This window comes from Chiroxiphia lanceolata, chromosome W (assembly GCF_009829145.1).
Source record: "Chiroxiphia lanceolata isolate bChiLan1 chromosome W, bChiLan1.pri, whole genome shotgun sequence".
Lineage (NCBI taxonomy): Eukaryota > Metazoa > Chordata > Aves > Passeriformes > Pipridae > Chiroxiphia > Chiroxiphia lanceolata.
The window spans coordinates 4,944,220-5,016,122 of NC_045670.1; the positions used below are offsets into that span (position 1 = coordinate 4,944,220).

General features: G+C 42.6%; 2 protein-coding genes across 3 annotated transcripts; one reads left to right on the forward strand and one right to left on the reverse strand.

Moving 5' to 3' along the window:
- Positions 1-15,442: 15,442 nt before the first annotated feature.
- Positions 15,443-31,229, forward strand: LOC116779992 (mothers against decapentaplegic homolog 4-like). 2 transcript variants are annotated; one of them, XM_032674497.1, is made up of 11 exons: positions 15,443-15,808; positions 16,701-16,875; positions 17,297-17,326; positions 19,970-20,185; positions 21,942-22,061; positions 22,194-22,304; positions 24,066-24,116; positions 27,255-27,438; positions 28,342-28,510; positions 29,673-29,811; positions 31,018-31,229. In XM_032674497.1, exons 1-11 carry the CDS (start codon positions 15,560-15,562, stop codon positions 31,227-31,229), a joined length of 1,656 nt encoding a protein of 551 aa, XP_032530388.1. In that variant the 5' UTR covers positions 15,443-15,559. The 2 variants fall into 2 exon arrangements, with proteins under 2 accessions (XP_032530388.1, XP_032530389.1); XM_032674498.1 differs by lacking the exon at positions 21,942-22,061.
- A 9,753-nt stretch (positions 31,230-40,982) lies between these two features.
- Positions 40,983-58,666, reverse strand: MEX3C (mex-3 RNA binding family member C). Its single transcript, XM_032674478.1, has 2 exons — positions 58,081-58,666; positions 40,983-42,208 (listed from the first exon to the last, which is right to left on the reverse strand). Exons 1-2 carry the CDS (start codon positions 58,664-58,666, stop codon positions 40,983-40,985), a joined length of 1,812 nt encoding a protein of 603 aa, XP_032530369.1.
- Between the last annotated feature and the right edge of the window lie 13,237 nt (positions 58,667-71,903).

The following is a 71,903-nucleotide window of genomic DNA, read 5'->3' on the forward strand; positions in this document are numbered from 1 at the left end:
AATTTTACTCTTCTAAGGAGTTTGTGACTCAAAGGTATGTTCTTCAGCTGCTCCTTGAAACATGATCTGGTTCATGAAATTCTTATTTATTGGTTTGGTTGTTGGTTTTTAATTCCATATATGATAACTGAGTGACTGTTACTTATTTTTAATTTTCTTTTATTTGACATGTAGAAGTAATTTTTATTGTCTTGAAGTAGCTGAAGTACATTTCTTGAAAATAATGTAAGATATGCTCTTTCTGCCAAATTTTAGCAGCTTGTTAATGCTGATCCCAAGGATCATATTGCACCTTGTCTCTGACAACAGAATCGAATTACAAATTGTTTTTACAAGAAATTCAAGATAGCAAGTCAGTATTTTGCAAAACAACTTGGGTTTTCTGAGCAGAAGCAGTTTGCCTTGCCATGCACTGTCGTTGTTAAAGTCGGAACGGTCAAAACGACACAGATATCAGATGTAGTCCAGGTGTAAGGTGATCAGGAAGCTGTTTATTGCTCTCAAGTGTTTCTTTTATACTCTTTGTACACTATCGTGCCACAACACAATTGGTCAAAAGTCTCAAGCATAAAACACTGTATATACTTTAATTGGTAATACAGAAGACACTGCACACACTCTTATTGGTGACACTGAAGACACTGTGCATGCTGTGACATGCTGTTGGTGACACTATACACATTTTGATTGGTGACCTTTGGTCTGGGCTGCATTACGTTTGTTCTGTCCGGCATTACAGTAAATATTTCCTAAAAGTTGTTTAAATTCCTTGTCACTAATTGCCAGGTTACTGACAGGTTCTCTGTCAACCCCGACAATGCACCACTTCAACAGCCAAGCTCAGCTGTGGTTTGCATAGATTTTCATCAGGAAGATATGTCTTCAAATTTGGAATGAATTTTCGCTGAATCTCAGGTTTTTTTGACCAAGAATATATCTGATGTCTAGTTCTGTATGGCTCATATCTCTGTTGGTCAACAGTTTGTGTTAAATTTTTATTTTTTTATGTGAGAAAAAGGAATTATGGCCTTGGGGAGACAAATTCTCTGTTATGTTGGTGTGGTCTCTATTCTCCAGTGATTATCCAGCTGATTATCCAGAGGTCTGATTATCCAGAGGTGTGAGTGTGTCATGCAGCCAGTAGTGAATTTTTGTTAGAATTTCTGAAATGCTAGAATTTAATTTTTATCTATCTCATATGTGTTGCACTCAGGACTCAGTAAATGCATTTTTGTACTTCAGGATGACAGGTTAAGAAATATTAATCTTTAGCCTGTTAGATGGTAAATACATAAATGTTACTAACTATTACCTGTGGGAAACGACTGAATGGTAGGCCTTGAATTTGAGCAGTTGCAGCTGTGAAGTTGTAAAGAATGTAAACAATCCAGAATGAGAAAGCAGATGAGAAAAACTGCTGTAAATAACAGGTGCTGTTTTTGAGATTTGCCAGCATGCGAAGATCATCAAAAGATGAGTTTAGGTATGTGAACAGGAGTACCAATAGTAGGTTGACATGTGTATGACCTGATGTATGTTTACATGAAGGTACCGATAACAAGTTGACATGTGTGTTGTGTGGAGAGTATAAATATCTGTAACCTGTTGCAATAAAGTTGCCTTGTGCCTTGCCTTGTACCTTATGCCGAGTGCCTTTCCCTGCTTAATTGCTGTCTGAGTGTATTCCTGACTGCGGCAATTGCCTATGGAAACTCAGAAAGGAAAGAGGATCTGTCTGAATGGCAGCATCTGCCCTGGTGTCATGGTTTCAGCTGCCCTTCCCCCCCCCCCCCAGGTTCGTGGGGGCCCTGAGTTAAAGCTGATTGGTCCCGGGACAGTCTTCCCTCTGGAACCAATCAGCGCTGGTTTTGTTCGCTCCTGTGAAAATTAGATATACACAGCTTGCCAGAAGTGAGTTGGCAGAGCTGGCAGTCAGTCTGCTCTTGTGTCTGAGTGTGTGTGTAAGAGGGCCCAGGAGTGGCAGGGCCCCCATCCCCCCCCCGGGAAGAGGGGCCCTGGGCCCCACAGCTCTGGCCAAGCTAGGGCTGAAGGCAGCATGTAGGAGTAAGTCTGTGTTGTGAGGGAAGAAACAACAGCTGAGGTAAGAGGGAGAGAAGCAGGCCTTCAGCCAAACCCTCTTCCCCCCCCCCCCAGACAGACTGTAGAGCTCGGGACAGCTCATAACTGGACCAAATGCCTGCAGCTAGCTAGGGGGCTTTCTTTCCCCCCACTGCATGGGGTGGAGTTTAAGGTTCAGTATTTTTAAGCTGAGCCAAGAAGACGGGCTGAACGCTCGGTGCCAGGAGGAAAAAAACTCCAGGCAAAATTGGAGACAGGCCAAGCAGGCTCGGAGGTGCTCTGTGTTGACTTTTGGACATAGACTGCCGAAATTGAGAGCTGCTGCAGCAGCTAGAGAAGAGTGAGAGAGCCAATTAGCAGCAAGCGAGTTCCAGGTAAAGACTCAGAACAGCATCTTACCCTGGGAGGAAACCTCTACGAACCAAGGAGGAAGGACTCAGAGCTCTCTCTTTGGACCTCGTGAGGAAGAGGAGGCTTCAGCATGGAGCTGAGACTGATGGTGGGGGTGGTTCAGAGGAAACCCTTTTCCCTGATACCCCAATGAGAGAGAGACTGTTCAACTATCAGCCTAAGGGCTTCTCCTGGACTGATTGTGGGAGGGGCCCGAGGGATGATAGAAGTGTGTTAATATTATATATATATATAGTTGCTTTTAGTTTGTACAGTATTTATTTGTATAGGAATAAATGTATATATTTCCCTTCCCCCATACAGAGGTGCGCCTGCCTGAAAATTTCTCTTTGGTGTTGAGGTAAATTGTGGGAAGGTGGGGGAAGCTTGAAGATTGGATTTTTGTGGGGGTAAAACCCCCACACCTGGCCTTCCTCAAGGGGCTGATTTCACAAAGCTGAGGAGAAATAGATGGAAATTTGAAAGGAAAATGTAATAGAAAATGGTGAACCAACACTGGTGGTTAAAAAAATATAAATAAACTCTTACACATGGCAATCTCTCAATTCTACAATAAAAAAGGATCATTTCAGGTAAAAGCCCATTCTGGAACAGTTACATGAAACTGTATTTTGTGGTATCTCTTGATTTTGGGTTATTGGGGGAATCGCAGAATTCCTATTTCAAGATGACTTTGGTGATCTGGACAGGGAAATTCATGTTATCATGATGTCTTTCTCAAGTCCAGGATTGGGCTAATAACACAGAGTTGATTTATACAGAATTGACAGATTTAGATAAAAGTAAATGCAAGTAGAGGTGAGTTTTTTGAAAATGTCAGATTTATGGCTTTTTGATTAAGGACTTTATTGATATCCATGAAGATATAATAGACTGAGACAAGGATGTGGAATTTGATGTAATATCGTGGTTGCTTGAAGATGGAACAGTCTTTGGATTTGTCAATGTGTCTTTAATGTATTGGGAACTTGTTAGATGTGGAAGTAGTTGGCAGTGGGAAGCCACTACCCAAAACTGGAGTGGCATTTTTGGTGCATCTCAGTGTGGTCCATGGTGTTCAACATCCACACCCAGCACCTGGGAGTAAATGCACCTTTAAGGTTTATAAAACTTTTAAGTGACACAAAGGACATCAAAATGTTAAATGTTGAGGGCAAATGACAGTTTTGCAAATCAAGATCACTAAGGCTCCACTCACACAGAATTCACATTCAAACAATATGGATTTCAGTTCAGCAAAATGTAAAGTACTAATGATTTAGAAAGAGTGAACAGCGGTGGAAGCTTTGAAATAGGGAACTGCATCCTAACAAGTCAAAAAGGGCTGAGGTGTTGGCATCAGACAATCTCAAGCCTTCAATGCAAGGTTGTGTCAAAAAAGGCCTGCTGAGATATGGGGCTGTTGATAAGAAACTACGGAGTAGGAGAGGTGGAAAAAAGGATTTTTATCTATGTGTAGTACATTGGCAAAGGCACTGTTGAAGCATTTTCCTTAGCTCTGGAAAAAATGTGTTTTATGATCCAATGTTAAAAACTACAACCAGTGTAGAAAACAGTCTCCAAAATCATCCAGAGACTGGAGAGAACTTTTATGAATGAGAAATGCAAAACCAGTTCAGTCTGTGTAGGTATCAAAAAGATGACTGTGAGATGATGATGCAAATGTAAGTTCCCTTGAGAAGAGAAATTGCTGGGTAGTAATGGGCTCTTCAAACTAGCATAGAAAGACACAGCAGATCAGTCACTGGAAGCTGATGCCAGACAAATCCAAATGTAGCCATAAGATATAGTTTTAACTGTGCATATTGTTGTCACTGGTGCAAATTCCCAAGAGAAATGTTTGGCCTCTGAGTTGCTGAGATTTTTTGAAATCAAGACTGAATGCCTCTCTGGATAGCACCCTTTAGCTGCACAAAAGTTATTTGGCTTGTTTCACTGGGAACTGGGTAAAATTTAGTTGCATGTGGTACACATGATGTTATTCAAAATAATTGTTATGGTCTTGTCTGCCTCTAAGCTCTATGAATAAATGTTTAAGTAAAGCTCAGGTCCTTCACTTTGTACAGGTTGTCTGTATTTCTTTTTATTATCTCCTACAAGCCTTACTTTCAGCCTCCAATACTTATAAACTTGAATTGAGGAGAGATGACTGCAGTTGGCCATCCCTGAACCGTGCACAGTTTGAGGTCAGGCAGCTTGACCTTGTGAGCACACAAGGACTGTCCTGTGCCTGTCAGTTTTTGGTAACACCCTGGTAACTATAAGCACCATGCAGCCCAACCCCCTGTGCCTGCAGCATCAGCCCTTCCAGCTTTAATCACTCCCCTCAGCCTTGTCCATAGGAAGGAGCAGAAAATGCTGCTCAGCAAAGGCCACGAGGCTGTGAAATTGTGTTAAGCGACGCTCATGAAAATGACTGGATTTGCTATTTTAGTCTAAGTGTCTAAATGTTTTTTAAATTGTAATTTTCTTGTGCTGCTGTGTTTAAGGGTGACCCCTGAGTGTTGGGCCCTTGCCAGTTTGCTCCAGACAGCTCATAAGCTTGATTCATTTGGCGTGCTAGTCATTCAGCACCTTCTCAGCAGTGGCGGAGCAGGATTGAGCCCTTCCCTGATTTTCCAGGATATAAAGGCACCTATTAGAAATGCACAACTTTCCGAAGACACATTAGGGCTTTATTTTTGTGGCAGCAACACACCAGAGGTACAAATATTATAACCCTTAATTCAGCTTGCTAGCAGCCATGCAGGAATAGGCTGAGCAGTGTCACTTGAATCCTGAGCTCCTGCTGGAGACACAGCTCTGGATGAATGCATTTCTGCAGTCAGTGCTCTTCCTGTCTCCCTTTCATCTCATTTAAAATTGCAGAAGAGTCAAGTATGGTTTGTTGTAGCCTTTGGCCACATGACGGCACACATCAGTCAAAGGAACATTACAATATGATCCAAGGATGGAGAAGAATTAAGGCTCTTGTTCAGGCCTGTGGTGGTCAGGACATATCCCTCATGGCTGCTGTTTTGATGCACAATTGACCCTGGTCACAGTGAGGGACAGGGATAGTGTGTAGTGGGTTTGTAACCCTCCCTGGGAGGGAAACGGAACTTGGATATGTCACCTGATTTATATTTTACCAATGAGGTATTCCATACCATGTTACGTCAGCTCAGATATAAAGAGACAAGAAGGAAACAACTCCTTCTCTTCTCTTCCGGGACAGTTGCACGGGATAGAAGGCTGTTCTTCGGAGGAGGAAAAACATCTTTCGTGGGGAAGTAGTCTTTATTGTCAGTTTTCCCTGTGTGTATAGTGCTTATAGTTCTCCTTTCCTTCTCTGTGTAAATATAAAACTGTCTTTCTCAGCAGTCTTGGTTTTGCAAGTTTTTTTTCCTTTCCCCCCTTCCCTCCTCCTTTTCCCTCTGGGGGGAGGTTGGGTGGAATAAAGACAAAACAAAATAAAATAAAAATTTAGCCATGTTAGTTGAAAGTTAGCATGAAATATGACTTTGCAAATTGTGACCGCTTGCAAATAGAAACCTGCCCAATTGTGGGCAGTTAAGATAAAGGGGAACTAGCTTACATAAACAAATAAGGGACTGACAGGGACAGCGGGAAAAGAAAGGCTTTTAGCACATAGCACTGCAAGGGAGACAGGAGAGGGGTGGGGAAAACAACTGCTTGAAATGATAAAGCTTTATGTAACTACTCTATAGTAAGAAAAATAGGGAATAAGTAACTGGATGTCTATTTAGATAAGGCAGACTTCGTACCAATTTTCAAAGTGTGTAGGATAGATAATTTTTGAAACTCACTTCTTCCAAATGTATAAAAAGCTGTTGTGTTTCTTTTCTCAGCAGACATGCACGGGGGGGGGGGGGGGGGCGAAACCCCCCTGCATCTTCCCGGCCATAATAAAAAGTGTGCTTGTGCTTTATATATATATATTGTTTAAGGATTTCTGTGAATCACTATATGAGCTTTGAGGTATCCTCCAACCCAAACCATTCTAGGATTGATTTGTGGAATTTTGCACTTGGGATTGCATTTATGGGGTTGTGCATTTGTTGGGGTTGTGTTTGCAGGGCTTTACACTTTTGGGGGTTGAATTTCCGTGGCCATACATTTATAGGGGTTACTTTTGCAGCCCTGTGCATTTGCTGGGCTTGCATTTTCGGGCCTGTTTATTTTTGGGGCCGCGCTTGTGGTCGCAGGAGCGCTGCCTGCCTCGCCCGGCGGGCCACCACCGCCGCCGGACGCCAACCATAAAACGAAACCCCCATTGTGCCCGCCTGTCCTGTTCTCCGGCTGCCAGCGGCACAGCTATTGCGGGGCGGCGGGCGCACAGACGCAGTGGCAGCGTGTGACGAGGAGGCGCGGAGGCGCTCGGCTGTGGCGGCGACGGGGGTGGTGTTACCCGGATATCGCGCATGCGCGGTGGCGTCCAAACGTGGCGGCGACGACCGCGAGCGTGAGCTGCCGGAGCTGGGGCAACAAGGCGACAGCGGCCGGCACTGGACGTCCGGGTCCACCCTTCTCCGCGCCGCCGGCCTGAGGGTGGGGGGGCGGAGGCCTGGCCCGCTCCGGGGCCGGCTGAGGCGAGAGGAGGCTTACCCCCGCCGTCGTTGCCACCCCTTACCACAGCCGCAGGCCGCGCCCGGAGAGCGGCCACTCCGCCGCGGCCCAGGTAACATCCGCTCTCGGCTCTCGCCCACCTGTCCGCTGAGGCCGCCCGTAGCGCGCCCTCTCCTATCGCCCGCTGCTTCGGGCGCCGCAGGGCCGGGCCGCGCCGCGCCGCGCCCTGCCGCTCCGCCGCGCTGGGGGCGTGCCGGCTCCTGCTCCGGGGAGCTAGGACAGCGGCTCCCCCCACCCGCCGCCCGAGGGCTTCTCCTCTGCCCCGCTTTCCTGGCTTCCCCTCCCCGGCTCCTTCCCCACCTTCACCGCTCTTCCTGAACGAGAAAAAAATATGATTCCTCCGTCCCAAAACTTTTAGTATTATTTTTTTAAATCCTGTTAAAGTCTCTCCAGCCGGCCTGTTCCCAGTTAAACTTCCCTGTGCTGCCTTTCGTGCCGACCGCTCTCTTCGGTGCTCTCCTGCACGCTGGAAAAACGCCCTGGGTGGTTTTATGTGAGCCGCTTCACATTTAGTTCTTTGAAATTTGCCATTTTATTTGCAGTAACATATAACGGTGCTCTTAGCTCATTTTCAGACAGCGCGGGGTTGCTCAGAACAAGGGATGTTAATTAAGATTTTTCCTTCTTTACAGTTCTTCCTTCCTATCCCCATTTCTGTGAGTGTGGTGTTTATGTGAGGTTTGTGACTTACTGCATAGTTGAACCTTATATGTTTTACCACCGAAGACAGGTTTATTTGTGGGGTAATCTAGTAGTGGGTTAGGTGTGTTATTTCTTAAAGCCCAAATTGCGCTACTGCAAGCTAATTGTTCTCAAACATCTACGGTTGGAGTAGGATTGTGGTGTCTTTTACCACCACTTCTCAAGTTATCTTGATTAATAATAGTGTGCCACTGTCAACAGGCAAGAATGAGTTCCGGCTCTTGTACTGTTATTACTTTGTTCAGTAATGTAGGTAATTCCATGCAAGGTTGTTGAAATAGCTATACTGCCCTATAAAACTAAATGTGGTTTTGTACTCCAGGGTCATAATAAGTAGGCATCTTGTCCTGTCCCTCCTCTTATTTTTCTTGGTTGGATTTTGGCTGGAAGGAGTTTCTTCTCACTTTGCATTCATGAACCTCTTTTGATTTGCTTGTTGCATAAACATGAATGTTTAATATTGATATAGAAACTTTTATTTCAAAGAGCTGAAACCTAAAGAAAAGCAGTGTCTCAAACTGATTAGAATTCCTTTTTTAGGTAGATGGCTCTTTACATAATGCATTCAGGCACAGCTAATACAATAGGGATGTGAGTTTTGAGAGGAATCAACAGATTTAGTGGAGAACAAAGGTGTGCTGAGAGCAGATTGAGGATCCTGGTGAGGAGCAGTCTTTGCTGTGCTGTTGTTAAGGTCCTGCTGAAATTTTAGGACTCTCTGTTGTTAACATTGTGAAAAACTCTACTTTTGGTTGAGGCTGGAATTTTCCATGATTGCTTTGCCCAGAGGTAATTTTTTTTTAAGCTTGAACAAATGCAGAGAGCATTATCCCTGTGCAGATTACAATAAAGAACAGATGTTATCTAATACACCTATTGCTAGGGTATCAAAACATTATGTACAAGTGAAAAACCACACTGCTTCTGCCTGAGCAAGGTTTGATTCTTCCTTTTATTGCTTGATGTAGCCACAATTGTTTCCTCTGTTTGTGAGGTTCTGACAAATTATTTGTCCTTGTTGAAAAAAGCCTTCTGCAAGAAGAATCACAAATAGGAGGTTGTAGCCACGTGGGGGTTGGTCTCTTCTCCCAGGCAACTATCCGTAAGACAAGAGGGCATGGTCTTAAGCTCTGCCAGGGGAGGTTTAGGTTGGATATTAGGAAGAAATTCTTTACAGAAAGGGTAATCAGGCATTGGAATGGGCTGCCCAGGGAAGTGGTGGATTCTCCATCCCTGGAGGTTTTTAAGATGAGACTGGATGTGGCACTTAGTGCCATGGTCTAGTAACCACGGTGGTAGTAGATCAAGGATTGGACTTGATGATCTCGGAGGTCCTTTCCAACCTGGCTGATTCTATGATAAGATCTTGCAGGATCTTCTGAAGAAGAATTCAGATTTGCCATGTCATTCTACGGCAAGGATTTCTACCACCTTCTGCTTTCTGAATGTGGTGTCTCCTGCCATTTCCAGGTTTTCATCCTCTCCTTATCTCTGGGTGCTAGGACAACGAGGGGGGGATGACAGCTACTGACAGAGAGATGAGTAGAACTGATACTTATGATTCAGATACACAAAAATAGTATTCTGGGGAATGTTAGCTCTTACTGTACAGAACAGTGGGAGTGTAGTACTTTCTTAGTATTCTCTCTTGCTCTTTAATGCTAATTGTTCTTATGTCTGCAAACATTTTGCTCCTGTTCACCCTTTGGGCAAGTAGATAATAGTCTAATATGCTGGAACATATCTGCAGTTTAATAATTAATTCATATCTTCATCAAACCATGAGCTGCCTTTTGTTTTATTGGTTTATGGATTTTTCTTTATCATAAAACTTCTACCACTGCATTATTAAACAGCAAAACTCTGTAGTAATGTTTTGGTGGTTAAAAGCTATCAAACGTATATGCTGATTTTCTGACATCTCTGTGTTTGTCTAATTTTGGAGACAGGAGCCTTACTTGTCCTTTATTTGTGTGAAATGTTCTAGCAAGATGTCAATTTGTACGCTTTTCTAATTAGCCATTTCATTAGCATCGTATTACTGCCTAGTATCAAAATGCTGGAAATCTGTGTCTGGGATGGCTGTTACTAGTAAATCATGTTCCAGAATATCAGTGGCAGGTTCAAGCAAACAATTTTTTTTTTCTTAAATATATTTTCAAAAAATTGCGTTCATATTTGCAACTTGGAAATAAGTTTTTGGTCATTAGGGTATTTTTTGCATTAACTCATTTCCCCCCCCACCCCAGTATACGACTCCTCAGAACTGTGGGCTGTACATCATTCCCTTTGACATCAGTATGACACCATAGGCCTTGATCTGCCTGTGATCTGTCTTTTTTACTGCAATATACATGGTTTTATTTTCTTTATTGGAAGCTTTTTTAGACCATAGTGGTAATATTCACTTAAGTCATGGCTTATCACAAAGAATATTTTGCTGGCAAATTTACTGACTTGCTTAGACCTTTCTACAGTATGTTACAATGGATAATGGCCAACTTATCTTAAAATTAATAGCACAGATAGAAATGCTGTGTTGTACCTGGTGAATGCTGTTAGACACCCTTGCCTTACATTACCGTCTTTATCATCCCTGTACATGTTTGTAAAACCAGCCTTTACACGGATATACCTGTACTAAAAATTCTCAGGCTTATGTATTTACATGTATCATAGAGCATTTTTGCATAACTGCTGCTAAAAATCTGCGTTCATATTATTTAGAATAGAGTAGTTCAGTTGGAAGGGGCCTACAATGATCATGTATTGATGATCATTTGAAATGCTCCAAGGTGATACAAGACTGTTGTCTGATCGGTTTGTACAAAAAAAAGGCAAATCTCTCTCCACCTTGCTTCCTGAGCCCTGAATGTGTCACCTGATACTTAGAATATATAAAATCTCTTTTTTTATTTTCACAGTCTGGTTGGATTTCCATCACAATGATTTATTTCAGTCACCTTGTGCATGTGGTTCCAAATCCATCTTGCATTCTTCATTTGCTTCTGGTGTGTCAGTGTATGCTGCGCGTTCCCCTGCCTCCTCCATTTGCCGTGTTTATCTTATCAGCCTTCCCCACTGGCACCTCTGGACCTTCAGCACTGGAACCTCTTTTCTGAGCTGATCTGCAAGACTGCTTCCCTTTCTCCATCAAAAGCTTTCCAAAGGACCAGTGCTGCCCTGACACCTGCAGGAACTATTTTTCCAGTTGTGCCAAGGCTGTACAATATTTTGTAACTTTTTTTTCTTTAAATACAGCCCTTCACAATTCTTAGCATCTTAGTTTTTAAAACAAAGTGTTACTTGATCTCTCCTAGTCACTACTTCTAATATACTTTGTCCTGCAAACAGTGAAGTCTCCAAGGGTATAAAGTTGTTTCATCTGGAAAATATTTAGTTTGCTGTAGAAAGTTAAAGAATAAAATATATGCTAAGAAAGTGACATGGAGGGAGTGTTGGCTTTTTGCCCATATCTTAAAGTAATTATCCTGTGGTATTTGGACTGTCACATTTCTAGATTTAGTTTCTTGGTGAATTTGATCCCTCTGCAGCTGTGATTGGCTTACACTACCCTATTCATTTACAGTAGGGTTTATCGTATCAACGTCAGACCTGGATTAACTGTCTTGCCCAATCTGTTGGATTGCTGATTGCCTGGATCATATTCCTTTGGGTTACGTCCCTGACTTCCAGCTCCATCCCATAACAGCCTGGTTTGTCTGTGTAAGCGTATTGTTTCCTTTTCTTGGTTGGGGTTGATCATTCTCCTCAAATTACAAAGTGTGGCTTTTGTGGGAGGGGAGGGGGAAGATAAGCAACTTGTGTGACAAGTATTCATTTAAGGTCATTCTTAATATGTAGAAAAGGATACGAGTTGTTTAAGAAATCTAGATTTGTAACTTCTCAGCAAATTTCAACTTGATTAGAGTATTGGAAATGGGAGTTATTTGGAGGAAAGGATTTTTCAGATAAGCTTCAGAACTTGCTTGGCTGAATGACTAGGGTACATTAATGTGGGTTTAGGTGAGGTATTTGTAGTTTTTTAGCAGCTCCTGCCCTTATGCCTCAGTGGAGCTTCTGTATGACTGTAGCAATACCTCTATAAAAGTAAGGAAATCAAGTCCATGTGTTTTTTCTAACCATAAAAAGCCGAAAAACTTTTTTCTTTTTCTAAACCCTTGTATCTTCTTCACACTATGCGTGTGTCTGCCTACATCTGTATGCATCTACCTACATCTGTATGCCTCTGCATGCTTTTTTTATGAAGAATTTCAAACTGAAATATACCTCAGCAACTCCCAGGCCTTGTGTGAGGCCTTCCAAATGATTATATCTATTAAATACACAATATACTGCCTGAAGAGTTGCTGCAGATATTTGGAAGCTATGGCTCATGCTGGTTTTGTTACCCATGGGTTTTGGCTTGTAAAAGCACTTGTTCTTAAGTCATGCCAGCTTAGCAGCTGCTTCTTGCTGGTGCAGCTGAAGAGATGCTGGCAAACAAGGTGGAATATTAATTTTCTGTTCCATAAATGCATTGATCATCCCCTCATCTGCTTTTTGTACTTTGCTCAGTTTTTTCCTAGTTGATCAGGAGCACCTTGCTTCCACAACCAGGAATGCTCTTCTGGAGCTCTGAGCTCACTTTTGCAGAAGATGCTGACCATTAAACCTGCTCTCAGTTTTCTAGTCATGCTAGTAAAATTATCACTGTTTTGAGAGAGAGAGAATGTAGCAGTTGATCTAAGAACAGTGGAGTAGTTTGAGTCAGTATGATGCTTATTTTACATTCCTGCCCATGAGATAAATGTAAGTACAATGAGGGCATTAGTGTGAGAGCTCAATAATGTTCTTTCCACATAGATAAGTCAAGAATATATTTGATTTTAATTATATGAAGTAGCATACTAATATAGGGACCTGTGTTTTTAGAAACTATTTATAATGTTCAGGTAATCATTTCTGGCAGAATTATCCACAGACAGGAAAATGAGGCATGTGGCACCAGTGTTGCATTTTTAATTTTAGACAGCTGCTTCATGCTTTGAATTTCATTGCACGTTCTATGTAGGATGTATGGAAGAATTATGGTGTTTGTTCAAGTTTGCATCAGTCTTGAAGGAAGAGTTTCAGTTAATGGTTACTTATCGGTTCTCTGAGATAATAGTGTGTTTGCTACAGATCACCAAAGGTGTTTTTAATTACCTGGCAATCTTCTTTTGTCTTACATATTTATCTTCTCTTCAGAGGCTCTTATTCTTGTTCCAATGCTTAGAGTATTGCAGAACACTAATTATTGTTCACTTGTTTTATAATATACCTGTTAATATTTAGTTATTGAAACAAATTACTTTCTATAACATAGAATTATAGAATCGTTAAGGTTGGAAAAGATCTTTAAGATAACAGAGTCCAAACATAATCAAGTACTCCTCTATAACTTTGTTACTTGTTAGCATTTTACCTTAGCTTGTCCATTTTTTTTCCTGTTCTGCTTGCATCACACTATAGCAAAAGGGAGAGAAATACCTTTTTGTTCCTTGGTGGATGAATCTGAGAGCTTCACTACAAGCACTGTCTCTTTTCTATACTGCAGTGGCAGTTGAGGGATGACTCAATGTTTCTGAAGATCATTACACTGAAATAAGAATTTATTTGCTTGATCTTAGCTTTCTGAAAGTCAGCCATCAAAATTCTCATTCATGGTTTTAGGGATGTAAAAGAGCTGCATGTCTAATTTTAAGCATCTCCTTATTTAAAACTCTTTTAGCTAATAACTTTATCAAATCACTTATTTGTGATTAATTATGTATATCTATCTGGGATGCTGGTTTACATTTAAGGAAAATGATGCTCTATTTTGTTTCAGCTGGTAAGCTTTGAGATTTATGCAAATGTGTCCATGGACAATGACTGGCAGGTTAAGCTTGACTTTTAAAAGAGGGTTATTGAGTTGAAGCACTAAAAAAGTTAGCATTGAGGGAGAAACTTTAATAACTAGGTAAAATGATCTTACTCAAACTTATAGGTAATTGTTTTCCTTTGGGAGTAATTAGGTCCAGAAACATCTTTACAAAAGGAAAGTATTGAAAACAGAGGGGGGAAGGATTTGCGCTCTGTTTTTACCCAAGTATACCAGTGTGATGTATTCAAGTCGCAATTGGATAAAATATTAAATAGGGAAGAGTTTGTTTCCTTTTATAATTGTGCTGGATTTGTGCTGCAATATTCCTTTTACAAGGAATATTACAGTGTTAACACTGTAATTTGTGTGATGATTCTAAATTAACATCCCACTCTTATTTTTGTGCAACGCATTTGTTTCCAAAAAATAGCTGCTACTGCTGTACTTCTAATAATATGGAAAATTCCAGTGCAGTAACAGGTCTTTGACTGGATGTGTTCCTCAGATAATATGAACAAACTTTTTAACTATTGAAATCAAATATATTTTATTTACATTGCTGAGAATAGCATAGTAGTTTCAGAAAGGCTTATATTTTAAGCTTGCTCAGAAAATGTAAATGTAGTAAAATTACTTATATATTTGCTGCCAGTTTCTTAAGAAAGTCAGACCACATAGTTCATAGAATGGTGTTAGTGAATGACTACCTGAAGCCAGAGCTGCTTGAAGAACCAGAGCAGCTTTTTGTCTACATCAGACTCCTTTTCTGTGACTGCACAAACCTGCTGTCCTATGTTTCTGGATAAAGCAAGATAAAGTGTAGTAATGGGCTCATTCAGAATCAAGAAAATCAGGCTAGCTCTTATAATTTGCAGATTAAAGGAAACTTCAAAAAGATCATGTCTACTGGCTTTGAGAAGAACAACTCCATGACTAGAAACTACTGCAGGTTCTTAACAAATGGAGTTTAAAGACCAAGTGTGTTTAGGAGGGACTTGGTCCTGAGCTTATATTTAGTGTAATTAAGGCAGTTCTGTTTGAGACAATTTGGAAGTGCTTTATTAGTGACTTCAGTCGATTTGTCTTGATCCAGAAGAAACTGATTCTGCTAAATAAAGACAAATGTACCAGTTGGGATTTTCATATCTAAAGATATACACAATACAAATTTACATAAACGTGTATTAAGTTAATGGCCAGATACAATTTTTGCCTTTCTGATTAGCAAAGAGAAATAAAATTAGTCGGAGGTCAGAACATAGCTGAACTATTTGAACAAGATTATTAAATGAAGATGACAGATGATTCTGGTGTGTATTCATGCTTCTTCACTATTCAAATTTTGTTTAAATCAATGCCACTTGATTCCCAGTCAGTATTTTCACTTGGTTTAATCCTGCCAGTAAAAACGTAGGAAATCATTGTCATAGTTCTCCTTTTTCTGATTCATTTAATGATCCCTACCTTTCTGTATGTACATACTATGTGTACATGTATACAAACTATAATATTTAAATAAATATTGTTACTAGGGCAAAATAAATCTTAAACATGTTTTAGCTATCGTGGGACAAGAAATGCAGTTTTGTCATGTGCTTTTAATATCCTACTCTTAGCTTGAAAATAAAAGAAGCACAAAGCCATAGACTTCCTTAGAAACATGATCTGCAATTTGTTAAAAACAATTCTAATGTAGATATTTTTTCCTCCTAGGTTTTACCAAGAGACAGTACATCTAACACTTAACTTGGATCATCTCTTGTTCATCAACTTGAAAATCATAACAGCCCCCAAAACTGACATTTGATCTGAAAGAAAAAGCTGTGACAAATGGACAATATGTCTATTACTAACACGCCAACAAGTAATGATGCTTGTCTGAGCATTGTTCACAGCTTGATGTGCCATCGACAAGGTGGAGAGAGTGAAACTTTTGCAAAACGCGCAATTGAAAGTTTAGTTAAAAAACTAAAGGAGAAAAAAGATGAATTGGATTCTTTGATTACAGCTATAACCACAAATGGAGCTCATCCTAGCAAGTGTGTTACAATACAGAGAACGCTGGATGGGAGGCTTCAGGTTAGTACAAGTGAAAATCAGATGTTTTCCTCCTAGTGGAGCTGGAGCAAAAGCGAGTGACACAGGATCCTAGAGTGTTGAGGAAGAGTAGCTCTTCTCTTGCATTTAGCCTTGCCCCCATTTGTAGGCATGTTTTGTGGCTGGAGTTCTGGACTATTGCAGTAGTTGATTTTTTTTTTTTTCCCCAAAAGGAGCAGAAGGCATTGGATCAACCATTCTCAATGAGTGTGTGTGTGGCAGTAAAAAGCAGGGTCATGTAACAAATTTGGCTATTTATCCTGGTATTTTCACTACAAGCTTCTGTTAGCCCTATGTTGGTCAGAAGTATAAAGACAGACCTATGATCCCTTGCTAAGAAGGTACTCCAAGGAGTCTGCACTGAGGATTTATGTTAGCTTTATATCATCAGTACTCAGTACCTGTATAGCTTGGGTTGCAATTTCCTTGTTCCAGGACAGATACCATGTTTGCTGACTAGCTTTCTGTCTACCCTAGAAGCGAGATTTTTTATTTTTTTTTATTATAATAGATTGGCATTCTTCTACTTGTAAATTCCTTATAGTGTAGCTTGGGGCCTCATTCCTCTTCTGGGGCAAAGCTCCTTAGTCATCCATGGTGGGGAAGGTGACCATACATACTACATTAAGCACAAATTCTGCTTCTGCCATTTTGGATCTAGTATGTTTTTCTTAAGAATCAGTGTTGATTTAACTGTAGCAAAACCTCAATAGAAATTTGTTGAGTACAGAACTTGGCTAAACTGTACATCACCTTTTTTTTCCCATATTTTGATGACCTTGTGTTGTTGTTTGTCCTCTTCCAACTTTGCTCCTCACTAAGTAAAATGACGTCTTGCTATTTTCCCAATCAACTTCTGTGTCTAACTTTTTAGGTGGCTGGTCGCAAGGGATTCCCTCATGTGATTTACGCTCGTCTTTGGAGATGGCCTGATCTTCATAAAAATGAACTCAAGCATGTTAAATATTGTCAGTATGCTTTTGACTTAAAATGTGACAGTGTCTGTGTAAATCCTTACCATTATGAGCGTGTAGTCTCGCCTGGCATTGGTAAGTAGACTCTTGATTTAAAATGGAACAGTGGGAATAAAATGTTAAATGTTTTCCTTTTGAGCGTAGAAAATATGAACCTAAATTAGAAACATTAGCTTTTAATGATCTAATTATAAATTACTCTCATGTGCTCTTGTGCATCTTCTTAATGGAATTATTCTTTTACCTTTATTCCAAATTTGAAAGAACAATTTGTGACTTTTATTTAAACCTTTCTGTTGGCTTTGCACACAGTTCTTGCAGTTAATGCATATCCTAGGAATAACTTAGCATTGAGATTTGTGTTGTGATAAAGGGGCTATAATATGTAGAGTCTGTAGTACTAATTTGTAAAGTTTATAAACTTAATGTTCAAATGTTGTTGAAGATTGCTGAATATAATTTTCTACGCCCCCTTTTCTTTTTCTCCTTTTTAAAGATCTCTCGGGACTGACACTACAGAGTTCTGGTAAGTAGTTCTATTTACTATTGCGTTTCTATGGGCACAAACTGTGTTAAACTCTTCAGTATGTACACAGTTTATTCCTATGTATCTCCTTGAGAGGGAATATAGAAAGCAGATGAAAATGCATTTGTTTTGGAAAACCAGCTAAGTAGCATATAAGAGGCATGATAAATTCTTTAAATTGAGGCTTCAACTCAGTTTGTTGGTATGTTCTGTTTTCATTGCTTGCAACTTATAAGCTCCACAAAAAAAGAAAAACAAAAACCTCACCTCACTGTTGAATGCTGCTAATTAATAAAAAAACCCAGACACCCAAAACTGTGTGCACCTGTATGATATGCTAATTAATCAAATTGGGAATAATAGATACTTATAATGTAATAAGTAGTTTAACAAGAAAATAGTAGAAATTCTGTAATTAATATGCAATTGAATGAAGGAGTTTAATATTCTTGTTGTCCCTGAAACTTGAGAGAAATTGGACATTAAATCTCCAACGAACATTATTCAGAAATTGCGAGACTGTGCAACTGGTAACTGCTTTATTTCAAAACTGAATTTTTTTTTCTTCCAGAAGAAATTCATGGAGAAAGAAATTTGGGTAATCCAATAGTTTTAGCAAAAATGACTTAAAAAACACCCCAAACCATCCAACAAACTTAACTTCACAAACTTTATTTTGTGTACTCATCTCTGCTAATTTACCTGTGTCTTCTGAAAAATGATCATTTTGTACAGAATCAAAGCTTACTAGCCAGCAGTTAAATACATAAGTATTTCCTTGTCATGTATTTTGGTTTTGTATGACCAGGTTTTGCTAGCAGGGGGGCTACAGGGGTGGCTTCTCTGAGAAGCTGCTAGAAGCTTCCCCCATGTCCTGCAGAGCCAATGCCAGCTGGCTCCAGGATGGACCTGCTGCTGGCCAAGGCTGAGCCAATCAGGAATGATAGTAATGCCTCTGTGATAACATATTTAAGAAGAAAAAAAAGTTATTGAGCAGATGAAAATTGCAGCCAGAGAAGAGCGGAGTGAGAACATGTGAACAACTCTGCAGACACCAAGGTCAGTGCAGAAGGAGGGGCAGGAGGTACTCCAGGCTCCAGAGCTGAGGTTCCCCTGCAGCCCGTGGTGCAGACCATGGTGAAGCAGGCTGTCCCCCTGCAGCCCATGGAGGACCATGGGGGTGCAGAGATCCACCTGCAGCCCATGGAGGAGACCCACACTGGAGCAGGTGGATGCCCAAAGGAGGTTGTGACCCCGTGGGAGGCCCGTGTTGGAGTAGGGTCCTGACAGGGACCTGCTGACCCACGGAGAGAGGAGCTCACACTGGAGCAGGTTTTCCTGGTAGGACTTGTTGCCCTGTGGGGGACCCACACTGGAGCAGCTTGTTCCTGAAGGACTGCACCCCATGGAGAAGTGACCCATGTGGCAGCAGTTTGTGAAGAACTATTGCCTGTGGGACGGACTCACGCTGGAGTTGTTCATGGAGGACTGTCTCCCATGGGAGGGACACCATGCTGGAACAGGGGAAGAACTTCTCTCCCTGAGCAGCAGCAGAAACAACCTGTGATGAACTGACTATAACCCCTATTCCCCGTCTCCCTGCACCACTGAGAAGGAGTGAGGGGTGTGGGGGAAGGTGTTTTTAAGATTTATTTTACTTCTCATTATCCTGCTCTGATCCTGTTAGTAATAAATTTAATTAATATCCCCACTTCGAGTCTGTTTTGCCTGTGATGGTAATCAGTGATTGATCTCTCCCTGTCCTTATCTCAACTCATGAACCCTTTATTATATTTTCTCTCCTCTGTTGCAGAGGGGAGTGAGAGAGTGGTTTTGGTGGGTACTTGACGTTCAACCAGGGTCAACACACCACATCATGCTACTGTTTTTGCAACAGGAAACAAAAAAATTACTGTCAAATTTTAATATATTAAAGACTGCTTTAAAAATGAGCATGGGAGCTAATGTAGTGTAAGAGTGTTATTTGAAGATGCTCAATAGGATATTAAGAAATAAATTCTTGTAGTGGCAATGGTAGTAGTTTCCTTACGCCGTATATGGAAAATTCTGAATTAGTGGCTACATTGTTAAATATAGAGTAGCATTATCTTGTCTTTGAATGTGAATTTGATGTTTCTAGTCAATTTGAATGGGAATTGCTTAAAATTACTTAAGGGATGCATGAAGTTTTTTATGTGCTGTGTTCATGAATTATCTTTTTCATAGGAGCTTTATTTGTGTTCTTATTTGTATCCTAGGAATTGGTTTGTTAACTACTACATTAACATATATTTAGGTGCTTGACAAAAAGCATGTTTTTCCCTTTTATTAACTGTGTCCAATCACACAGTGATGGACTAGAAAACAAAATGCTATTGAAGTTTACTACTGTGGGACTAAACTGCTTGTTTGATAGCAGTAAGCAAAATAAACAGTTTACTTTTCTATTCAGTTATGCTTCAAAATTTCTCGCTGTTGTCTTGAAGTGTAATTTAGTGGAGTGCTTTAGCAATGTTTATCTAGATTAAATTCTCCCCCTCTGCTAGTTTTAACAGCATTGTTGCTTGAAAGTAGTAGTGCAATTTGTAGTTAAATCCTGAAAATAGATTTACTTTGCATGTTAAACTGTTTGATTCTTCACAGCTCCATCAAACATGTTGGTGAAAGACGAATACGTTCATGACTACGAGGGGCAGCCGTCATTGTCTTCTGCTGAAGGTCATTCAGTCCAAACCATCCAGCATCCACCAAGTAACAGGGCATCTACAGAACCTTATAGCACCCCAGCCATGTTAGTTCCTACTGAGGCTAGCACTACCAGCACCACTAATTTTCCCAACATTCCTGTGGCTTCAACAAGTAAGATCATCAAGAATATATGAAATACTAAACTGAAAATGTGAAAGCTCAAAGATAACCACTGATTTTTGGCAAAGTAGATCTTGCATTGGAACTGTGCTGCTGCTACACTACACTGGTAAAAGCGTGTGGCAATATGATCTAGGCAGTCTTGTAAGTGTGAATATAAGGTTTTAACTTGGAGCATAATTTGAGTAACTTTTCCTGGTGGCCCAGTCTTTTTTCAATGAGACTGACACTACATGAGTATTACAAGACTCTCTTGGATATGCCAAAGGTTCAGTGACACAATGTTAAAACAATTGACTGCTAACAAAAAATTATGGCTATTATTTGAATAATTGCTGTAGAAATTGCAGAATTTTATTATTTTATTGCAACAGCAAGCAGGATAACAGATATACTGTAAGGTAGCAGTATTGAGATGTTGTAAGGCAATTCTTTAGTGTTCCACAGCTGACAAAATGAATCTTCCAGTTTGAACCTGATTATTTTTAAAATGGCCCATTGTACTACCAAAGTGACAACCCTAATTAATATTTTCATGAGTCCATGGAAGTGCTGCATTGAAGTTTTTATTACTTTTTTGTGTGTATTTGGTACAAGTGGAAGAGTCTGGTTTACCAACACCAAACCTCACACTTCACTCCAGCAGGACAGTAAAGCATTATGTGTGCAGTGTCCTGCAGCCCTAATGTAGGGAAACCATGAAGTTTGGAGAGGTTTCACATACTCATTGTCACTTCATTATCAAAGATGCATGACTATAATGGATTTCATGTTATCAAATTTGAATTATGGTGGCATGGTGTTTTGATAATGTTCTTTAATTTTAGCTGACAACTTCTTTGCTAAAACTAATGATGGTTTTGCCAATTTGAAATATGTCTGTGTTTGTCTCCAGCAGTTTAATTGTATTGCCTTTGCACAACAGTTGTCAATAACTTCTTCTTATCAGTGTTATAATTGTTGGAACCAAGTGGACAAGAAAAAAAGCTCATTTTTAGGTTTTAGTTCAAGTTCTCAATTTATTAAATTCTGCTAGCCCACATCAGTTTGAGAGTGCAAGTGTACTTGTGAAACTGCTCATCAGTTTAGTGTTAATGGCTGAGCTGAAGCCTTTTAAAATCAAATTCTGTTAACCTGTTCTAAAATATCTGTAGTTTTACTTTAAAACTTAGATAATTCCTGAAATACTTATCTGGGAGGAAAAAAGCCCAGCAACTTTCTCAGGAAGGAGTCCAGTGATATATGCAGCTCCATTCAAGAACTGTTTATAAAAATAAAATATTGTTCAGTATGTTTTGGAGGAACACAAATGTAAGTGAATGTTCTCCTTAGGGAACAGTAGTTATAACATGCTGAAAATAAGCAACTTATTGGACCTGCTGCTGACCTGTTTGGATTCATACCAAATCTACTCCAGCTATGTTATTCAGTAGAACTGTGACGTCTTCTTTCCTTTCAAACTGGAAAATGAGATGTGAACAAAACAGAGATGCACTTGATAAACAGAGTTCTCTGCATACTTCTAAAATATTAAGGGTGTCAGAGTCAAAATTAGCTACTGCAAAGCATCTTGCTTCAAGTTTCCTAAGACACTCTGGTGGGTGGAAAAAAAATACTGAAACCAGACTTGTAGGAACTGTGTATTGCAGTGTCCTTAGTTGGGTGTATTTTCGTGCCCAGTAGTGCTGAGCTCTTCTTAATTAAAATTTTGGAACGTTCATGAATAGGTAGTGTGTTCTTTTACCAGGTCAACCTACCAGTATATTGACAGGTAGCCATAGTGATGGACTCTTACAGATTGCTTCAGGGCCTCAGCCAGGAACTCAGCAGAATGGGTTTACAGCTCAGACAGCTACTTACCATCACAGTGAGTATATACATATGTGCACTCTTCTTAGTTTTCTAAAACCAGTTTCCAAATGTCAGGAGAAATAAAGGATTAGAAGTGAGATGTGGAAAAAAAATCCCTTAAAAACCAACCACTCCTTTCTTTTTCTAGATAGTACTACAACTTGGACTGGAAGTCGGACGGCAGCCTACACACCTACCATACCTCACCACCAGAACGGCCATCTTCAACATCATCCACCTATGCATCCTGGGCATTACTGTAAGTAGCGCAGATTTCCAGATGACTTCATTTTCAGTTTTGTTGAATGGTGGGGGTTCACTTGTGATTACTGTTTACCCTCAAATCCTTTTTTTATATATATATTACAGAACTACCATTACTGTGTTTAGTATTTTCTGACAGTTAAGTATAAGGGCCTGATGGACTTTGTTAAAGCAGCAGAGATTAGAAATTCAGGTAGCTATAGTGATAACATCTATATTATATATGTCTTACTATACCTAACAAAATTAGCATTTCCTTTCTAAACCTCTGTTTTTAAGGCTTTGCAATCCTGTACTAAATATTTCCTTTGCAGAAAAGGAAGTTGATTCAGAATGTGTTGTTTGCATATTTTTCTTTTAAAACTTGGAAGCTCTTGGCCATTTTTATTTTCTAGAAATTTTGAAGTCATACTAAGCTTTGGAAGATGTGTATCCATGTACACCAAGTGGTTTAAAAGAACTTTGTGAAAACTCGTGCAGTAAAGTACTTGTCAATAAACTGGTCTTGCCACAGTCTGATTCATGAGTACATTCGTCACACAAACTTGACAATTTTTTTCATCTATGAAATAGGACGACAATCTCTTGTTTTAAGGTACAGGAGATGGGAAGGAAAAAAAAGTGATCGAACTGATAGTGTAAGTTTCTAGCATAGTATACGTAGTATAGTAGGGAAAAAACCCACCCAAATTAAAGTTTTTCTAAATTTTGTGTCAAAAAGCTAGAACAGTTCTTTGTTTTCTAATATAGTACTTAACCACATCACCTGTTTGCAACAGTTGTGGTTAACAGAGGGGAGAATATACTGTGACGTAATATTAGAGTGACTTTTCAGCTTGTCTCTATCAAAAAAATTGTGGTTTAGATACACTTATTAGGTTTCGTTATTTTGTTCTTTTAGGATCCCACTTTATCTGTCCTCTAGTTTGTCAGAAATACCAGGATGTAAAAAAAACTTTAGTGGTGTTGTAGATACTCTATAAATGTTCCTCAGTGCATGTATCTTTCCATAATTCATATTTGTAACTGGATGGTGATACTACATAGAGCTTTTCGTGGCTACTGCCATTTCCCACTTTAGAAAGTCGCATGTTTTGACACCTACCAATGTGCTTGTTTTGACATCTTGTTGCAAAAGCTGCTCTTACTATGTTTAAGTCTTTCCTCCTTGTTCTCTGTTGCCTGTAAGGGACCTAGTTCATAAAAGTCGAGAGACTAAACTGACTGATATCAAGACTGTATTCATTGTATTTTTTTTTTCTTAGAAAATGAGTTCTCTAGGTCTTCTTTCCATCTTCAGTGAGTGTTTCTTATGGTCAAGTCCAAAACATGCTGGGCAACTTGTTCTATGATTGATGAAACTAATGAAGTGTGGTTTCTGACAGATATATCACATTCCTCTATACACTGATTCTCTCCTTGTACAACTTGGGGGTAGACGTGAAGTCCTATTTCTCTTACATCTCGATGCTATATCTGGTTTCTCTCCTGGAGCTGGGTCTGGCTTGAGCAGCATGCAGCCTTTCCTCCTGGGATACTAATGGAACTCTTTACTCAACTTCTGAATTTTTAGGAAACCTCTAAGAGTGTAATTCTTCTGTGGGCATTTTTATCCCCTGTCAGATTTGGCCAATTGACTTAGAAATTACTGGGATTTATAACATCTGACATCCTCACAAGTCTTTTTTTATAGGAAAACAAGAAAGAAAACATTATTTTTCCTCATGTAAAACAAATGGCATGTTTTCTTTTAAAGGGCCAGTTCACAATGAACTTGCATTCCAGCCTCCTATATCAAATCATCCTGGTGAGTAAAATCTAACATGTAATGGTCTATTGTGGAAGCTAATAACTCTCTTTTGAGTCTGATTAGTTTGTTGTATCAAGTACTCTGAAATTTGTGAGATATATATTCAAAAGGAGAGGAAGCATTTTGTGATTAAGTCTTGTTTTGAATTTGGACATATCTTGGAATGGTGACATAGACTGTGAACTGAATTTAATTGAGATGCCTAAATCAAAGATTGCAACCCTCAAATCCACACTGAGCTGGTGCCTACCCTGGAGGTATCAGAACTCTGAATGTCCTTGATCCTAAACTTTGCAGGGTGCCTATAGTTGTACTTTTTGCCTGCTTAGAAACATCATAGAGCTTAGGTCATGCCAAAGCTCTCTTGGATCCATAATCTAGTCCCTCATTACAGCCAGATGCCCTGAAAGATAGGTATTGTCCTCCTTAGCATTTTGGTGCTGAAGTTCCTCATTGGACCTTTGCATAGAAGCTTGCTCTTTCCAAGAGTCTTCATTAATGGTAACAGTTCATGGAATCAAGGAGGTCTTGTCTTGTGGTACAGGCTAGCTCTGTTGTAGGTGCAAGGTTATATTCTGTTTTTAACAACAGCAAAGCTGTTGCCTACATAGGGAGATCTGCATAGTTGAAAAGCCTAAAAGTTTAACTTGTTTACTCATTGGCTACTGACTAAATCTGTACCAAAAATAAAAATGTTGAGAATTGCTGACTGAACTTAACTGTAGCTGAATTGTATTTTACATTATTTAGTATGTCTCTTTCACCCTATTGATTTCATCCTATTCAGTCCTCAGAGACATGAGTATTTATTTGAAGATAAAAAACTTAAAGGAATTCAGACACCTTTGTTTATTTTTTTCTAATAAAACCAGAACAGTTTTCTAAGGCAAATAGGTGTACTGTTGGGTGCTGTTGTTTGTAATGAATGAGTACCGCTTACAGCACAGGAAGAGCTCTTCTTCCTGTTGGCTTACCAGGCTGTTGTGTTTAGGTCCTACTGCACTAAGCATGTCCAGTTACTTCTTGAACGTTTTCAGGGATGCTGACTTTACCACCTTCCTGGACAGCCCATTCCAATGCTTAACTAGCCTTTTGGTGAATAAATTTTTCCTAATATCCAATCTAAACCTCCCCTGGTGCAACTTAAGGCTGTTTCCTCTTGTCCTATCACTTGTTACCTGGGAGAAGAGACTGACCCTCACCTTGCTACAATGACCTTTCAGGCAGTTGTAGAGAGCAATAAGGTCCCCCTGAGCCTCCTTTTCTCCAGGCTAAACAACTCCAGCTCTCTCAACCACTCCTCATCAGACTTACTCTCTAGACCCTTCACCAGCTCCATTGCCCTTCTCTGGACACATTCCAGTGCCTCAATGTCCTTGAAGTGAGGGGCCCAGAACTGGACACAACCTGTTCAGATCCCTCTGCAGAACCTTCCTACCCTCCAGCAGATCAACACTCCCACCCAACTTAGTGTTATCTGCAAACTTACTGAGGGTGCACTTGATTCCCTTGTCCAGATCATCAGTAAAGATATTAAACAAGGCATCCCAATACTGAGCCTTGGGGAACCCCACTAGTGACCATATGCCAACTGCATGTGGCACCATTGACCACCACTCTTTGGACCTGGCCATCCATCCAGTTTTTAACCCAGTGAAGAGTGCACCTGCCAAGCCATAGGCTGCCAGCTTTTCCAGGAGAATGCTGTGGGAGACAGTATCAAAGGCTTTACTGAAGACCAGGTAGACATGGTAGCTTCTTCCAACTACCATCTTTTTTTTGTAGCCAGTTTTTTAAATAGTATAAGTTAAAAGGCACCACTTGGCTAATAAAACATGCCATTTTGTTCTGCTCCCTTGCTTAATACTTGTTTTATCCCGTACCTGACTTTGTGTGCAGACAAGATCACTATGTCATCTTTAAATGTTTTTTCCCCCCATTGCCCTACTTTGAAAATCTGGTTTGCTTTGCAGGGAGAATAGAGAAAACTGACTTCACCTAGGATAGGAGGTAGTTACTCATATCTTAAGCCAGATCTGTTTCAAAGTTAGTTGCTGCTAGCCTAGCCACGAATAGGCATATATGTATTATTTCTTTATGCTAAACCTATAGTCATAAAGTGCAGGAATATGCAGATGTCTTACAAAATCTAACTGGAATTATAAACTGTACAAAGATTTGTGAGATCTACAAAAAACTTTGGCATTGTGTTGCATCCCACTCCTAAATGGAAGGGAGCATGCAAGATTTGTAGATGCCTGTGGTCAAAAAAGAATGGCAAAAGCCAAAAGGGTCTAAAAAGCTCACAAAGTTTTATTAGTAAACTATGCACTCCACATGGAAATTGGTATATATTTTGCCCCTTAATAATGATGATGATAATGATGACAATGATAATAATAGAATAAAAATAAAGAGGGGGGGGGAAACGAGAAAAATGAAAGGGAGATCAGAAAAGAGAGGAAAGGGGATTACCAGTCCTGAGTCCAACATCAATCCAGCCAACAGGGTGTCCAGGGTCCTGGGGGCACCACCTGGGTTCTGTGGGGGTACTTTTTTATAGGTAAGTTTTTCCCACCCTGGGATTAGGTTTCTCGCTCTTCATGTAAATTAGTTATCATGTGCAGTTCATTCTTCTGGACCTTTCTGGAAATGGGTTGTGGGGCTTTGAGGGTCTTTTGGTGCTCTTGATCTCCCTCTTGGTCTTGCCTGCTTCTTGTCCCCAGTTCTTAGCTTGTGCTGTATGTTGTGTGGTCACCATGGACCTGAACAAGAAAATTGGCTCCAGAAAGGTGCTATACCTTTGTATGGTTCCCCTTTCCTGGCACATAATGTTCTAACTTGCCTACTTGAAGGGTCATCGGTGTTTGAGGCATAGCGACACATTACCTCCTTACTGCCCAGGCTTCTGCACATTGATGTGCGCTTTATTAAAAAAGACAAGCCCATGTTCATTGTAGTATGTAGTATTTTTCTGTGCTAGCAGACATGTCTTCGTCTATCTGAACGTGCTTATGTGAATGTGCACTCTTAGTTTGAATAACAAATGCAATTGTAGAAGTCTTAATTGATTGTCTGAATGGGTTTGTTGGGTTTTTTGTGACTTTCAGTCAGTTAATTGTACATATTCTTTAGCTCCAGATTATTGGTGTTCAATTGCATATTTTGAAATGGACGTGCAAGTCGGAGAAACATTTAAGGTCCCTTCAAGCTGCCCAATTGTTACTGTTGATGGATATGTGGATCCTTCTGGAGGAGATCGTTTTTGCCTGGGCCAACTTTCCAATGTGCATAGAACAGAAGCCATTGAGAGAGCAAGGTATTCTGCAGATCCCAAAAACTCCAGATGTCTGTGGTATTTGATAATTTGTTTTGCCTTCAGTGTGTGCCTCCCTTTTGAAATCACAAGTATGGTATGTTTTTTTGAACTGAATTAACTATAGCAGAGTATATCTTTCTAGACCACTCCTGTAATGCATTCAAAATGTGAACTGTGTGACAAAGCCCTTCAACGCTTCGCAGTAGCGTGTTGCTTTTCATTGCTTTTAAAGGCTGTGCCTTCAAAGATAAAATTAGCAACTCGTGCCATTATATATGCAAACAATATTAGTTCTTTACACCAGAGAATGATATGAGAATAACTGCAATATATAGATTTGTCAAAGGAGCAAAGGAAGGTTGATAGAGAGCTAGTTGGATTTTCATTTATTCTCACCATGCACGTGCTACACTTTGTGGAACTGAAGCAATCTTGCAACTTTTTTTCCCCCTCCTTTGAAACCAAAAGGAAATGTTGCATTGTGACAATCAAAATGTTAGATTGCTGTAACGTGATCCAAACAAACATACAGTTCTGCATTAAAATGTGGCTTTGTATACGTACTTGAGTGGCTTTCTATACTATAATACTTGTGGGATTTTACACTTCTGAACAGAACTGAATGTGTTTAGTGTCCCAATTCTGTATTGTTGTGTGTTGAGTGTGGTAGTTGCAACTCTAATATCATTGCTTCTGCATTCTATTTCTTGTAGATGGTATTACAGATGGTTTTATACTTTACAGATTTTGTGTAACTATATACTAATTTGCACCTAAGATAATAACTACAATTTCAAGTCCTTGTATGAGTGGAGTGCTAGAGAACTGTTTATAGTTTATTTAGCAAAGGTCTGATTTATAGTATGTATACACAGGTGCATTGGATCTGTTTTTCTTTTTAAGGTTGCACATAGGTAAAGGGGTGCAGTTGGAGTGCAAAGGAGAAGGTGATGTGTGGGTTAGATGCCTCAGTGACCATGCGGTCTTCGTTCAGAGTTACTACCTGGATAGAGAAGCAGGGCGTGCACCAGGGGATGCAGTTCACAAGATTTACCCAAGTGCATATATAAAGGTTGGTTTGATGTTCCTAGATGAAAATTGTAGGGAAAATAGCATATATTTGGGTCTTGTAAATGTTAGGGAAGCTATGAGACACTGAAATAAATATAACTTGACTTTAAAAAACCCTAAAAATTTCTGTTTGACAAGTCACTAAAGATGATTTTTTAAAATGACTAAATTGAAAGTGTCATCTAGATACTATGCAAGTAACAGATTTAAATTAATTGCTACTAAAATCTTTAGCATAGGTTATCTGTTTCTCTGTCCAAAATGAGAAAAGTTGGGAAGTTATGTATAAATGCAGTAAAAGTGTAAAGTGTGTGTTAAAGTGTTCTGAATGTGAAGTGATCCAGAGGTCACAGAACATTCCATGGAAACAAATTATTTTGAGGAGGTTCTTACTTAGATGTGCCTCTGCCAGAGTTGAAACCTTATTTAGGACAAGTCACACTTGTAAAAATACATTTTTTAATTAGGGTTAAATTGTGTGAAGTTTGCAGTGATTTTTTGTTTTTTTAATTCTCAGTTTTGCAGGCAAGTTGTGTAATGAAGGTGAAAGAAACCCCACCAACCTCGATGTACAAGCTTTCTAGTATGAGAACAGAGTTCCTGTGTATATATATTAGTGCCAAACCTGATCATAAATATATAAAATACCGCCAACCTGAAACCTAGCTGCTGAAACTTCAGACCTGTCAATTATTGGTATTTCTTTTAAATAGACTAACATATTTCAGTAAAACAGTGAAGAATAAAGTCTGACGAAGTTAAGAAGGACTTGTTGGTGTCCATTTTTATTTATAAACCTATTTTCTGTGAATACTGGGATTTAAAAGTTGAGATTTTATCAACCTGTAGTATCCTTCAGACTTTGATCTTGCAGTCAGTTCCACACATGATCTTTAACCTGCTCAGTTCAACCAGGTTCTGGTATTGCCAGTGGCGGTAATGTCATATAAGAAGAGTCTCTAAGAATCAACTTTAATGGATTATTTCTGTTAGAAATTAAACTAGTCAGGGAAGGTTTACTTTTACCCAAGTGTATGGTGAGACTGTAGAAGTTGTTTTGGGAGAGCAGAGAGGTCCAAATTATTGGAGATGGGAGTTGAGGAATTATTTTCTTTATTGATTTTGGTAAGTCTAAATAGTTCAATATTTTTTTTTTTTTAAAGGTATTTGATTTACGTCAGTGTCATCGTCAGATGCAACAACAGGCTGCCACAGCCCAAGCTGCTGCTGCTGCTCAAGCTGCAGCAGTAGCAGGAAACATCCCTGGACCAGGATCAGTAGGTGGAATAGCCCCAGCCATTAGTAAGTGCATTAACTGCTTGGTTTCCTTTTTTTCCTTACCTGAAAACAAATAATACAGCTCTCCCTCATAACAGCACCCACTCACTCACTGCCCCTGCAACAGTGCAAACAGACTTGGAATGAGGTAGCAGGATTAGGATGAGGTGGGGCTGGGGTGGCATCGTGGTAAGTCTGTATTCATTCACTTTGCACCTGCTCCACACATCGTTTTTCATTCTGTAGTCTTCAGGGAATGTTGGATATGGAAGTGACTGCTTATTGTACTGCAAGAAGTGTTGTAATACAACAGAAAGCATGTTATACACAAGGTCAAATAGCATAACTGTATCACTTTAAACAGGGATACTTTTGGCTGCTTAGACCCAAGCTTGAAAAACAATCTTTGGGATCCAAGCTCATAAAAATGTTACTCAAAACAATAGGGATTACTGGGCAACAAAGTCCTTGACTAGGTTTAGGAAAACTTAAGATTCTTGAGAAGAGGAAGAAGAGAGTGTGAGAGTGGGTTTTCTCTCTTTTTTTTTTTTTTTTTTTTTGAGTTATTCTGGGCTGGAGTTTTCTTACCTACTAAGTTCTAGATTCTTGAAATTGTACCTAATACTTTTTAAAGTGAAAGTACTTACATGTCTCAGGCTGCTTTATGTGCCATAGTGTTTTCTGGATTGCCACGTGGTTCTTTCCAGCTATCCTACAAATTGCTGAAGGCATTTTGGGGAAATGTGTTTAACTTTTGTCTTTCTTAGCCATACTTGTGATTTGAAGTTTGCCAGCTGTATTCATCTTTTTATTTTATTACATGTAAGTATTGTCATTTGTTAATCCAGCTTCCTGCAGGTGGTCAGTCTTAATTCCTATGCTGAAAATGCAGCATTTGGCAAACCTCAAGAATAAGTGTATTTTTACTTCTAAATAAGAGTTACATGCATTGTATCATATAAGACATTGGATGTCATCCCACCTGCTTTATTTTAGAGTTTTATATTTCAACACCCTTCCAAGATTACATAATGATGAAAAAAATTTAATTGAAAGAAATGCAAATTAATTGCTGCATTCATTATAGCAAAGATCTAGAAATACAGATTGGCCTTGACCGTGGTGAGAGGGAACTGTATGTGAAGCAAGAGCCAAGCAAACAGGAATGGCTAAACAAACAGATGATGAAAGAACATGTCTGAATACTTACTTGAAACTTCTCCTGTTTAGGTTTGTCAGCTGCTGCTGGAATTGGTGTAGATGACCTTCGCCGCTTATGCATACTCAGGATGAGTTTTGTAAAAGGTTGGGGACCCGATTACCCAAGACAGAGCATCAAAGAGACACCATGCTGGATTGAAATTCATTTACACCGTGCCCTCCAGCTTCTAGATGAAGTACTTCATACCATGCCTATTGCAGACCCACAACCTTTAGACTGAGATCCCTCTGCTGCACTGCTGCAGGCCATTATATTGTGAGGATGGTGGATTGTAAAATACAGTTCTGTTTATAACCTGAAGATATATTTTACTTTTGTTCTGCCTAATCTTCTAAAACCAGGTTTTAAAAATGTGTTTGCCACCTTGCTCTTAGCAGAAAGAAATTAAATATGCAGAATTTGGATTTCAGTTATTTTCAGAACTTAATTGTCATAATACAGGGCTTAAAGTGAAAGGTAAACACCTCAGAGACTTTACAGTGTTGGGTTTGTTCCCTTTGAAACTTTCCTTCTCTATTATGGCATCTTGGTGATAAGTCTCACAGGAACCTTTTGTATGCAGAATATATATTATATATATATTTATATCTGAAAATTCCTTCTACTAGTTACAAACATTTACCTTGTAGCAACTTTAAAGTTCCAGATGATTTGTGATGTTCTTTTTAGGGAACAATAGCTAACAGAAGACTTCTTTATTTTGTTGACAATCTTGTTATGATTTTTCAGATTAAAACATAGAAGCTGCCAAAAAGTGAGAGGATGAGACATATGTTGTTGGCACTGATTAAAAATACCAAGGAAAAGCAATGTGGCTTTTCCTTCACTAGTTTTTTAAAAAAGATAACTTAGATTTTTATTTATATAGACAGGTAAGTTTTAAAACACTAAAGGAAATTGATACTTTCAGTGCTGGCACTCAATTTAAATAACATGAAATACCCAGTCTGCAAAGTTGGCACTGAAATTGCATAATGAGCACCTAATGGCAGGAACATATTTTCATAATTACTACTGACTTCTGTGATTTTACTCAAGTAAAACTTGGCAGGTATTTTAAAGAAGTTGCATGACTCTTTTTACTTGCATATACCATTAAATCATGTATAATATTGCACCAATATTTAGGATCCAGTTTTTGTACCTTTTCACCATTTCCACTCGACAAGATGGCAAACCTCTTGGTTATTTTAAGCCCTATGCCATCAGTGATCATATCAATTGGCAATGACCTTGTGTAGAGAATTTATAGTGAAAAAAAATGCACATGTATTGACTGTATGACAGATACAATGCGTATGCTTTCTCTCTAGGTAATAGTATAAATAAAATGATGAAAACCCTGTTTTTTATAAATTTATTTTGCTTATATTATGTAATTCTGCACCTTAAAACCATTGATCTTGAGCGATGGATTCCTTTCCTTTGCAAAACCTGCAGCAACCAATAGTGGTAAGAATTACTATTGGTTTAAATTTGCCAGGAACGAGTCCAATTTTTCTTACTTTCACTGCTTCTCAATAAAAGCATGTCCTGAGGATATATCTTTTTGGCTATTTGATGTGATATGAAGAGGGAGAAGGAATTCCTTCTTTTTCAGCATGTATATAGGGAGTTGGAGCTTAATTAAACAGGCTTAGAAGGACATAGACTCCAACTGAAGTCTTTCAAGCGCTGCTGGTTTGGTCTGCCTGCTGTGCTGAGCTGATCTGGCAGCACAGCTGGAGTGGTTAACGGAAGTAGAAGTCTTGGAAAAGATCATTCAAAAGCTTTTTGACAAGTTTCTTGCATAGTTTCAGGAATCTGTAGAGGGCTGTGACACACAGTGTTTAGGTATTGCTTCCCCCATATGCTGGAATTCTTATGAAGGAAGTCAGCAGTAATTGTTTCTCTTAGGTGTGGAAGTACAGAAGACAGATGACTTCAGAGTGATGGCCAGAAATGGATCCATTTTCTCTGTATTTTCACTAACAGTTATCTTCTTCAGACTAACTTCTAATGAGATCACTTTTTATTTTCTCTTATGTGGCAACTTCTTGATGTTTGGAAAAATAGTGTTTACTTTTCTCAAGGCCTATAGTTTAAAACCTTTTTCATTTTACTTTCTCTCCCAAATGATCTATTTTGTCTGCAAAGCAAGCTGCTTCACATTCTTGAAGAACACTTTCAGTAGAGGATTCAGACTACATCCTCAGAGAAGCTTATTAACCAACAACTTGATTACGCTTCATCCACAACAGAAATCTTGATTTGGGGGAAGAAATTAAAAACCTGACTACATGTTCTTCTTGCCAGCCTCCCTATTAGATTGTCTGCCCTGCTCTTACTGCTGGGTTCAAGGTGCCCTTGGTGTTTGGAAAGTGTCTAACCTGACTGATGAATTGTTTATACCAGGCTGTTTGATTAGGAGTCCATGAGCTTACTCCCTATTTGACTTTGTAGTTTTGCAAGGTGTTTTTCTTGGTGGATGACTGATCTGTATATGACTGCTTCACAGAAAACCTTCTGTACTAGTTGCTTATGTTTTGATTGTACCAAACTTTGATAAACTAGTGAAAGATTGCTTCCACCTGTTGGTGTCCTTGCCCGTAGTATAGTCTGAAAAATTCAGCTTTTAAGATTTGGGGTTTTTGCAGCTGTTTTGCAAGTCTCCTTAAGTCTGTACCTACAGTGAAGTATTTAGATGGCTCAAAATGTTCAGAATAGAACAACAAAATAATGTCAGATGAGTTTATCAGAAACAGGAAATCACAGGCTCCACATCAGGAGAAATCTGAGCATTGTGTGAGGCAGTACAAATACTGAAAAGGTGTTCATCTTCTCCACCAGGCAGTTTCTGATAAGATGCAACTGTAATTGTTAAAGGTCAAAATGAGACAATCTCATTCTTAGTTTTTAATATGCCTTTAACTTAATTTATGCCTTGTCATAAAAGTACAAAAAAGGCAGTGCGTAATGAATTGGAAACCCTTCAGCAGCAGCACATTGAATCTTTGAGTGTTGCATTTATGTCTTTTTCTGAGAGTTGAAAAAGAACTACAGCTACTTGACAGCTGTGATGATCCCCATATACACTGCAGTCAGGGATGTCAAGGGTGCCAGAATTGCGTCTCCTTCAGCTCTGAATGTCTCAAATTCAATGAATTCAATGAATTCAACAAGTATTTTTTTAGCTAGCAATCTCCTGCTTGCAGTCCTGTTCCTATGTCTGCTCTGCTTAGTTCTTTCGGTGAAGTAATTACCTCTATGTTTCTCACCCTTCAAAAAACACATTTTGCTGGAATACTTTGTAATTTCACTTCATGTATTGGTGAGCTGGGATTAACACCAGAAGGTTTTAGATGGCTTTATCTGTGTTATTGTTAGTTTTGAAAGAGAGGGCAATTAAAGTTAACATACTAGAGATGTAGGAGAGGAAAGCTTTTCTCTGGAATGGTTTAAAAATACTTAATTCTACAGGAATCCCTTGGAAAAAGCCATAACCACTAAGTGGTGCTTGTTAGAAGTGGTTGTTCCTTTCATCGCTTTTCTGGGCTTGATGAGAATGATGTGCTCAGAGACCTGAAGCCCCTGGCTGTGATATAAACCACTTCATTAACAGCTCTGGCCTACTGAAGACCTGGGAAGTACCTGTCTGCTCTCTAGAGAGGGACCTACATGGTAAAGGAGACAATGGTCTCCCTCAGTCACCAAAAAGGTCTGTAGCAGCAGTAGTCATCGAACCTGTATCCAACTCCTGTGCCTTACCTTTGAGACCATCTTCTTGTAACACTTCTGATGATGACAGCATCCTTTCTGTGTATCTCAGGAATGACTGCCTCTGTTCTTTTACTAGGAACCATTACAAAATTCCTATACCAATGTATATAGGAGGGGCTTCTGCCTCTAAACCCTTCAAATGTTGTTTATGTCTTGATAGTGGTCTTTATTGAGACATCTTTAATCTCTTCTTCAAAGAGTAAGCACTCTAGAAAGGACTGTCTCCTTGATTCTCATTTTTACTCTGCTACACAGAGCAACTGGGATCGCTGGTTACTTTATTGCAACCAGTTAAAGACAGCCAGATGGGTCTTCATCTAAGTGGGATTCAGACTTCATTTAAGAAATCCTCTTTCCTCCCCTCTCCCTGCTCCTGTCAGGCCCCATGCTACTTATCATCTGCTCTATAAAATTATAAGATGCTTAGTTGTCAGATATTATTAAGGATGCAATTTTTGAGAGATTACCTTCTTTTGGTTTTTGAAAGACTTTAAAAGCAATGGTCTTGCCTGGTCCTGTTGATAACAGGAGTATTTCCATGACTGGTAACAGGTTTTTGAGGACCATGGCGCTGTTCTTGGGAATGAGATTTGCAAGTTGTCCGTCATAGGCATGTGTTAACCAGCTTTATGCTCATGCTTCTACCCCTGATGCAACTCATTGGCACTTTGGTCCTGGACAGGGAAACAAAACCAATGGAAAGTGCTTCTCCACCAGTCATGCAGGAGTTGGGATGCTGAACATCTTTTGTTGTGTCATTCACTTCCAAAACACCTTCTCAGTTGTGTGTTTCTGAAAATCATCTAGGGGATGATACCATGCTGACTCAAAGCTGCTGCACATGATGCTGCTGAGCTGACCAAGAACTGACTTGACTTTTCAGCACTGTAAAAGTCACTTGATGAGACCTGGTGAAAGCAGAACTACTGTCAACAATATCTCAAGAGGTTTTGGTGTTGGCGGTTGTTGTGCTTTTTGAGTGATACATCGCTCCTAAATTTGCAGGACTTGTACAAGTTCACCAAAACCACGCAGCGCTTTCTTGCTCTTGTACCTTTTTCTGTGTCTTTTTGGTGAGGTTTGGTAGCACTAGGAAGTTGTGATTCAGCTGTATTGAGAGCTGCAAAGTACCCATAACCCAAAACTCACTGCAAGAGGGCTTTTTTGAGCATGAAAACCTAGTTGTTTCTTCTTTCAGCCATTGCCTTTTGATAAGCGGTCAACAGAATTCCCAGTAGTTCCTTTGTAGCTTACTGTATGTTTTTCATTAGACCTAGTTTGTGGATAATATACTGTAGTTAACTTTCCTGAAATTCTGTAACAGAGTATGTTTTTGATTAAAAAAGGTAAAGATTCAAGTCTTTGGCTTCTTTATTTCATTCAGTGGAGAACTTTTACTGTTTCTGGCCAACTGTTGATACTGCTAGCTGCGGTCTTGAACTGTGTTGGGGCTAGGAGAACTCTCTGGAGCAGGACTGTGATGCCAGAGGGTCCCTTTGCAGAGTCCCATGTGTTAGATACTTGGGTACAACCAGTATCAAACCCAAAGCCAAGGTCAGTGTCCAGTGTGGAAATGTCTCTAGGCACCTGCAGGTGCATGGGTACCAATCTGGCTTAGGGTCGTGGGGCACAACAGCTTTGTGGGTGTTCACATTAATGGAAATTACTTCTTTTAAGCCACCAGCCAAACTGTGTGTGTGTAGTGGGGTCTCAGAGGAAGGGCCAGAGACCAGAATGAGTGCTGTGTGTGGGTGAGTGATTGCCATCCTGTGTTAAAAGGTGCACAGGAGCTCTACTTCACCTGCTCCTGCAGTCACTAGGCTGTAGAACTCTTCCCAATGAATGAATAAATGAAGTCATGCAATGGAGGAATAAAGCAGGAGCCAGGCAGTGCATCTGTAATGCTCTGGGTCCCTGCTGATCTAAAGCAGCTGTATCTCAGGGTGAGAGAAAGACCAAAAACACATAACAACCCTCTGAACTCCAGTGATTTATGAACAGGAGGCAGGGTGAAAATTCCTTCTCCACTGCAGATCTGATGGCCTGTTTGAGCAGGAATGGGTACATTGGAATGTCTCAGTGTGCACCCACTCTGTGTTTGGGGCTTCACAGATAGCTGTGGCAGAATGGAGGGCACCGATGCATGTCATGTGTCCTGAGGTGCCAGACTAATAACTGTAGTGTGAAAGATGATACTCTCCCCCCAAACATTTTTCTGTATCTACAGAAGCATTGAATCCTCAAATTCTCCCTACAGATCAACGTCCTGTGGCCAAGACTCTCCTGTTCAGTTGCACAGTCCCTCCATAAACCACCTTAAACCAATTTTAGCTCCATACCTCTCCAGAGAGCTTTCCAGATGCTCCCGCCTGGTACTCTTAGCAACCCTTTTCTAACTGCTGGCTGGTCTTTGTTGTGGCCAATGTAAAACTGTTGGCTCACACACTGGTATTTGCCTCTAGATCACTGAGAAACTATCTACCAGCACATGATGCTGCATATTTAAACCCTGATACAACCATGTGGCTGTAGGCATGGAATAAATCCATGTCACAAAGCTAAAGCAGGCCCAAAAAGTCTTAGTCTGAGCACCCCTGTGCTGCCCAAGGGGCCTCTGGGGTAGGTGGCACTAGATGTGCTTAGCGCTCCATTTGCCATTGCTGTAAACATCTGCTGAGGGAAGGGGGGGATCTGATGGCAGTGTGGGTGAAGCACTGCTTTTCAGTAAATGCAGCCAAAGCAGCATGGCCATGCTCAGAGCAAGGAAGCTGCACGACTGGCAGGAGGATGGCAAGTTTGAGTGCTGGGGCCAGCACTGCAGCACTTGGAGTGAGGCTGCCACTGGATGTAGTGACATGACCAAGGACACATCGTAGGGTGGTGGCAGAGGTGGGAATGGCTGCTGTGGGTAGGGACCCATAGGGACACCTGGGCAGCTGGTGTCAGCAGCAGGCAGAAGAGATGCATCACTGAAGTGCCACTCTGAGGTTAACACAGGTTGCATCAGGGAGCATCCCAAGTAACAAGTAGTAGGATGACACAATCTCATGTTCTGCTGGGGGGGGGGGGGTAGATTGGATATTAGGAAAGATTTCTTCCCTGAAAGGGTGGTCAGGCATTGGAACAGGCTACCCAGGGTAGTGGTGGAGTCACTATCCCTGGAGGGATTTTAAAAGCACGTAGATGTGATGCTTGGAGATATGGTTTAGGGATGAACTTGGCAGTGTTAGGTTAACAATGGGACTCAATGATCTTAAAGATCTTTTCCAACCTGAATGGCTCTTCCCTGCCACAATCCCCTTGATCCATTTTTTTGCCTCTTGACTTATGGACATATAGAATGGTTTAGATTGGCAAAGACCTTTAAGACCATAGAGTCCAACTGTTGACCCAGCACTGCCAAGTCCATCCCTAAACTCTGTCATACCCCAGAGCAGTCACATGCTGGCCTCAGTGTTATGGATTTCCTACAACTCCTAGTGCAGCTCATTTGCCCAAACCCCATTTGTTTTCTTAGCAAGAACCTGCACCCTCAGCTACTTCAGCTCATTTTGCGCGCATTTATTTTAAATTTTAATTCATCAGCTCCTGGAAACTTTTCCCTGCAACTTTGGAAAAATTTGGGGGAAAACACCCAACAAAACAAACCACAAAACCCTTCACTTTTTGTTTATACCAGTTAAACTTCTTTCAGGAGTGGAGCTCTGCAGCACTGGAATGGGATCCCACCAGCCTGAGCCCTGCATACGAAGTACTAAGCACGAGGAACCCCCAGGGTGGGTGAGGGATAGCAGCCAGCTCCAGCCTCCCTGAGCTGCTCCAAGTGACAACTATGAAGACAGCAAAACATTCAAGTTAATGGAAACAAGTCTTTATTAAGTAACTTTTAATATCAGAAAAATAAAACTCTCATAATTCTCTTTACAGCAAATATATAATATCAGTGCTTTGGCCATCATAAGTTCAAGGCCCTTTATCATAAAATATATAATTTTTAAACTTTACTAAAATTGAATTTATAACCCCTATGACCTCCCTACATATACATAACAAAGAGTGTAGTAAAATTAGCAAATACTAAGCTAGATCAATAGTTTATCATTCTTAGTTTGTGGTTTATAGAAGTGGTACACGCACCTAATGTCTGTTGATTCCTTGGCTTATTAGTTGCGGTGTACAATGCAATAAAACAAAATACATGCTCGGTGAACATTTTTTTGCATCTACAAGACTGCAGCTAGAGATCAGGTTTCAATAATGACGTAACCATTCTACAAGCAATTATAGCATTAAAGTTACGCAGTACCTAATATGCCTTCAAGGCAACTCTTATACTGAAAACCATAAAATAAAAAGTTATTTGTAAACTTTTATAGGAAATGTACCTCTTCAAGTGGAAATAAAAATAAAGTATTCTGTATATTTACTAGTTCAATACACAATTTCTTTTTTTGTTGTACTGAGAAAAAAAGATTGTCTTGAGATAATAACGCTTTAAAAAATAGAAAAAAAATACATCAGACTGCTTTGTGTCTTTTGTTTGTTTGCTTTTGCTGTTTTAATATATGCCACTACAGATTTGGGAACATACTGAGGATGAAAAAGCTAGAAACATCCACAGGTTGAAATATAAGAAGCTCATTCAAGAGACTTTTTTTTTTTTTTGGAAAGACAGTTTTGAAATTAAGTAAACTGATTGCAGGGCCACTGTCACAGCTGCTGTCATGAATAATACAAGGGCATTGACACAACTCCCCCTTTTTCATACTAAAAATAAAATATATATGTGTATTGGGTCTGGCTGAGCTGGAGTTCATTTCCCCATAGCAGCCCTCACAGTGCTGTGCTTTGCATTGGTAGCTAGAAAGGTGTTGAGAACACACCAGTGTTTTGGCTATTGCTGAGCACAGCATCAGCACTGTAACATTCCTTCCTCAGTCGAGGGCAAGATCCTGGGACAGGACACAACCAGGCCAGCTGACCCAAACTGACCAAAGGGATATTCCAGACCTTATGACCTCAGCTCAGACAGAAAGCTAAGGAAAGAAGGAGGAAGGGGAGAGCATTCATTGTTTACAGTGTTTGCCTACTGAGAAACCACTATGGATTTTGAAAGCCCTGCTTCCCGGGAAGTGGCCAGACATCACTGCTGATGGGAAGTAGAGAATAAATCTTGTTATTTTCCTCTTTGCTTGTGCGGGCACAAACTTTCACTTCTGCTTTAGTAAACTGCCTTATCTCAATCTATGAGTCGTTTTCCATCTTATTCTCTCTCCCCTGTCTGGTTGGGGAGCGATAGAGCAGCTTGGTGGGCACCCAGCACCCAGCCAAGGTCAACCCACTACAGTAAGATGTGAATTGAACATAAAAATGCTTCACATTTTGAACTACATACTTTCTAGAAAGGTATTTAAAGAACAGCTTGATCGGACTAATGAACAGAACGTCAGCATCATCACTATAAGTCAAAGTATGTGCATCCCAAAGCCCTTACTGTAACTGGATGAATCCAGCCAGACTTTTTCCATATTACACTAAGAAAAGCAGTGGGTAGGAATTCACAAATTGAGACAGTCCTGATCCTCTGAACATACTGCCTTTATCAAGGACAAAATGGAGGTGCATCAGGCAGCTTCTCTCTCCCCACCTTACTGTAATTTATTATCTGAACCTGCCAATAACGCAATCCATTTCAATAATTAAACTATGCTTTAAAACAAAAGATATTTGCAATGCTGAAGAATTAGGCATAAATTTTCACACAAAGCAAAAAATACTTCCCCAAACTTGTTTTTTAAAACTCATAGAAGACAGCATTGGAAGTGTTGTTTGATATATTAATAATGCCACATACCTTCCATGGCAGATGAGTACTTTTGCATTTAGGCAACAAGGTTCATTGCTGCCAACACACAGAAGTCAAACACTTAACAGACATCCTTTAGAAAAGCCTGCAAAATTTGGTTTTTTTTTTTCTGTTGTGCAATTTATGAAAACTTCCCCTCACTGTGCCATAACATTACACCAGATGGAACTGCTAAACATGCCATCTGCTTACACTGAACCAGATAGAGACCACTTAGGTTGTTAATAAACTTCAGCCTAATCCCAAGAAAACCCATCAGAATTCATTAGAAAGTTTACTAGAGGGTACCATTACACCCATGCCTTTAAGAGTCTTTAAAAGTCCACATATAATAATATCTATATATATTTAAGAGTGAATTTGAATTGACTGAGTAACAGCTGCCTGGCAAACAGGACACAAAGGTGTTTCCTTTTCACAGATTTTGTTGGCACACTCCAGGCAGAAGAGATTGTGGCCACAGGGGACCAGGGCCGCAATGACTTCACTCTCAAAGCAGATCACACAGTCGTGCTTCTGTCTCAACTCAGGAGGCGAGCTGGACGTGGAGCCACCATTGGAAGATGAATAGCTGTTGGTGCCATTGGAGAATGCAGAGATGTAGATGGGAAGGCCTGCTTGGTGGCCAGCGCTAGGTGGGTCGCTCCATACTCTCCTAGCCAGTGGGTGATCCAGGCTTTCTGGAAATGTGGGCGACAGGCAAGGAGTAGATGGCTGGCTCCCTTGGCGTTGAGGCTTGGCATTACTAACAGAATCACTACCAAAGCCACAGAGAGGATTTACAGGTTCAAAAGGAGTCCAAATGGTTTGGGAAGGCATTGGTAAGGAGTCATACACAGGAGAGTCAACTGCAAGGTCTTCTGTGCTCACTGAAGGCAGTGTTTCTCCAAACCAAAAGTTGCCTGTGCTGAATGGACTCGTTGGGCTGAAGTCAGTCAATCTATTGCTTCCAAAATAGGAATCTGTGGAGCCACTTCCCAAGGAACTGGAGCTGTCATTCATATAATTAGAAATCATTCTGGTGTGGCTAGGGGGGGCAGGGTTAGAAACAAGCCATGCAGACCTGAGAGTGCCTCCTTCAAACCTTACATCTGTACCGTTGTAGTGGAAATCACTCTTTTCGTTCAGTTTGATGTAGCTCCCAGTACGCATGGCTATATGCATCTCTATCTCCTCACGTGCACGGTCGACATTTTCAGGCATTCCCGTGACTTCGAAGACTGGCTCCATGTCCCTGCTGGGGGTGACTATGTAGGTATGGGTCTGCTGCTGAATTCTTTTGATTGTAGCTCCTTTTGGTCCAACCACCAGCCCAACTACGTGGTAAGGCACCCTGACTTGGACTGTCATCTGACCTGGCAGGTTAGGGGTGCATGGCAGGCCTCCCAGGGCAGGACCGTTCTTGTTGCGCGATGCTCTGATCATAGAGAAGTGTTCAGCAGCTGAGAGAATTTCCCTTTTGGCCATGGCTACATCCTCTTTTCGTCCAGTGACAACAAAGATGGATTCTTCTCCACGAACAGGGGTCTTAATGTAAGTATTTGTCTTGGCCCTTAGTGCTTTTATTTTGCAACCTGTTTAAAGGAAACACATGCAAGTTTAGCAAGACATCCAAGTTTAGAAAGCCACAAGAAAGCCATCTACTTTAAGTTGTTTGAGAGTTTCAAGAAACTGTAGGGTGAAACCAGAAGCAGCCACATTAGAGAAAGCAGTAACAACTTCTACCTATTATTTCCAAGCAGACCTCTGACACTTATACCCACAAACTATTTTAGCAATATTTCTTGGGCTGGTTTAGCCCAGCAACTCCTCAATTTCTATTAGATGGTAAATAAACATTAATGGCTTTTTCCTCTGTCAGCCACCTTCATGATTATCCCATACATACCGGTAGGTTTAAATTTTTTCCATTATTTTTTTTCCAGTTATTTTTAAGATCCTGCAGAAGAAGTAAAGGCTCACACACAAGTCTGCTAATATATTAGCCTTTCATGGACAAACATGACCTAAAAGCAAATTAAACATTTACAATTAAGTGTCTGTATTGCAACATGTGTAGGATATAGATAAAATTGATTAACTGAGAAGTCTTCATTTGCTTCCTGTTAACGATGTGCTATTTAAAACTTTACTCTTCCCTGTGGGATGAAGGAACCACTCCTCAAAATGTCAAGTAGAAGTTCAAGCAGTTTGCTGAATGCAACTAAGGCTTACTATGTAATAGTATGTGCCTACATGGAATTTCTCTCAATCATCTGCTGGGTTAAGAACTGGCTGGAGGGCTGGGCCCAGAGAGTGGTGGTGAAAGGTGCTGCACCCACCCAGTTGGCAGCTGGTCACTAGTGGTGTCCCCCAGGGATCAGTGTTGGGCCCAGTTCTATTTAATATCTTTATTGATGATCTAGATGAGGGGATCGAGCGTACCAATGATACAGGGGGGTTAGGTCCAAAAGAGTTAACTAAGAAATTTGGGCCTGCAAACAAGTTATCAACATCCAAAACGATCTGTACCCATTCTGTTCTACTTACTGGACCAAAAGCTTAAGAGAATAGTACAAGAACACGTAATAGGCCTAGAGGCAATAAATTAGAAATACAGCAGGATCAGGTAGACATTTGAATAGGAGAAATAGGCCTGGAGCCAGGGCCTTTTCCGAGCTTCAGTGAGCAGGTCAAGAACAATGGAAAGGAAGAAAGGTCAAGCTGAGGAAGAGGAGTTAAAGCCCCCTGCCCCATGGAGGAAGATGGGAACGACCCCTCGAAATGGGGTGCCAAGAGAAGCACCGCCCCAAGCTCCACCTATTCTCCACCTATTTTTAATATGTATTGATAGATGTTGTAATCGTTTGAATATGCATTTAATCACATCTAAAATTGTATAAAAGTGCTGATTTTCTGAAGAGCCGGTGAGCAAGTTTGTCCAGCGCGAGCTGGCTTGCTCCCAGCGCTGCAAATAAATACCTTTGCTGCTCAAAAGATCAAAGTCTCTGAGCAGTTTCTTAGACCGATTTTTCGGATTCACCATTAGCAAATTTGCAGATGACACCAAGTTGGGGGGGGCGTCGATCAGCTGGAAGGCAGGAGGGCTCTGCAGAGGGACCTGGACAAGTTGGAGAGATGGTCTGATTCCAACAGGATGAGGTACAACAAGGTCGAGTGCCGGGTCCTGCACTTTGGCCACAACAACCCCCTGCTACAGGCTGGGGACAAAGTGGCTGGAGAGCAGCCAGGCAGAAAAGGACCTGGGAGTTTGGATTGACAGGAAATTGAACATGAGGCAGAGTGTGCCCAGGTGGCCAAGAAGGTCAATGGCATCCTGGCCTGTATCAGGAACAGTGTGGTTAGCAGGACCTGGGAAGTGATTCTTCCCCTGTATTCAGCGCTGGTGAGGCCACACCTCGAGTACTGTGTCCAGCTCTGGGCTCCTCAGTTCAGGAAAGATATTGAGGTGCTGGAGCAGGTCCAGAGAAGAGCAACAAGGCTGGTGAAGGGACTCAAGCACAAGTCCTATGAGGAGAGGCTGAAGGAGCTGGGGTTGTTGAGGTTGGAGAAGAGGAGGCTCAGGGGAGACCTCCTCACTCTCTGCAACTACCTGAAAGGAGGTTGTAGCCAGGTGCAGGTCGGGCTCTTCTCCCAGGCAACCAGCAGTAGGACAAGAGGGCTCGGTCTTCAGCTGTGCCATGGGAGGTTTAGGTTGAATATTAGGAAGAAATTTTTTACAGAGGGAGTAATCAGCCATTGGAATGGGTTGCCCAGGGAGGTGGTGGATTCACCTTCCCTGGAGGTTTTTAAGATGAGACTGGATGTGACATCAGTGCCATGGTCTAGTAACCACGGTAGTGTTGGATCAAGGGTTGGACTTGATGATCTCGGAGGTCTTTTCCAACCTGGTTGATTCTATGATTCTATTCTATGATTCTATGATTAATTGAGTTAATAGAGTCTGAAATAGAAGCAAAAAGTTAATGAAACATTGGTCTTTTATTTTTGGGGACTGTGTTATAAAGTTTGCTATGACAGTGACAACAGGCTCTTTTCTAAGATGCTCAAGGCATTTTGAAAAGCATGGTGCATATAGAAGCCCCTTTTACCTATCACAGGGCCAGAAAAGCAGGCAGTGCAAGAGACACAAGCAAGTCCATGACATGCAAGACAGGATAAATTCAGTGAAGACTGAATCCAGTAGACTATTTTAAAACAAATTCAAAAGCATGTCACATTAAATGTTATTTTATAGTAAACCTCATCTTGAAAAAACTATAAGTAACATTTGCAGATCAAGTGTTTTAGGCATCATTTCACTTGCAGCAATTTGTTCACCTTTTCCTTATTTACTTTAATCATCTCATAACTGTCTGGGTACTCAAAATAGTCTCTCAAAATAGTGTTTTGTCAGTCCTTTGCACCCAAGGTATCGCTAGCAATAAATTTTACAATTAGAAAACCACTCAAAGATGCACTTTATTCGGTACTATCTACTAATAAAAAAAAAAGGTAGTGTAAACATGCAGATGCTGGTTGGAATACAGGGGAGGGGAAGAGCTGCTTCTCGCAGGGCCCCTGCACACAGCAAGGACAAAGGCTGAACACAACAGCCCTTTGCTTCCAGGACACAGCTGGAGAGGAAGTTCATTATCTTTAATAGTTGGTCTGGAGGGCTCCCTCGAGAGAAGGAGTGAAGCACAGGCATATCTGTGCAAAGGAGGAGATGCAGACCCAAGAGCCAAACATGTCAATCAGCAGGAACAGCAAGTGTCAGCGGGAGAGAACAAACCTGTAAGCCTCTATTTCCCACTACAGCTCACTGAGAAGAGCACTAGTGCTCTATTAGATTTAAGAAAAAAAAAAAAAGGAAAATATAGCATGAGGTGCCTTACAGAAGTGGCAAAGCACATTTCCTTTGAAGCCATGCCATTTCCCTACACATACCAGAGAGCAGCACCTTGCTTTGGCAATTTACCTTTACTCCTTCCATCTCTTTGTTTGCATTTCTCCCTGTCAGTAAATGCTTGCCCACTCCATTCCCATTCCTTCCCAGTTACTCAGAAAAGACAGTGGACTCAAACCTTAAACTCAAAGGTTCCGTAAAAATGGTGGCACTGAAGTTTTCACACTCTTTACTGGAACACCTAAAACCAAAGTCAGTCTCCCAGTGTGTATCAATTATTCTCCAATATACACAGATTACTTTCACTGACTCCATTCCACTCAAGTATATATCCTTATTTCCCAAAAATTACATAGGCAGCATTTAAAAAATACTGGGGGCATCTAGACATACACATATCAATAGCAATATAATTCTTTATTATATACCACAGTTCAGAGCCTAATTAAGTCCAGATTCCAAACAGCCTTACCAATTCTTACAGTTTACATTTTAGACAACATTTTCCTGATGTTTTAGAAATTCAAATCAAGTTAGAAGTATGCACCTTCAGCTCCATTCCCTGCAAACTCTCAGAGATTGCTTTGCCAGAGTCACATTTCCAAACCACTCCCGTATGAAGAAAAGCCTTCTTGCCTTTATTCCTCAGGCTGCAGAAAGGCACAGACCAAGGTGAGTAGAGTTTTTCTTTTAAGGTACAAGTCACATACGTAGAAAGCAGAGGTCAAACACTGCCTCAATTCCCTGCAGCAACAGAACAAGACTTTTAGACATCGGAAAGCTGGCTTCAATGGAAAGCTGACTCCCCAGACCATCAATCTTTATCTGAAAAGTTAGAAAGAACTGAAGGAAGTCACCAAATACAAGCTGCAAAGCACAGCTGATCTCATCCCCTCTCCAACAATTCTGCAGCCACAATGACACAAGTTCTGCCAGCTATGAAGTCACATGGCCAAATGATAAATCAAGGAGTTTCCATGTCTAAGCTCAGGAGACTGGGAAAGACTTAGAGGGGAAGAAAAAATACATCACCCACGCTTTTGCAGTAAGATTTTTGTATCCAAGATTTTGAAGTATATAAAGAAAGTCTGAAAAGGGGACTTCTAGACCAGGAATTTCATTTAATCAGACCTTTTTAAGTGATTTTAGTTTGGTGTGATACCAGTTTAGCAGTATGAACGTTATACTCCCCAAGAAATTTAAGGGTAGCTATGAAGGAATAGTTTACCTCATACACTACCAGTTTTAAATAATCAAATACTTCTTAATTAAAAAGGCGATAGGAAGACAGATTATTTTTTCCCCTTGAAGTGAGAGTTAAGTAACAAACAGCATGGGTAACAAACAAGAGGAGCTGGAAGCCATCGTGCAGCAGGAAAGCGATGATGTAGTCGCTATCACGGAAACATGGTGGGATGACTCGCATGACTGGAGTGCTACCATGGGTGGCTACAAGCTCTTCAGAAGGGACAGGCAAGGTAGGAGAGGTGGAGGGGTGGCTCTATATGTTAGAGAGTCTCTTGACTCTGTAGAAGTTGAAGTCAGTAACAATAAGGTTGAGTGCCTGTGGATCAGAATCAGGGGGAAGGCCTACAAAGCTGACATCCTGGTGGGAGTCTGTTACAGACCACCCAATCAGGATGATGAAGGTGATGAATTATTCTACAAACAGCTGGCAGAGGTCTCAAAATCGCCAGCCCTTTTTCTCATGGGTGACTTTAACCTGCCAGATGTCTGCTGGGAACTCCACACAGCGGAGAAGAGGCAGTCTAGGAGATGCCTAGAGCATATAGAGGATAATTTCCTGCTCCAGCTGGTAAATGAGCGTGCCAGGGATGGAGCCCCGCTAGACCTCCTGTTCACAAAGAGAGGGGCTGGTGGGAGATGTGGTGGTCGGTGGACATCTGGGACACAGTGATCATGAAATAATAGTTTTCAATACTCAGGGATGCAAGGAGGGCCATCAATAAAACCTCTACGCTGGACTTCCGGAGGGCAGATTCAGAAGACTAGTTCAGAGTGTACCCTGGGAAACAGCCCTTGAAAACAAAGGAGTCCAGGAGGGATGGATGTACTTCAAGAAGCAAGTTTTGAAAGCACAGGAGCAGGTTGTCCCACTGTGCCAAAAGGTGAGTCGGCAGGGAAGACGACCGGCCTGGCTGAACAGGGAGATTTTGAAAGAAATTGGGGTAAAGAAGAGAGCCTACCGATTATGGAAAAAAGGGTTGACTACTCAAGAAGAATTTAGGAATATAGTTAGGTCGTGTAGAAAGAAAATTAGAGGAAAAAAGGTACAACTTGAACGGAATCTCGTCACCTCTGTGAAGGATAACAAAAAGTCCTTCTACAGATACATCAATAGCAAAAGGAGGGGCAAGGAAAACCTCCACTCTTTACTGGACATGGGCGGGAATATAGTTATCAAAGATGAGGAAAAGGCTGAGGGTTTTAACACCTTCTTTGTCTCAGTTTTCAACAGTAAGACAGGTTGTCCTGAGGACAGCTGGCTTCTGGAACTTGTAGAAAAAGACAAGAATCTGAACAGCCCCCCTGTAATCCAGAAGGAAACAGCTAGTGACCTACTGAGCTGCTTGGATCCCCACAAGTCTATGGGACCAGATGGGATCCACCCAAGGGTGATAAGGGAGTTGGCGGAAGAGCTCGCCAAGCCTCTCTCCATCATCTACCAACAGTCCTGGCTCACTGGGGAGGTCCCAGATGATTGGAAGTTGGAGAATGTCACGCCAATCCACAAAAAGGGCCGGAAGGAGGACCCGGGAAACTACAGGCCCATCAGCCTGCCCTCAGTGCCTGGCAAGGTAATGGAGCAGATCATCCTCAGTGCAATCACACAGCACCTACAGGATGGACAAGGGATCAGACCCAGCCAGCACGGGTTTAGGAAGGGCAGGTCCTGTCTGACCAACCTGATCTCCTTTTATGATCAGGTGACCCGCCTGGTGGATGAGAGGAAGGCTGTGGATGTGGTCTACCTGGACTTTAGCAAAGCCTTTGACACCATCTCCCACAGCATTCTCCTGAAAAAGCTGGCAGCCCACAGCTTGGACAGGGGCACTCTGTGCTGGGTTAAGAACTGGCTGGAGGGTCGGGCCCAGAGAGTGGTGGTGAACGGTGCTGCATCCAGTTGGTGGTCGGTCACTGGTGGCATCCCCCAGGGATCGGTGTTGGGCCTAGTTCTGTTTAATATATTTATTGATGATTTAGATGAGGGGATTGAGTCCGTCATCAGCAAATATGCAGATGACACTAAGCTGGGGGGGAGTGTCGATCAGCTGGAAGGCAGGAGGGGTCTGCAGAGGGACCTGGACAAGCTGGAGAGATGGGCTGATTCCAACAGGATGAGGTTCAACAAGGCTAAGTGCCAGGTCCTGCACTTTGGCCACAACAACCCCATGCAGCGCTACAGGCTGGGGACAGAGTGGTTGGAGAGCAGCCAGACAGAGAGGGACCTGGGAGTTTGGATTGACAAGAAGCTGAACATGAGCCAGCAGTGTGCCCAGGTGGCCAAGAAGGCCAATGGCATCCTGGCCTGTATCAGGAACAGTGTGGCCAACAGGTCCAAGGAAGTGATTCTTCCCCTGTACTCAGCGCTGGTGAGGTCACACCTGGAGTACTGTGTCCAGTTCTGGGCCCCTCAGTTCAGGAAGGACATTGAGGTGCTGGAGCAGGTCCAGAGGAGGGCAACTAGGCTGGTGAAGGGACTCAAGCACAAGTCCTATGAGGAGAGGCTGAAGGAGTTGGGGCTGTTCAGCCTGGAGAAGAGGAGGTTCAGGGGAGACCTCATCGCTCTCTACAACTACCTGAAAGGAGGTAGTAGCCAGGTGGGGGTTGGTCTCTTTTCCCAGGCAACTATCAGCAAGACAAGAGGGCATGTTCTCAAGTTGTGCCAGGGGAGGTTTAGGTTAGATATTAGAAAGAATTTCTTTACAGAGAGGGTGGTCAGACATTGGAATGGGCTGCCCAGGGAGGTGGTGGATTCTCCGTCCCTGGAGATTTTTAAAAAGAGACTGGATGTGGCACTTAGTGCCATGGTCTAGTAACCGCAGCGGTAGTGGATCAAGGATTGGACTTGATGATCTTGAAGGTCCCTTCCAACCCAGCTGATTCTATGATTCTATGAAGTGTAGCAGCCACAACATCCACAGTCCTCACGCATCACACAGCAACAGCCAGCTCAGTCCTCACTCCCACTTTTACCTTTCATCATCACTAACATCAAACCCAGTCTCAGGCCATTTACTCCATGAGAGAAACTCCCCAATGGGGAGCAGCTACATGGTCCCATCCACAGGATCGCAGTGCATCTGATGGGCAACAGCAGTAGGAGTTCCCTGTCCCCATGCAATCCCTTGCCCAGAAGAGGGAACGGACATAAAATAAGCAACTGAGAATCATCAAGGAAAGGTCACTCTTTCCTTTACAACATGGAGCTGAGCAATGGTGAGTTAGTGATACCCCAGATGGGTTTTTATTACATCTACTCACAAATTTACTTTTGTTTCTGTGAAAATGAGAATGAGGATTCAGATTTGTTGGGACAAATCAGGAACCCCAAACAGTCTGTAATGTTGAATTGTATAATATTGGTTGCTGAATGACACTGCTACTGTATGCCATAACTACCATGGACAATGAGTATGGACTGCTCCAGATACACCAGTCATGAGCTCCTGATGCAGCTTGCAACCAGTCAACAGCACACCAGCCCTCCTGCCCTGGAAGACATCTAGGATGGATAGAACCTACAGTCATGGACTAAACGAACTCAAAAGACACCTTGGAGGGATGGCCATTTGTCGCTGATAATGTCGGAACAGTCAATGCGACACAGATATCAGAGTCAGACATAGTCCAGGTGCAAGGTGATCAGGAAGTTGTTTATTACTCTCAAGTGTTTCTTTTATATTCTTTGTACACTATCGTGTCACAACACAATTGATCAAAAGTCTCAAGCATAAGACACTGCACACACTCTTATTGGTGACACTGAAGACACTGTGCATGCTGTGACATGCTATTGGTGACACTATACACATTTTGATTGGTGACCTTTGGTCTGGGTTGCATTACGTTTGTTCCGTCCACCATTACAGTAAATATTTCCTAAAAGTTGTTTAAATTCCTCATCACTAATTGCCAGGCTGCTGACAGATTCTCTGTCAACCCTGACAGCCATTGACTATGCAAGCAATACCTGTGCTTGTGTGTGTGTATATATATAGGTTAGATATCAGGAAAAGGTTCTTCACCTACATGGTGGGTGGGCACTGGAACAGGCTCCCCAGGGAAGTGGTCACAGCACCAAGCCTGCCAGAATTCAAGAAGTGCTTGGACAATGCTTTCAGGCACATAGTGTGATTCTTGGGGTGTACTGAGCAGGACCAGGAGTTGGACTTGATCCTGATGGGTCCCTTCCAACTCCGCATATTCTATAATTCTATGATATACATATATAGTTGGAAGGTATAGGATTTGGGCATGACATAGATGGTATAGAATAAGGGGTGTATAATGTCCTGGTTCCAGCCAGGACAGGGTTAGTTTTTGCAGTAGCCAGGAGGGAACATGGCTAGGACCCTGAGGTTATTCTATACCACCTCACATCATTTCCAGGAACAGGGGAAGGGGTTCCTTCCAGTCACATAGTGGGAAGCAAGCAGTCAGGGTATTGTCAGGCTCGTGTGGTGAGCAATCACCTGTGAATCGTTTACCTCTTATACACATTAATATTGTTGCTGTTTGTTTTCTTATCTCACTGCTGTTTCCAGTAAATTGTTCTTATCTCAACCCACAATCTTTAGCTTTTTGTGCCTCCAATTCTCCTCTCCAGCCAACCACAAGGGGAGGGGGGAGTGATCAAGCAGAATGTGGTTTGGAGGGTTTTCAGTGAGAACACTTAATTGGGGAATACCATTCCTAAACCACAACAGTGCACCAGGTACTGCAGCCACACAGGCTCGGGCTTGCCTACGTACCAGGACAGAGATCTCTACGTACCTGGAGATCTCGAGTACTTTAACCAAGAGTCAAGCAATCACAGTCAACGATTTTGGGCTGTGCTAGATCAAAGGAAGCAGGACTTTGACCCTATTGGTGCCAAGCTAACAGGTGGAAAAAGAGGGCAGCTGTAAGAATCTCTGATGATGTTGAAAAAGCTTCCCAAGAGAAGGCTGCTCAAAAGCTCTCAAGGATATTTCCCTCTTCTGAAAAACAAAAGCCTTGGTTCAAGAACCATGTAGAAACTCTTTATTAAAGATTTCTTAGGAATGTATCAATTTATCGATTGAGATATATATATATATATCTCAATCTAGTACAAAATTAAGTAGTCAGCCTACACACTGTTTCCCTCTATGTGTCAGGCCAGGACACTATCAAATCAGCCATCTCACAGGCAGAAGAGTACTCCAATTCTCAAGACAGATGGCAACTCAGTAAACAAGTTACATGCAGCAAAAAAGCCAGAGGGCAGCAACTTGTACTATTAATTACTTGCACTACTGCAGCACCAGGACTAAGGTAGCAGCTGCTGAGGAAGGTACAGTAGTAGAAAAGCAAGTTATAAGAGGGAGTACATCCAACAGATAACTACAGGGAAAAAAAAAAGTTGTCTCCGTTAAGAACATTGATCTAGTGAATGAAACAAATTCGTGTGAGCAACAGTGTTGGTAAAGCTGACCTGCACAAGGATAATAAAAAGCAACACCATTCATGCCATGCAGCAGATGGTCAATAAAGGAAGACTGCAAAAAACTATGCAAATCTTCACCTACACCAAACCCTTAATTCAAAAATGCTGCTAGACCTGTGTTTTTATACACAAAATCCCACAGTATGTTGTCCAAGGTAAAATGAACTAGAAGGTAAAAAGTAACAGATACTGTGTCTTTGTTCAAAAGAGAAACAGAGAACCTGATGCAGACCACAGAACTACTGACTCACACCAGTGAAGGAAACTGAGATCTGATCAGACGCTAACAAAATCTCATGCACTTAAAGGAATACCCGAAAGAGAGAAAAGGACGACATTCTTAAGGAGTAAGTGAAATTGGAAACAAATGCTTTTTGGCCTTTTCTTTTGATTAAATAAAAATGTACTAGAGCTCAGCAGCATTTTTTTGTTACAGGAAGTTTGCAACTTTATCCCTGTTAAATTTTTTGCCTGCAATGGGAAATTGGCCCTGTGAGGTAGAGGTATTGCATCAAAACAAAATTTAAGATCTTTGAGATATCCAACACTTTGTTCTAAACAAAGTTTCTCTTCCAGAAATTCAGATCACAGTGTACTAGAAGAGAGGGTAACAGAGGCTAAGACACAACATCTGCTGACTTTACTAACAGCTTAAAAGAATTCACCACTGTTCTCTCATGCCAGACAGGTTAATCCAGTGTAGTTCGGAAGCACATTAATCAGGATTTCTATGTGTATGTTATAAACTTAAAAAAGGAAGCCATACTCTTTTATAACACAGCAATTTTACAAGAAAAACAAAAGGACCAAATGATTAGAAATTGGTATTTTACCTTGCAAGATTTTTGTTTTAAATTTCAGCTTCATTAAAAAAAAAAAATCAAACAAACTTACTTATGATGTATTCACACATTAAAATCTACAGAATTTCTGGTAGACTACACAGTCTCCCGTGTGCACTGCATTTGGTGTGCTTCCCACCCAACAAGCCAGACAAGAGCAGTGTTTATGAGCGAGGATTTGCGATCCCAGCTGGAAAACCTGCACCTTTCTAACACACTTTGCAACTTGTGTTGAATCTTTGTATAGCACAAATGACAAATAGCATAACTGAAATTATGTTTGTTACACAGTACCAGAGCAATAGGCCACTGAAAATTCAGCAGTAATTTCAGACTGTACCAGGCCACAGTATGCCCACGTTTCAGTTCCTGGAGTTCCAGGCTCTAAAAATGTCAATACTTCAACTACTCAGAAAAATAGCTTTTCAACAGAAAAACAAATGGCTCAATTTTTCTTTCAGTCTTTAGAACAAGTCATTTAATATAGCATTTAATAACCTGCTTGTTACAGAAGATAAAAAAAAAATTTCTGAAGTGTAACTGCCTTTTTCACTTAAAACAAGTTAGTTGAACCTGTGGTCTTTATTGTCTGTGGCAATCAGCTGACACTGAGATACATGACAACTTCAGTCAAATTAAACTTATCCATGAGAGTGGAAATCTTAAGCATCCAGTTTTTTAAAAAAACAAACACATGCAATTCAGGCTAGTTAGTTATGCTTATGCTGACTACTCCTTACAGGTAATTAACAACCGATCAAGGCTATAAGTATTGTCAGTAATTCAGTAATATTATCATCACAACACATTGAGACATAAAACCAGATATCCACTATTTTTGAAAGTACTATAATTATCCTACCATAGGATATCTATGTACTGTACTTAGCTAATACAAGTATTTGCTCTAGGATTGTTTTAGCACTTTTCCACTATCTGAGAATGATAGCTATTGTTTTTATTTGGCTGTTCAACTATGCTAGATAGTTATCAGCTACCAACTTATCAGAATTATGTTTTTGTTTTAATTTACAGGACTATTTTAAGCAAAGTAATATTTTTCTCAAGAGCCCACATTCAAAAACAAAGAACAAAAAAGAGTCCACGATCATTAAATCTGCATTAAAGTGTTGCTTTAGAGTTAAGTAGCTCCCAACTCTAGTGATATTTTAGGGAGAAAAAACATTGTCAACCTCATCGAGGATATAAACACTTGGAAAATAACATTACTTGGATAGCCAAAATACTGGAATGCATTAGCAAATATATTCCAGCAATCACTATCTGAAGACAGTCAAACTCAGGGATACAGCATGTCTACAGGACAGACTTTTGTCCCTTCCAGCATCTTTCAGGTTTTCTGTTAATTTCTTCAGACACCATCCCTCTTTTTGCATTATTCAAAAGAGATTTTAGTGTTAAAACGTCTTATTTTAAGTGTAAAGAAGATAGCAGGGGGCACTGAAGACTCACCATCACCAATTTTACATAGAGGAAACAGTTTTCAGGTGATCCACAGCAGACTTTTGCAAGTCCTTCACATGATTTAGAGATTAAAACAAAACCTTCCAAATTAGATCTCCAGAAGTTGGGGGTTTTTTTAAGTCTGGATACATGCTTATTTAATTTTGAGTATATGCCCTATGCCAGCTTTTCCTATGCTACCACTTCTCAAGAGCACTTTCTCCAACTTTATGTTTCTAAACCAATGCAACTTTGTGCATGCAGGATTTTCAGCTGCTCACAGCAAAGGAAGTAACTTTTCTGATCAGCATGATGACTGGCCAACTTAGCAAAGGTTGGATTCAACAGCTAGTTCAAATTCATACAGGAAGTCTGTACAATGCCATGAATGCAATCTAGTTTTCCTGGCTCCCAGTCACATGCCTTTACAAGAATAAAAGGATACAAATATCTTTTCCTTTGTTGTTCACCTTTGAGATTCTTCCACCTCAAAGACTACAAAGAAATATATTACACTACCCCAACCAGTGTCTGTCAGCTTCATTTTTGGGGGGAGGCAAGGGGAATAAGAAAAGGTTGAGAACATTTAAGAATAAAAAAAAAAAGGCAACAAAAAAAGGCACAAAACCCTGCCAGGTTTCAGAAATATTACATGACTTCTTTTTTTAAGGAGGAACACTTAACTATTCATTAAAATCTTAAGTCTTTTCCAGTGATGTAAATGCTTCCAGCAGCAAGACACTGAACTACTGTCACAGTAACCCAAGCAGCCTCTAACATAGCTTCAACCATCAACCACAGGGCACATTTCAAGCACTCCACACCTTCTATAGCTGCAACATCGCACATCTATGCACAGCTACCAGCACAAATTTGGGAAGCACAGCTGCCCACATGAGAACCTGGGCTGCATCAAAAGAAGCATGCCCAGAAGGTCAAGGGAGGTGATTCTCCCCTTCTACTCTGCCCTTGTGAGACCCCTACTTGGAGTACTACGTCCAGCTCTGGGGTACACAGCACAAGAAAGACATGGACCTGTTAGAGAGGGTCCATAGGAGGGCCATGAAGATGATCAGAGGATTGGAGCACCTCTCCTATGAAGACAGGTTGAGAGACCTGGAGTTGTCCAGCATGGAGAAGGCTTCAGAGAGACCTCATTGCAGCCTTCCAGTACCTAAAGGGGGCTTATAAAAAGGAAGGAGAGGGGCTTTTTATACAGATAGAGACAGGACAAGGGGCAATGGTTTTAAACTGAAAGAGGGCAGGTTTAGATTAGATGTGAGAAAAAAAAATCTTTACTCAAAGGGTGGTGAAGCACTGGAACAGGTTGCCCAGGGAAATTGTGGATGCCCCATCCCTAGAAGTGTTAAAGGCCAGGTTGGATGGGGCTTTGAGCAAACTGGTGTAGTGGAAGGTGTCCCAGCCTACGGCAAGGGGGTTGGAACTAGATGAACTTTAAGGTCCTTTCCAACTCAGACCATTCTGTGATTCTATAATGTAACCAGCTGGTTAGGATGTGTGCTAGGAAGAGAATATGCAGCATCTTCATTTTTAGAGAGAGCAGAAGAATCTGTGAAGGATGCAGCTCCAAGCAGCCTTGCTCAAGGCAGACCAAGTTGCACTACAGTTGACAACACCGTGGGCTAGAGCAGACACATGCAAAGCAAGTGGATGAGAGAGCAAGAGCTTCTAACTCATGCAATGAGCCAGCACAGTTCTGGTCCATAAAAGGAGATGCAAGGACTAGTATTTCTAAGATATTTAACAAATATTTAGTGAAACTAATACAACTTACATAAGGCAGTCTCTAAGCATGTCTCCCTTGAATGAGAATTTTGAAGAGCCTCCTTACACAAAGCTTTCATGCAAGTTTGGTAACAATTTTTTTTAGTTCTCCCTCCACTCTTTCCTCTTTTATAGCCCAAATTCTTTGTATTATACAATCCCTCCCCACCGAGGCTAAATATTTTATCACAAGTCAAACAACGTGACATCAGATAAGAAATAAAAGCAGAAGCAGCAAATGAACTCTTCGGGAACAATGATCCTATTTTTATGCAAACACCGTTATCTTCTTTTTAAGTGACTCAAGGTACCTAAAAAATATACTACAGAGAACAATCCTGATCTGGTGGAGAATAAACACGGCAGCCTAATCAGTCCTTGAAACCCAGTAGTTTGTATTTCTCCTTTAGAGGACTATAGCAATCGCTGTTTTCATTTCTGTTTTCCACCCCCTACTCCTCTGCCTGCCATCTCCAATGACACATGAATAGTCTTAAGACATTCAAACACCATTTCTTGGGAAAGACATTTTCTGCTTGAACAGAACAAACTTGTCTGCATCAGAGGAAGCTACCTGCAAATTTCTGCAGCACAGCCTTTCATTCTCCTTTGACACATACAACAAAACCCCCACCCTTAACTGTTCAAAATCTAAAATAAAAGTAGAAGGAGAAAACAAGTCTGCCTAAGCATTGGCGCTTGGTGGGCCTTTCTTTAGTACATTGGTTTAGACCAATTTTACCATTTTTTCCATATTCAATGGAAAAAAACCCAACCAAATGCCACATTGATGTAGAGAGACCAGGCAGCATAACTGATGAGCTCTGATTATCAGAGCCCATCAGCAAACAAGACATACCACCCCCTAACCATTAAAGAATAACATAGAAAGGGAAGAGGAAGAGAGTGGCAACTTCATTGTCTGCATTTCCACACCTACACTTAACACTGCTCAGTGCTTCTCTTGATATATAAAAAGGGCTTTTACAATTAGGTTCACCACCAGAAAGCTAGTGCAAAACATCATCTAACTCCTCCAAGCACCGTTCCCATGAGAGCACATGAAAGGCCAACAATGAACGTGACATCACTGATATGACTGCATACTAATGGTGTAATAGAGACCCACGGAGTGTAGCAACAGCAATCAAGAGGAAGCCACAACCTGAGCAGAAAGACAAGGGCTTTCACACAGAGGGCTACACATGGCTTTCTCCATCTCACTGGTTCCTCAGGTCCCACTTTGTCTCAGTGCATGCCATGGAAAGCTGTACGAACAGTGCCAGCCCATATCCTGCTCCCCAAGGAAAATTAAAGTCCTTCACCCAAAAGTCTTTGTAAAACACAGTTCGAAGTTCCTACGGTGAAAGGCAGCTTCTCACTAAAGACCACGAGCCGAGTGTCATTGAGGAGCAAGGCCTATGCCAACACCTACCTGTACGTGGCCAGGCTATACACTGCATTTGACAGCTCTAATGAACAATAACCGAAGGTCTGAGCTAACCCAGTTCTTGCCCTTGCCTTTCTCAAGCAGGGCTAGCCTGGTGCCAGCATCCTGTTCCCCATGGGGAAGCCGGGGTATGGGAGGGAGAGTTCCGCCCTAGGGGGCAAGAAGCTACTACCGAGGCAAAGGGCTCCTGCAGCTGGCCCCGAAGGGGCACACCCCAAGAGTGTGTGGGGAGAGGCCTGCCACGAACCCCGTGGAAGGACAGCAGGCCCAGGCCGCCCCACACCCCTATCAGGTCCCCCACTTACCCTGGCGGCCCACGATCTCGGCCACATGCTCAGAGCTGGGCACGGGCACGCACTCGGTGGTGTTGACGCTCTTTCGGCGAAGCAGCGCCGTCTGCTCGCCGCTGAGGCCCACTGCGCCGCCGCCGTCGTAAGCGTGGGACATCATTGCCGCCATCGTGCCCTGAGGATCGTGCGGCCCCACCAGTGCCTCCTGTGCATCGAAGGCGGGCGAGAGCAGGACGGAGCCCAGCGCCGGCAGCAGCGGGAGTGACTGGGAGGACGAGGAAGACGAGGAGAGCAGCAGCAGCGCGGCCAGGTGGTCCTCATCGTCCTCGTCCTCCTCCAGCTCCAGGTCTCCCTCGTCCCCCGCCGCCGCCTCCCCCGCCCCGCCAGGCCTCGGCTCCCCAGGGAGGTCGGGCGGCGGCGCCAAGTCCGCCCGCCACTGGGCCACCCCCCCCACTCCGCTGCCTCTGGCGGGCAGGCCGTGGTCGCGGACGCCGAGGCCGGAGAGGCGCTGCTGGAGCAGCGACAGCGAGGGGGGGGGGAGGCGCGGCGGCTCGGCGGGTTCGGCGGCGCGGGAGGCCGCAGCGGCGCTGCTACTCGGCATGGCGGGGGAGGTACTGCGGGCCAGGGCCTAGCGGCACGAAGCCGCCATGCCGTAGCGGGCACGGCCCGGGCGCCAGGGCCGCGCTCTCAGCGAGCCTTTAGCCCCATGACGTTCCCCTCAGCGGGGCTGCCAGTGGCAGCGGAAGGGGAAAGGGGAGCAGCAGCGAGGAGGCGGAGGAGATGTCACAGCCCCTCCCCACGCTCGCCGACGCGCTATTGAGCAGCAGAGCCGGTTCCTGGGCGGGACTGGGGGTGGACGAGGCCTGCGGGGTGTGGGGAGGGGGAGGGCCTGCCTTCGGCCTCACCGCCTCAGCGCTTCGGGGAGCCCTGGGATAGCGGGGCGCTGTGACTTAAGACGGCCTTACTCACACACCCCGCTGAGAGAGGGCGAGCCCCAGAACAGACAAAAATAAACCCCAAAAGCCTCTGATGGACGCGGTACCCTCTTTCCCCTCATACCTTGTTGTGTGTTTCCCCGCTGAGGTGAAGGCTCCGTGATGCGCTAGTTACAGTTGTGCAGTTTTTCATATCAGCCCCTCAGTGTGTGTATGTTCCAGTCACAGGTTAAAATTGTCGGGTGAAATGTGAAGAAGCTTGTTTGAAAATGTGATTACACTGTGGTGGAGTCAGAAATTAACAAGGACTGTGTGACTGAAGTGAAATGATGAACAGGGAGTGAAGTCCACTAGGTCCTGTTTCATGTGCTGAGGGAGAGAGCCCAGGGAGAGACACAGAGCAGAGGGGGACTGGAGAAAGACTGATGTGCTGGAGTGTGTCCAAATAAGAGCAACAGAACTGGGGAAGGGGCTGGAGCACAAGTCTGATGAGGATCAGCTGAGGGAGGGAGCTGGGGTTGTTTAGCCTGGAGAAAAGGAGGCTCAGGGGGACCTTATCACTCTCTACAACTACCCAAAAGGAGGTTGTAGCAAAGATGGGGTTGCTTTCTTCTCCCAAGTAACAAGCGACAGGACAAGGGAAAATGGCCTCAAGCTGTGCTGGGGAGGTTTAGATTGGATATTAGGCAAAATTTCTTCATCTAAAGGGTTGTCAAGTACTGGAACAGGCTGCCCAGGGCAGTGGTAGAGTCACCATCCCTGGAGGGATTTAAAAGATGTGTAGATGTAGTGCTTAAGGACATGTTTTAGTGGTGGGCTTGGCAGTGCTGGGTTAATGGTTGGACTTGATGATCTTAGAGGGCTTTACCAACCTTAACGATTCTATGATTCTATGGCCCTCCACCAAAACAGACTAGAAAATGGTCTTCAACAGTGTCCTTGAGGACTAGTGCAAGTGGACCACAGTTTTCTTGATATAGACAAGGAAAGCCATGTGCAAATGGTTGAAGTATGGACATTGGAGCAATAATTGGGGTTGTGTAGCTGCTCCCTGAAGATGTCATGCTGAGAAAAGATTCTGAAGAAAAGTCCAAGTCTAGGTTAGAGATGCCAGCGTCATTCCCAGTACTGGTAAAGGGAGATGTCGGGGTAGGAGCACGGGCTGGCAGAGATGAAAAGTCTGTATTCACCATGTAGCTATGAGCTGGCAGACAACCATGAGATGCGAGAGGGACAGCAAATCTTTAGCTGGGGTAGAAAGGCAGAGGTCTGCAGTCGAAGGATCATCATCTGCAAGGGAAGGGGAGATTTCCAAGAGAAGAGCACAATTTGCCATGCCACAGGTGGCTCATGGGTCTAAGAGGAGGATGAGTCTGGCAAGCATGGCAGAGCCCATAGGGTGCTGGGGTGGAAGACTTTTGAAAAGAAATGAGGTCTGAACCAGAGAAAAAGCTCTCCAGACAGCAGCAGTTGGACTCAGCACATATTGTTCTCAGCAGCCAGATGTCCATGTCACTGCAATCACCAGGAGTGTTAATTGGTACCTGGGTGGATGGTGTGTCATGGTTTGAGATACCCCAAAATCCAATTCCCTAGCTCCATATCCCCCCCCCCCACACACATCTCAACCTAATGTGGGATGATTTTCCAGACAAAACACGCCAGACTCCAAATGGGGGAAAGGGAATATATTACAATGACTGTACAAATAAATACTACAATACATTATACACAACCTTAGCTATCTCTACCATGACATATAGTATTTACAATGGATCAGATCTCTTCTCCCCTCCAAATAAAAGTCCAGGAGGGAAAAAAAACCAGATCCCTTCCAGCCTCAAAGCAGGAGTCTCTTCTGCAGCAGCAGTCATCTTTCCTCTCCACATGCATGCAGCAGCTAATAGCTGGATTCTGCCAGCACTCACGAGGGAGGTATCCAAGCTCCCTCGGCCCCTTGACGCAGGCAAAGGGGTCGTCCTCCGTGGACTATGTCACCCCAGGCAAAGGTCGTTCCACCACGGTCATATCACGAGACGCAGAGGGTCTTCATGACGGTCTGGTATCTCCAGGAGATTCAAGCTCCTTGCAGGGCCTCTGTGCCCTGTCTCAGGCTGCGAGCTTCTTTGTAGCTTGCAGCAAGGGAGGGCCCCCAAGGCCAACCTCCCACACCGTCCTGGCTCAGCTCTCAGGACAACTGAGCTTCTCAGCTCCTCTCTGCAGTGCATGTAGCACTCCAAGGCTCTTTCAAGTAAGAGTCCATCATCTTCCTCCTTCCAGGAGGTCTCAAAGGAGTTTTGGGGGGTCTGGTATCAGTTCTTACCCCAAACTCTGTCTGTAGAGCTAGTTCTGCTCTCATCTGCTGCTGTTGGCTCTCTCTTGGCTCTCTGTCTCCTTCCAGGAGTTCTCTCTGTGTGCTGCATGCCGTTTGCTGTTTGGTTCAGTTCTTATCTGTCCTGGCTCTCTGCCACCGTTTCTCTGGTCAGTGCCGGCTGCTGCTTTCTCCGGCCGCTGCCCACGATGGAGAAAACATCTCCCAGCATAACTACAGACACTTAGTCCAGTCTAACACTGTTCCAAGTCTTTGCAGTCCCCCCCAGCCAGGGGCTGGAGGCCCCAGAGGCCCCGAGGGGCTCAGAGCCCCTTCCTCGTGGCTCTACAACATGGCTACTTCTACTCCAAACTACAACTTGTCTTTTCCGGTCTGGTTGTGGTATGTTTATATTTTGCAGGAGCGCCCATTGGACAAAACTTCAAAACTTCCAGGGGTTTCCACCCCTTGGGGTTTTACCATTTTCTTAGCCTCTGGGGGAAAAACAAGATCCAAACCACTACATGGTGCTTGCAGTGAGACTGAAGTCCAAATTGCCTTGCTGTGACCATTCTATCAGTGGGAGCTGACATTTGTCCTATGTCCTCCTTCCAGGTCAGAGCCCAGCCGAGCTCCTGGACCTTCATGGAGATGCTCTCTAGGTCACTGTGCTGGGGCCACAGCACCCACACTGGGCTCCAGATGAGTAGGGATCTTCATTTCCTCTTTTCAACTAGTAAATAGATAAATGAACACAATAGTTGCTGTATCTACTTATGGAAAATAATCGTAAAAACAAGGATTAGATACTTGCCTGATGGAGACTGTAGTCAGGGCAAAAAGCATTCTTAGAAACATTTTTTGAGCAATGGGGACTGAAAACATCATTCCCACCTTGAGTCAGAAGTAACAGCCAAAAACCCTGGATGCAGTGAGAGAGGTTTTTACTCCCCCTGCTCACATTTGCTCCATTAGCTGACTCAAATGCTCAGTAAAGACTTTCCTGACACCACTGTTAGACTTCAGATTGTATTTCAAAATCGTTACGAATAACCAAAGCTCTTGGTTATTTTGAAAACCTCCAGTAACCTTTTCCCTTTGTATATCTTTGTTTCCAAGTGTAAATTACTGGAATTATAAATGCAACTTCATGGAATCGCCTATACTGGACTGATGTAATTGTCTTGAAATAATTAAAAAATTGTTAATTATGATAAGAAGGCGTTCTTGTGCTATGAGAAAGGTGAAAGCAGGGTTGAGGAAGAAAGACCATAGAGAGATTGCTGCAGGGATGAATCATCCACAGGCTGATGATAAGGTTCACACAGGCTTTTATGTTCTTTTTTCCCCCTTTCTTAATAAAATCGGATGTAGAAGAAGACTTAGTTGGACCATTATAATGTGTGGAACATGTTGTGCAATGCCGCCACTTACTCTTTTCTTAATAAGTCCCACTCAAATTCAAATACTTCCCTCTTCTATTTTGTTATAGTTTAATTTGGTGCTCTGTAGCATTCATTTTTAAATCTAAAATCAGGCTCCATGGGCATTCTTCCACTTGTACTTAGGCACAAGTGTTCGCAGGTGTAGGGTTGTGGGTTTGGGGGTACATCCAGCCTTGGGTGACCTGCTGTCCCAGGGTAACCTCGTGGCTGGAGCCTGAGACTTCTCTTCTGTGCCACATAAAATCATCCATTCCTGCTGTTGTCTGCTCTAGATTACTTCAGATTTAATAAAATGTATTTGTGAAGCAGAGAGGTAATATAAAAGGAAGGAAATAGTGAAATAAATGTGGGTTTCTTATGTTTCTCTCAGTGGGAAGGGCAGGGGTTTCAGGTACATGTGAGCAGAACTCGGTAGTTCAGCTTGCCTTGAGCTGCAGATCTCAAAGCATGAGACCAGCTCAGACCAGCTGCCCTGCGAGGCCTAATCAGCTGACCAGGGGGTGGAGCCGAGGTCCTTGCCGGGAGATTTAAACTGCTCCGGGGAGCACAAGCAACTTGGAGCTCTGCAAGCAGCCAAACAGGCATGGCATGGCATGGCATGGCATGGCATGGCATGGCATGGCATGGCATGGCATGGCATGGCATGGCATGGCATGGCATGGCATGGCAGTTTGAGCAGGAAGGGCACAGCCACCCTCCCAGCTCTCTCTGGTGGCCTGTGAGGTAGGTATGCGGCTGTGGGTATTTCTTTTTCTTTTTAAATTTTTTTTTTTCCCGTGACTCAACTAGACCCAGCAATGGTTTCCAAACGAGCGAAAGTCGTTGCTGCTGCAATCAGGAGGAGTGTGTTAACCCAGACAGAACCCCCCAAGAAGGATGCAGCTGTCCAGGTCACTGGCTGCACAGAGTGTCTGAGACTGGTGTTAGTACCAGAGGACAGTGTGAGAAATGCCTGCGTACAATGCAAGCAGGTGAATGATTTGCTGTGCTTAGTGGCAGAGCTCAAGGAAGAAGTGGAGACGCTAAGAAGTATTAGGGAGAGTGAAAGGGAAGTAGACTGGTGGAGTCATACCTTTTTGACCCTAGAAGAAGTCCAGCAGGAGATGGTGAAGCCCTGCCCCTCCTGCCATCAGGCAGATGGAGCAAACCAAGTAGATGGGGAGAATGGAAACAGGTCCCCGATAAAAGAGGTAAAAGAATCCCCTCCCAACCCCCATCACCTCCCACGGTGCCCTTAAAGAACAGGTATGAGGCCCTGGACCTAGGGAGTCAGGCAGAGGGCAGTCAAGAAGAGGATCTGTCTGGAGAGTCTCCCGGTTGCACCCCATCTAACAGATGGATTACAACTACAGCTATAAAAAAAAAAAGGTAGTTGTAGTCAGTGACTCTCTTCTGAGGGGAACTGAAGGCCCTGTATGTTGACCAGGCCCATCCCACAGGGAAGTCTGCTACCTTCCCGGGGCCCAGGTGAGGGATATTCGTAGGAGTCTCCCTGAGCTAATTTGGCCCTCAGATTACTATCCACTGTTAGTAGTCCAGGCTGGCAGCGATGACATTAATGGAAGAATTACCAGGCTAATTAAAAAGGATTTCAAGGTGCTGGGTCAGTTAGTTAATGGGACAGGAACACAGGTGGTGTCTGCCTCAGTTCCTGCAGGAGCAGGGATGAATGAGGAGTAGGAAAACCCATCTTATCAACAGGTGGCTAAAAGATTGGTGCCACCAGCAGAATTTGTTTTTTTTTGACTATGGGGCAAATTCTATGGTACCTAGCCTGCTAGAGCCAGATAGGCTTCATCTATCTAGCAAGGGCAAAAGAACTCTAGCCCATAAGTTGTCAGGGATGATCAGAAGGGCTTTAAACTAGGTTTGAAGGGGGAAGGGGTTGAAACCAGGCTCTCCAGAGAGGAGTCTAAGGGTGGAAAGCCAGAATTAGAAGTGAAATCAGCAGCCCAGCTGAAGTGCATGTACACCAATGCATGCAGGGTGGGTGTCCTGGTTAGAACAGCTGGGACCGATTCATCACTGAATGGGTATAGCCCAAACTATGTATTCTATAGCCCTCCATGCCATTTCCCAGAAACTGTTGTCAGTAGAAGCCTGCGAGGTGGGGGGGGGAATGTTCCTGAGCACCCTCATACCCTTTTATGGAATGAGCACCCTCATACCCTTTTATGGAATTCCCCGCTCTGAGGGAAGGACTAAACACCCTTTTATGGAATTCCCTGCACTGAGGGGAGGACTGAACATTTCTGCCTGAACTGGAGAGTATATAAACCTAGAGTTTCAGAACCTTTTTACCACTCGTGGGATCCAGAGGAGGACATCAGCTCATCGCTCTCAACCAGACATCAGCTCACCACCACCCTCGGCTGGACTACAATCACCACTTTTGGCTGGACTGCAGCAGCTCTCCCACCAGCAGGTTTTTCCCCTCTCCCTTTGCTTTGGACTCAAGGGGGGGCCCAGGTAGCACTGCTTTGTTTGTGCCCCGGGGTGCTGGGTTGTACATTTGGGCTTTGTGGGTTAGTGCCTGTTGCTTGTCTGTGTGGTCGTACTTATTGTATCATTTTATTAAATTGTTATTCTGACTTGTAATCTCTCTTTGAGTTGGCTTGGTTTCCTCTGCTGGTTAACTTTCAAACCAGCACAGTGGGTAACAAACAAGAGGAGCTGGAAGCCTTTGTGCAGCAGGAAAGCGATGATGTAGTCGCTATCACGGAAACATGGTGGGATGACTCGCATGACTGGAGTGCTACCATGGGTGGCTACAAGCTCTTCAGAAGGGACAGGCAAGGTAGGAGAGGTGGAGGGGTGGCTCTATATGTTAGAGAGTCTCTTGACTCTGTAGAAGTTGAAGTCAGTAACAATAAGGTTGAGTGCCTGTGGATCAGAATCAGGGGGAAGGCCAACAAGGCTGACATCCTGGTGGGAGTCTTACAGACCACCCAATCAGGATGATGAGGGTGATGAATTGTTCTACAAGCAGCTGGCAGATGTCTCAAAATTGCCAGCCCTTTTTCTCATGGGTGACTTTAACCTGCCAGATGTCTGCTGGGAACTCCACACAGCAGAGAAGAGGCAGTCTAAGAGATTCCTAGAGCATATAGAAGATAATTTCCTGCTCCAGCTGGTAAATGAGCCTTCCAGGGATGGGGCCCTGCTGGACCTACTGTTCACAAACAGAGAGGGGCTGGTGGGTGATGTGGTGGTCAGAGGCCATCTGGGGCACAGTGACCATGAAATAATGGAGTTTTCAATACTCAGGGACACAAAGAGGGCCATCAATAAAACTTCTACCCTGGACTTGCACAGGGCAGATTTCGGCCTACTCAGAAGACTGGTTCAGAGGGTACCTTGGGAAACAGCCCTTGAAAACAAAGGGGTCCAGAAGGGATGGACATGCTTCAGGAATGCACAGGAGCAGGCTGTCCCAGTGTACCAAAAGGCAAGCTGGCGGGGAAGACGACCGGTCTGGCTGAACAGGGAGATTTTGAAGGAAATTGTGGCAAGGAATCATGGGAGTTGTAGTTTTTCGGGTTCTCATGCACGCTCAATCAATACTTGATTGTCATTGGTTGGAAGATCATGTGACATGTTTAAGCGCTGTATTTAAACCAAAGTGTTTTGTAATAAACCTTAATTTTGCCCTGGCACTTGATTGTGTCACTGGTGGGGTTCGTGCCTTATTCACCACCTCAAATGGCTGCCCGATTTACAGGGACTTCAACAGGCATTGGATACCAGGAGTATTAAGCTGTGGGATGCCTACCAGAGGTGTCCATTTCACCAGAAGAAAAGGAAGAATTTAGCGCGCTGGTTTACCTCTGCAAAAAAGGGACAAAAAAGGAAGAAAAAAAGACCGGAAGAAAGGACAACAGAGCTTCAGCACACAGAGGTAACCAAAAAACCCTGGTGAAATGTGAGGGATGTATTCCCATAAGGGGAGGTTTTCTCCAGAAATTAAAAAGACAGCTGAAGCTATCATCCATTTTTTAAAAGAACAGAACAGAAATATAGAAAAAAATAGACTTTGGGACTTATTGTATTGGATTTCCATAAATGAACCGGCTCTAACTGGAATTCACCAAGTGTTATCTTGGAGAAAAATAGGAAGCAGGTTAATTGAAAAAACAAGTGAATGTGATATAGAAGCTATCAAGAATTTAGCAGCATGGAACGAGGTTATGGCTGCCTTGAACTTATATTACAAAGAAGCAAAAACAGCCGGGACAGCGGACCTTTTTGCTCCCAGCCCCGCTCTAGCCCCAGCACCCCGCTCGACCGCGTGGTACGAGAACAATAGAGTAGGGAGTGTGCACGTTGACGGAGAGAGACGGGGGGGGAGAGGAAGCCCGGAACGGGGTCGGTGTGGCGGCGGCGGGTAGTCTGGAAGCGCATGGCGCTGGGTTCACCCTGGAACCATGTGCTCCTTTCTGCCCCCTCTCCCCAGCTGCCGCCATTGGCGCGTGTTCGGGGTCGGCACGGCGCTCGCCACGGGTGGTGCCCCCCCACACACGCACGGCCACATGGCCTCCCGCCGCGCGGAGCCCGGTCCCCGCAGCGGGGGTTCCGTTGCCGACCGGGGCTGTCGTGGGACCCCGTGCCTCTCGGCTTGGGGCTGCCGGGGTGGCAGCCCCGCAGCCGGCGACCGGATCCGTGGCGGAGCCACTCGCGGCCACGCCGCCCCCCCCGGGCTGGGGGGGGGAACGGCGCGGGGTCGGCGACTGGGGCTTTGCCTGCGGTGCCCGCCGCCCAGGCGGCGGCATGGCCGGCGGGTTGTTTCGTTGCGGAGCCACCCGCGGCCATGCCGCCCGGCCCGGTTGCCGCGGCAAGCGACCAGTGGCTGGGGTTTCGGCCGCGGCGCTTGCCGGCCGCGCCGCCGCCCCGTTTGTGGCTGCCCCGTTTGTGGCTGCCCCTGCACCGCAGGCGCCCGGAGCCGCCGGTTTTGCGGCGACTGGGTGCCACGCTCCGTGCACCAGCGTTTCCCGGCTGGCGGCGGCGGCGGGCGCGCTCCCGGGTGGGGCGGCAGCGCCGCCCGCGTCACGGTTCGTGGCGGGGGTGGCGGCGGGGGGAGCTGGAGCGGTGGCGGTGCCGCTCGCGAGCGGTCCCGAGACGAGCGGAGCGGCGGCTGCAGGGGCCGCGACGGGGGGGGGCCCACAGACAGACTACTATTACCGGGGTCAAGGGGGTCCACTAACTCCCTTTAGCTGCGCAGTGGCCATAAGACCGCTGCAGAACAACCACGCAGCAACATGGACACAACCAGCTTACTCCTGCCATGAGGCGGAAGTGAAAGTGCATCTTCTGTCACCACCAGTTCAACCAACACACAACAAATGCACAACCGTTAAAGCACCACCGTGGCACTCCTACCAAGAAACCAACCCACAGCCCTCGCCAGCCTCAGAACAGCTTCTATGCCGAAGACGGCCTGATGGAGGAGGAAGAAGAGAAATTGACTCCCTAGAAAGCTTAACCAAGCTGTGGCAAACTGAATTCAGCGAGACGAGAGAACCAGAAAAAAAACAAGCAGTTTTGGATCCTGCAGAAGAGGAAGAACAGCAGACATGCCTACAGCTACTACTTCAGCTCGAAGAAGAGAATACAGACGGGGAAAGCACACAAAACATATGCCTGCCCAAGCCCAGACCATCAGTGAAGTCAAAGCTACCGATGTTAAAATGGACAATATATATATCGGCTATGTTACTAATGATAGCAGCTGTTAGTTTTATGCTGCGAGAATTTCAACTGGAACAACACAATCTACCCACTGACACAACCAACAGTCTAAAGGTAACATTGCAAAACAGCAGACATACAGCTATCAGCTACCATATTTAACTTTCTAAGTCACAAAAAGACAACTTTATTAATTGACAAATTATCTACTATTATAAAAGGTTTTTTTGTGTTACAGGGGAGAAGAATAGAAATATTAGGAGGGGCCCTAAATCGAGTATTTACTTCTCACTGTTTTAAAATGCTGTTAGACAATATGCCATACACAACATGGAAAGCCAAACCTAAACAAGTAGCAAAGAAACAACCAATTACAATTTCAACTGCAGAAACACATAACCCTTTACACACAGTCACTGCAAGAGCCTTGATAAAACAAAACAAACAAATCCCTCATACAACACAAGCCCAGAGACGCCCCACAAGGCTACAACATACAGCAATACACACCTCCAAATCTATTCAAAACACAAACATGCATAAATTGGCCTATACCCAAATTAAACAATTAGAATGGGAGGCAAAGAGGAATATCAAACATTTTTAACAACAGAACAGATATAACCTCACAATTGTTGCCCGTAACGAAAACACAAACCAACAGAGTGCCGGTTTATGGGTGCTTTATTTTAGGGCCCGGGAACCTGAGGACTAGCGTCCCAAGTCAGGATTCCAAAGACCCTCATTTTCAGTTCAGCTTTTATACCTTTACACAAACAAGTTTACGTGCAGTTTCTACATGAAAGCAGTTGCACTTAGTTACACACACAAACTCATATTTCATACTGATAACAATTAGTAATCATCTACTTTTAATCATAAATCTGTTTAAGTTGTCCTACTCCATAGAAACCCCATAGAAACTGTTCAGCAGACCCTTACTGTATCTAAGGTAACAAATCGTTATATACATGCTTGGCTAAATCTTTTTGATTATTGTTCCTACCTCTTCAGTACATTCCATTCTCACGAACAAGGCTGCTAACCTACTACTTTGGAGTGCTGCTCTCTAGGCCTACTCTCCTACTAAGCCTTAGCCATTCTACTACTAAATTTGAATCATTCTGCAACATGTCCCCCCTTTTGAGCATTCTTCAGGCTTTTCCTGCAAGGATGCTCAAATGTAGCAATCTTCAGGCTGCAGTTTCTTGATGAACAGGAGGTGATCCATCTTGCGGTGAGATTACTTCTTTTCTTGTTATGGCTTTCATGATGCGTCTCGTATGTTGACCTTCTTTTACAATCATTCCTAAAAGACACTTATAAACAATCATGGCTATGACAATAATTATTACAATCAATATTCCGTACTGGATAACAGAAGATATCCATCCTGACACATGAAGACCTAGGGAGCTGAATAATTCTCCTATCCAATTGCGTTCTGCTTCCTTTTGTAATTCATGAACATTTTCGTCAATTTGTTCTAATTGACTAATATCTTTCTCTACTTCTTGAGTGACATTTGGGATGTGCATGCAACAATGGTCGTCCTTCGCATGCAGGTATCCACAGACTCCGTGTTCCTTTAATAGGATTAAATCTAAAGCCATTCGATTCTGTACTGTCATCCTAGTGGTGGCTTGTAATTGTAAATTTAAATCTTTAAATCCTTTCTTAGTGACCGCTGCTAACCTTTCAGTTTGTCCCATTAATTTAAACAACATCTCTCTGTTTCGGTATGTTGAGATTGGTGCAAACAAAGATTCTAATACCCATCCAAATTTAACTCCTGCTGATGGTTCATGCCAATCTCCCAACCTCAAGTCATCAATGTCCTTACTAATTTCTCTTTTTCCCCGTGGTTGTATTTCTACTGATGTTAACTTATCCTGTTTCCAGAATGGACAGAGAGTAGGTATCCCTAGTGTGACAGGCACAACAGGACCATCTATTGGCATGTGGGTGGTCCACTGGCCATGCCCCATTACCCACACTAAATTTCCTGGACTCCTAACGGTGGTGGTACGACAATCAATGTTTCTCACAGATCCTTTAATAGTATGATTATATCCTCGACATTCACATCCTAACTGCAAGAGTGTTTTGACTGGTATCAAGCCTATTTCATCGTCTGGGGTATCGCATGTGTATATTCGAATACAATTCCAATTCTCCTTTGTACGTGTTTCTGTCCTCCAATTATGATTTCCTCTATTACCTGCAGAATAAGTTTGATTCTTTTTCCCTTTCCAGTGAATACACCACTGTACTTTTCCAATATAACTATAAGTCTCTAGTAGGCTGGGTCCCCAAATCGTTTGCCACTCTTCCATAGTTGTAGAGCTAGTAGTATTTTGACATACTTCTTCTTGTTTTTCTCGTTTTATTTGGACTTGTACTTTAGAACATGGGTAGATCACTGAACCTGAGACTAAACAATTCCCTTCTAACTTTCCGATTTTCCCACTTTCTATCCAACTGAAATATCCAGGCATTTGCTCACATTGTTTCTTAGTTATTTTGTCCCTCAATAAACACGCATCTGTCATTTCATTCCATGTTTTGGTTACAAATCTGCAATTCCATGTAGTATTCTTAAACATTCTAGGGATTTCTGGTACTGGAATTATTCCCCATGGAATTGGGTCTCCTGCAGCATGAGGCATAGGGAGACATGCAGTGATTTTTGTGACATTCTGTACTTTCCCAAAATCACGAATTAGGCCTACGACTAGGTTTTCCTGTTCTACTTCTCTATCTGGAATCTGCAGGTTACTTACCTGCCGGGTTATTCTTTCAGTCCTTATGTGGACGACAGTAATTCCAGTATCCCACCAGTCTTCTCTACTTATCCAGCAAGTATATTGGCCCTCATCTTCTCCTCTTCTTATTTCTTTGATTTTCAAAACTATTGCATCTGCCCTCTTTTCAATCTGATGTCTCTTCCCGACTTTCAAGTTCTGTCCCTTAAACCACCACCCATATTCAGAATATTGTCCTTCTGGAATTTTGCAACTTAAAATCAGATCTCTTCCTTCCTGGGCCGGGTAAACACTGTGTTCTGGTCTGACTCTCACTCCTTGATGTGGTACGGCTACTGCTGTCCTTATCCCGTAATCTTTTTCTTTTCCACATGAGACCACACAAAGAAATGTACCCTCTGTCTTTCCTACTCTGGGATTAGAAATATTCAGCCATCCTTTACTTCCCTTACTATTTGACCACCAGCTAACTCCTTGATTTTGTGATTCCCAAGATTGATTTGCCATATTCAATTTCCACCATTTTACTTTAACTGATTTTTGACAATCATCAAATTGGAAGGTACAATTGATTTTTAAGGGAGGACCATCCCACATGTCTGATTGTTTCCTAGTGGGCATAACTCGCACTTTGGTCACCGTTTTCTGAGTTGTGTTTATCGTGCGTAATTCTATATCTCCATAATCAAAACTTTCC

Excerpts from the sequence above, each read along its gene's own strand:
- LOC116779992 (XM_032674497.1), top strand. The coding sequence starts at position 15,560 with ATGGACAATATGTCTATTACTAACACGCCAACAAGTAATGATGCTTGT. Across the intron at positions 22,062-22,193 it reads GACAGCTACTTACCATCACA|ATAGTACTACAACTTGGACT; the intron begins GTGAGTATATAC and ends TTCTTTTTCTAG. Across the intron at positions 28,511-29,672 it reads ACCCAAGTGCATATATAAAG|GTATTTGATTTACGTCAGTG; the intron begins GTTGGTTTGATG and ends TTTTTTTTAAAG.
- MEX3C (XM_032674478.1), bottom strand. The coding sequence starts at position 58,666 with ATGCCGAGTAGCAGCGCCGCTGCGGCCTCCCGCGCCGCCGAACCCGCC. Across the intron at positions 42,209-58,080 it reads CGAGATCGTGGGCCGCCAGG|GTTGCAAAATAAAAGCACTA; the intron begins GTAAGTGGGGGA and ends TCCTTTAAACAG.